General features: G+C 43.8%; 1 pseudogene; it reads right to left on the bottom strand.

Moving 5' to 3' along the window:
• Positions 1-20,540: 20,540 nt before the first annotated feature.
• Positions 20,541-26,009, bottom strand: LOC149452424 (uncharacterized; annotated as a pseudogene).
• Positions 26,010-72,089: the final 46,080 nt, after the last annotated feature.

Below are 72,089 nucleotides of genomic sequence, written 5' to 3' on the forward strand. Positions count from 1 at the left end.
AGGGTGCAGGCAGATTACGGGCCTCACATAGCTGCTGCCAGACATGTAATCTGCCATGGGCCCCCGTACCGACTCCTCATGCTGTGACGTTGCAACAAGGTGGAATTCAACCCTACATATGTTAGACCGCCTTTACGAACAGCTAAAGGCCATCACAGATTTCCTGATGTTAAAAGCGGATAAAGGTACTCCCTGTGTAACTTAGATGTCAGCCATTGGCAGCTCATGTGTGACACCTGCGCTTGCTCAGGCCCTTTGAGGAGGCCACGCTATTCGTGAGTCGGCAGGACTATGGGATGAATGAGGTCAAATCGGCCATGGGCCCCCGTACCGCCTGTTCACGCTGATGCTGGTCCCACAGTGTGACCTGGGTCCCTGTACGGCCTTCCATTGCTTCCACTCTGCCATGTGCCACTTTGAAATCTCCTCACACTCCTGCGGTTGTCCATTTTGTCATAGGTTGCTGGCAGATTACAGGCCTTCCATAGGTGCCACCAAGCCCCATATCGGCCATGGGCCCCCGTACCGCCTGGTCACGCTGCTGCTGGGCCCATAGTGTGACCTGGGTCCCTGTACCGCCTCCCATTGCTCCCACTCTGCCATGTGCCACTTTCAGGTCTCCTCACGCTCCTGCTGGTTTCCATTTTGTCATAGGTTGCTGTATGGCCTCCCATTGCTGCTGCCTCCACCGCCACACTGTGGCTCCAAACACTGGTTTTGGCCCCGTGACTGGCCAAAGGAGTGAAGTGTGCAGTGATTCTAAGATCGACGGCACTCATCTGCATGTCATACTGACAGACAGTATTATTTCTCTTCCCCAGCAGACTCCAAGGGCATTTAAATTAAAGGTACAGTGTTCTGCACTAATATTAAGTCTCTCTGAAGCCTAGAAACACCCTTTTTTAAGTTAAATTCACAGCGAATTTATTCGACTCGAATCGAATATTGTCCACGAATTCGCCGAATCAGTCGAATCGAATTTTTCATTTCTTCGCTCATCTCTACTCAGAACCTTACTTTGTCAAAAATACTGCCAAAGATAAGAAGTCTGGCTTTAAAGATGGCCATAAACTAATAGAATTTATTTAGAAATTTTTATTTTTCATTGCTTCAAAACATTGCTTCCTATGGTGCCTGTTCACATATGGCTGGAGCACTGGTGGACACGATTTCTGAGCAGTGCGGTCCAGTTCAGGTGCAGATTACAGGCTATTGACTTCTATGGAAAACGTTCCTAAACCGCACATGTGTGAACAAGATAATCCTTAGAGCTAATCCGGTCCTGAACCTGATGTAAACCTGACATGAACCGCTGAACAACTACTGGATGAATTAGCTGTAAAACCTGAGCTTTAATCTGCACTGCACATATGTGACTCATCTCTTATGGTTTCACAGTTTTGTTCAACTCTGTGGAGATCATTTTTGGTGAACTATCCTAGAGAATATCGCAATTTAGCATCATGTGTGTAGTCCTGGCTTCTTTTGTTCAGAGTCGCACAGCCCAGGCATCATCATGGCCATGCCATATGATCCCTCTACCTTGTGGCCATAGAAAAGGGGAGGAAAGCAGTACTTTGGTTGTTACAACACCTGGTCTTTTGTAGCCCTGCCTACTGGAAGTGGCAGGAACAAGAGGAGAGGAAGGAGAGCAGCCACCAAAAGGGAAAAAAGTGCACCTGGGCAAATTGAAGCCCTGCCCACCAGACACAAGGAGGACAGTGTGGGAGGCAAAAGAGGAGAGCAATGAGCAGAGGGATACAGGTGGGAAGTGAACCCACAACAGGGAGAGGAGAGTCGGGAACCCGCATCACAACTGTATACTAGAAGAGATACGAGGATACTGATGTGTTGATGTGCTGTGCTGATGGCTAAAGCGTTGAACTAGGCCACGGAGACAGAGTTGGAGAGAGAGGAAGAGCGGAAAAAGACTACTGACCACTCCGTCTGCCACACTGCCTAGCAGGCCAATCTGACAGCAGGAGACCAGACAGGACGGGAGTCTGAGCCGGAGAGTTCGTGGACTTTTTAGAGAGAGACAGACTGTTATGATCTGCTGGACTACCTGATAAGGTGAGAGAGACCCATGCATCCACTAACTAAGTGAATACTGACAGTTTGCAACCTCAGCTATACACCTACACATACAGTAGCTGTGAAAATTACATATAGTTGCCTCAGTTTGCGGCCTAGTTCTTGCAGTCGCCGTTCTTGAGATACATCTACATTGCAGTTTCCTGTACAAGCTGATCATACAGTTGCAGGCCAGGATACAGCAGTGTCCACTAAAATAACAAGTTTCCCTTCCTCAACAAAGCAGGATTCCCATCACTGTTAACTTTCGTCTTTGATGTACAAAACGAGCTGTTTTGCCTAAAGAAATTTATGCCAATTGTTGCTATTCATTACTTTAAGCTCACTTTAGTGCTTTAAAGGGGACCCTGCCTTAATTTGCTACCATCAAGAGAAAGTGTCAATTCTCCCCTTGTTCTTTCACTATCTCTGTGTCACCATCCCATGGAACTACACTACACATCTGAGCCCAATTTTATACCAATTGGGCCCCAAGGAGCGTACAGTAGACATTGTAGTATTCTTAAAGGGACAGTGTGAAATATCTAATGATAATTCTCTTTCCTTCACATCTAATACTTGTCATCTAGAGCTAAGGACCCACAGTGAGATTACGTGTTTCTTGATAGTTGTTTTCTGCTCACTTGGGATTCAGCAGTTCCTTTAGATTGGAGGCAGTGATTTACTTGTGAAAGCTCACCTGCTAACAGTTATTGTTGTTTCATTGTAATTGTTGTTATTTTGCTCACAATTACCAAGAGTGGTTATATTTGCTGCATATATCAATGTCATTTTGATCTTTTTGACCAAGTTACCTTTGATTCCAATATATACTTCATATTGGTTTACACTAACTTGTGTGTGAGTCCATTTTGCACTTGTGGTTTACTTGGTCACGGGAGCACAGTGGTGTCAGCAGAGGTTGGGCTTGCAACCAAAGGTTCAGGCTGCCAGGGAATCCAAAATAATTACCGAGAAACCTTTTCAATCAGAAATTCATACTTGGCTCTTTTTTCAATAAAGGGGCGGTGGGTAGGGGGAATAACCAAGGGACAATGCTCAGAGGTGGGTAGGGGGCAGAGACAAGGGGGGGTTCCTGCACATTTTCTCTGAGAAAAACAGCCCTTTTAAAAGGTAAGAACTCCAACAAGCGTTTTCAGGCCCCAATGCTACCATATTTATATTCTACCATGGGTTAGTGATATAAATAAGGACTAAGCACTAAAAGATAAGCCATCTTGCTATTGACATTTTTTGTTATTTGCATTGCTAATGTTGTTGCTGTTTAAATTGACAGATTTGTTTCCTTTGTTTAGCCTAGTGTGTTCTAGCTGGGCCATTCACTGACAATTTAAAAGAAAAAAAGTACCTTTTTATAAAAATAAAAATTGCAGTGCAAATGTCTCAGCTTTCCCCAAAAGTCACAAACAAAGTCCATAATGTTAGTAATACAGGTTAAAAAGAAATAGAAAAGTCCATAATATGTGTTAAACTAAAAACATGTAGTTAATGTAGCCCCTGTCACACCATGATCTTCTCCCTGCTTCTGTTCATGTTGTGACATTGGACAAAATCCATTAATTTATGTGAAGTTGGACTCATACTATTTGGATGTAATCTTTCACTGATCTGCAAACTCAAATTAACCTGTTCACCTATCTCATACCCGATCCCTCCACCTACCTCCCCTCCTCATACCTGACCAGTCCACCTACCTCACCTCCTCATACCTGACCAGTCCACATACCTCACCTCCTCAAAACTGACTTGTCCACATACCCCCCCATTCCTGACCTATCCACCTACTTCTCCTCTTCATATCTGACCTGTCCACTTACCCTCTACTACCTAACCCATCAGTCTACCTCCCTTTCTTATATCTGACCTGTCCACCTACCTCCTCTCCTCATACCTGACCTGTCCACCTACCTCCCCTCTTCATACTTGACTTGTCCACCTTCCATCTCATTTCAGACTCATCCATCCACCTTCCCTCCTCTTATCTAACTTGTCCATCTACCTTCTCACACATGAACTGTCTGCCTACTTTCTCTCCTTGTACTTGTTTTGTCCATGTATCGTCCCATACCTGACTTGTCCACCTACCATCTCATACCTGACCTGTCCATCTACTGTCTTGTACCTGACCTGTCCACATGCTGTATTTCCTTATATCTTACCTGTCTACCTACCTCCCTTCCTCACACCTGACCTGTCATCTACCTTGTTGCCCCTGATCTGTGCAGCTACTTCCTCATTCTTGACCTGTCTCCTTTATGTCAGATGCCATCCACCAAATCGGGGGCCCCTCCCATCATGTCAGAGTACCCCTTCAAGTCAGAGCCTCCTGATACATCAGAACCCCCCCCGTACATGACAGCTCCCATCACATCAGAGGCTCCCCATCACATTACCCTGCCCACACCATGCCAAATCATGATGCTAATTCAGGTTAACTGGGTTTCTTGTCAAAGAAAGAAAGGTTTGGAATGCAGATTGCATTTCTTTGCAGGTTTTAGGGTGCTCAGTGTCCCCTCCATATGCCGGCTGTATAAATCTGTAGATTCTAGGGCTAAAGACTCTTTGGGTGACTCTTGATGTAACTCTTCGGGCATGCTCTCCTTAATTGTATTTTGTTCTACATTTCAGTTATAAGATGTTGAGATGAATTTCATTTTATTGACTTTTTCCTTTTTTATTTTGGCTATAAAGTTTGCTGGCTTCTATATAGATACATTTGATTATTGTCATGCATATTTTATATTTGATAAGCAAGAGATAAATACATCTGAAGTTAATAATGAAAAACATTCTAAATTAAAATGTCTAGTTAGACCATAGCTGTGAACTACATAAAACAATGCTGATGCAAGCAAGAATGGTGTACTTGTTCTATTTTCATGATCTGATATCATAAACATGAATAACAAATTAAAAGCTAACACAGATTTCTAATCAGAATAATCAGACCTTCAGTGGAGACATGTACCACCTGGCAGCATCCATTAAAAATAAACCTGTCTCTTTGTCACATCTAAACATCTGCATCATTTTTCTTTTGAGCTTATGGCAAATCAGGATAAATACTGGATGGGGAAAGAGTAGAGTTTGTGCGGTTGACACTATCTGCGTCCTTATAAATGATATTCTGGGCAGAGATTATATGGACAAATCTGCAATGGAAAAGAAATAAAGATATGCGTAAAACTCTTTTCTCAGCAAAAGAAATTCCAAAACTTTTTTGCTTTTTGAAAAAAAAAAATGTATTCATCTTTATCAATGACAAGATTATTGATTATTGTACAGTATATGTAAATCCAGTTACTAAAATCCTATGTAGTTACATAGCTGGCAAGGTTGAATAAAGGCACCAGTCCATTCAAATCAACCTGTCTGTGTGTGTGTATGTAATGTGTTTATGTCACTACCATTTCTCACATCCCCGTATATTGAGTTAGCTAAGATGCCTATCTAAAAGTTCTTTTTTTTTTTAAATTAACAACACTTCCCACTGATACCACCAACTATAAAAGGGAGTTCCACATCCTAACAACTCTGACATCAAAGAATCTCTACACAGTTCAAAGTTAAATCTCTTCTCGTCCAACTTCAGTAAATGGCCATGTGTCTTTTTAAATTAACTGACACTGAATAGTTTTCTCCCTATGCTAGAATTAACATTTTGATATTTGTATATTGCGATCATACTGTATCTCCTCTTAAGCTTCTCTCTTCTCCAAGGAGAATACGTTTAATGTTCATAGCACCCTCTTAGTTCAGCTAGGGGGAGACAGACCCTAATGGTTAGACAGGAGCTGGTTAGCAGCTCAGGTGTGATAGCCAGAGGGGTCAAATTGTAGTCAGGGCTGAGAGACTCTGCAGGCCAGCCCCTCTGGAATTTCCACCTGCTCTGAGGCTTTTGGAGGAGGGCCTTGGAGGCAGTGCGAGGGTCTGAGGAGTGGCTGGCTGCACTTTTGAAGGACCTCAGTCAATCTCCAACAGAAGGCTTGGGTTCGGACTCCAATAAAAGTGTAAGAGTCTGCTCAATACTAGGAGTGTGTGGAGGTGGGAGAGGAGTGTGGAGCAGGAAGATGTGAGGCTGGAGGAGGAAGGCTGCCAGGAGGCCTAGAGAGATGGGTCCTGCCTGCAAGCCTGGAGCTTGAAAGGAGGAAAGCTTGGGACTCACTGGCCCCCTGAGAAAGGACCACCTGTATGGCAGTGATGGGGCAGCCCAACTGATAGGCCCGGTAGCAGCAGCTACACATGCACTCCCTGGGTGGATAGGGGAGGGAACACTCTGGTGGGAAACCAGATTATCCCCCTGCTAGTGAATGTGCACCTTATTTAAAGGAACAGGAGCCAGATCCCCTGCTCAGGAAAAAAGTATCCAGATTGCTTAGTGCAGAGGAGTTTATCTGGTGTCTGGGGTGGTACAACTAGGAGTAGCTGGCTAGCACTCTACTAGAGACTGTATTGCTGAAGAAGAGGAGCTTGTGAATAGTTCAGGAAGTTGTCCTCAGATATCGGTTCCCTTGGGAATCCTATACCCTCTTACCCTATCAATGTTCTAACCCCCTCAGTAAATACCAAAACCAAAGCTCAAGGACTGGTTTCTGTCTCTAGATGAAAGTCTGTATGGGAAATCCTAAATGACTGGCTGTGCAGAACTATAGGGGGTCCCAAATTCATCAGCAATCCCTAAGGGGGTAGTGCTACATGTTTAGAATTGTTCCTCATAACTGAGGTCCTCCAGCCCCATTATTAGTTTTGTTGCCCTGGACTCTCTCCAATTCCAACACATTTTTCCTGAGGACTAGTAGCCAGACTTGTACTGCATGTTCAAGATGTGGCTGGACCAGAATTTAAAAACTTAAAGCAAAATTCCAGAATGAATGAACCCCATCTTCCTTTGGTGCACCGATCTGACCGTTTTTTTTTTCTCTTAAATGTAAGCATACTTTAACCATTAAGCCCCAGCAACGTACCAAAACATTGTGGGACTTTGCAGCTACAGGCATCATCGCAGCATCTTTGTATACAGCTGGTGAAGGACTGTTTTGTAAAAGCGATCCTAGCAGCTAAATAGCCACTGGTTTGCATTTATAGATGCCTCCTGTAACCTTTCCAGGTTCTCCCGTCCCACCAGGGAGCTCAGGAATGCAGCTGGAACGTTCCAACCATCTCTATGGTCTAAGAAACTGGAAGCGATGAGTATATTGTCAATTCTGGTTTTGCCAGATATGAACAAGCCATTACTGGCTTGGGACAGCATCAGATCAAATGTATTTTAGTTTGATCTGATGCTTTTAAGGGCAGAGGAGAGAAGTGGAGTCTAATAGACCCCAGGTCTCTCAGTAAAGAGTACCTGTCACTGCCCATGCTATCACAAGGCATGTTGTTCATACCTTGTAATAGCAATAAAATTAATTTAAAAAAATGAAGGAAAATAAAAAATAAAATAAATAATAAAAAAAAAAATAGCATCACCACCCCCCTGTGCTCATTTGCAAAGGCAAATATACACGTCAGCCCCACACGCATGCATAAACAGTGATTGCACCACACCACATGCACCACATGTGTGCTATCACCACGAATGTCAGAGCAAGAGCAATAATTCTAGCACCAGGCCTCCTGTGTAACTCTAATCTGGTAACCTGTAAAGGCTTTTAAAGCATTGCCTATGGATACTTAAATGTATGTAGTTTATCAGCTTTCCACATACATATATGTGAGAAATATCAGAATAAGCCTGGTCTTAAAGTGGTTTTATTTTTTATTTTTTTGCATTTGACTTATAACATGTTGGACAAATTTCATTTTATTGACTATATCCATTTCCTTTTTTGCTATAGTTTAAGTAGTTTTCTGGCTTTTTTATAGATACATTTCATTATCTATAAAGACCAATTCCAGGTTGGACAAACCCCACCCCCTATTGGAGCATCCTTCTTACCCTGTTTATTTTTTACTTAAATATACCTTATTTCCAGTCTTTAGTCATCTGGATATCATCACAGGTCCTCTTTCTTCTCCTCCTCTTTCAGTGGTGAGTAGTTCCCAAGTGCTGCAGCATGCTCTTGTGAGTCCAGAGCATCCTGCTGATGCTCTCCTTGGAGGTGTGCCCTTGACAGGGGCGGACTGACCATTTGGAACCTCGGACACTGCCCGAGGGCCCGGGGTCAGTAGGGGGCCCCATGAGATGCCCCTGGTACCTTTTTCATAGGCTTTTTTGAGTTTGGGCAAGGACACAGGGGCCCCTGTCAAGGTCCTACCTTTTCCCTGAGGTTATGTTACTCCATGTGCTGGCATCCATCTTGGATTCTGCTGTGCATGATGGGAATCCTTTTATGCCTTCAGGTTTCTGTGGTCAATCCCCCAGAGGGGTGTGGCTGATGACATATAAGCCTGTGGCCCGCACATGCTCTTTGCACTTGTGTCTTGTGTCTTTGTGTTGCTATTACTCTGTTCTGACTCTCGTGACTCTCCTGGTATCTGGTTCGGCTTGTGACTTGACTATTCTTTGTATTCTCCTTTGATCTGACCCTCTGTTGCTGAACCCGGCTCGTGACCTGTGATTCTCGTCTGCTGTCCTGTACTGTTTTGTCCTGTTGTTGTTGACCCCGGCTTGTCTGACTACTCTTTTGTCTCTTCCACCAGCTACACGCCATTGGCGGCGGCCATTACCGCAGCTGAGGTGTCTCGGGGGCCGCGACCTGGTTCCTGGCTGCATCAAGTCCATCCCCACCATCAGGGGCCCTGGTGAAGGGCAGCCTGGGACTTAGACTCCGCGCCCTGAGGGACTTCGGTCTGTGGGTGGTGGTTGTCGTTAGCCAGTGCGTTACATTGTTAGGCCTGCCTGTCCGTTCCTCAGCTCCTGCCCTGACAGCCCCATGATCCCCTATTGCCCGGGGGCCCCATGAGTTGTCAGTCCGCCCCTGGCCCTTGATGTTCAGACTTCACATAAGAGAAGCTGATGGACACTGGAGTACAAAGTGGTAAGTCTGTAGAGTACATCATTAAAAGTAGATTACTGTAGTAGTGTAGCTAGATCTGTTTGTTTTTTCTTTTTTTGAAAGAAGCTAGTCAACTAATTAACACAATACAAAGCTGAAGTTGAGCTTTCACATTTTAAAAGTACCTTTCAATATTTGTGAATCTGTTTCTTTCCTTAAAATAATAGCTTGTGATCCTGCCATAACTGTTCTCGTTTAGGCACTTCCTGTTATAACGTGACAAAACTTTGTTTCCCATTTGTGCTCCTGCATCGTCACCAGGCCACACAGTCTTCCAACTATCAAAACACATTAATAAGGCACAGAAAACTGTTGTCAACATCGGAAAACCTGCTGATGATCATCAGTACTGAGATACAACAAAGGATAAAAAAGGTGAAAACGACTATTTTTAAAAGGGGAACATGTTACTGACATAAAACCTTAGTAAACTAAATGTCATTTACTTACTTTTACATCTACTTTTAGACAGGTAATGTGCATATATAGTGGAGTAATCTATAACTCTAATCAGCGATCTTTCACAGATCTCATTTTAGTATAGTATATATATTTTAAAATGGACCGCGCTAAGGTCACAGATTGACTAAATCAAATGTCCAATCTTAAAGTGATAACAATGAACAAAATTCAAATACAATATTAGTATTCAGTCCCAACATGTGAATAATTAGTGCAATGGTGCTGTATCTTTAATGGTAAACCTCCATGCTGAAGTGACAAGTGCTTCACTGTGTTCACACTGGTGCCCCACATAGATGTAAACTCACCATCATCTCATGACCACCTATCTCTAGGTAAGTCACACTCACTTTTGGGACTATCCCAGTATGCAATCTGGTCCTGATGGCTGATATTCCTTCACCCACTTGCTGATAGTAACCAAAAACTTTCCACTAGGACTGCATTAATATTAGGAAACTCCTCTCCTCCACAGGCAGTATTTCATATTTTCAGCATAAATTAAAAAAAAACCAGACATCCCATAGTGTAAACTGTATAGAACTTTAATATGGGGTCAAACAATAGAAATGCCACACACAAAAAAGTGCCATTCCTGGCACTGGGTGTAGTCAGCTTTGTATATTATGAATGGGAATTAAGATGGCCGCTGCGTTCCAGCATGCATTCCAAATACTGAAAGTGACGTCAGTGGAAGTTGCGTCAAAAGCCCTCAACGCGTTTTGACCTATAGATCGTCTTCAGGAAGTACTTGACTGAATAATTGACTAATACTAATACTGTATTTGAATTTTTTAAATTGTTATCACTTTAAAATTGCAGATTTGATTTAGTCGATCTGTGACCTTAGTGCGGCCCATTTTGAAATATTTAAGATTTTGTGTATAGGAATTCACAATTTGGACTGCTGCTGTATAGGTATCATATATATAGTATAATTTTTATATATATTTTTTTTCCTAAGTGCAACAGCACTCCTTTTCTTTCAACTCATTTTAGTATAGTAGATGTGAAATCTAACTGTTTGCTTTAGAGTACCATGTGTTGCACATTTATCAGTGAATACAAATGTCACTGTGCTTCCTTGGCCTTACCAATGGAAATAACACATATGGCTCCAGCAATTGTGCTAGAGATGTTTGTAGCTGAGTATAAAACCTGCCATTGGAAATTTGTACTTGTACATGTTCTAGGTTTTTTGGGGTAAGCGAACGTCTTAGGAAGCATGCAGTTCATATGGATAGTTCTTCATTTTGTTTCGGGAACTAAAAATCTAGCACTGGACTTTTGTCATCAACGAAAAAGTAAAATGGAAAAACACCATCTTACATGTTCTGACCCTAAACTTTAGACTGAGCCTAACCACTTAAAGGCAACTCTTGTTGCACTAAACATCTGCCAAAAAGAGTTCCCTGGAAGAGAAGACACATATACTTACTTTTCTGGTGGCCAATTTCTTTTACCTCCCCCATATCCCAACCCCAAAGCCTCCACTAGTCTCTTTGCCATCTGATACTTCCAGGAGTGTTGCATACCATGGTTTCTTCCTCTAACTCCTCTGTCACTACAGGACTCAATTTCACAAATGATACATATAGGTAGATTTACTAAAGCTGGAGCACTAAGAATCTGGTGGAGCTGTGCATGGTAGCCAATCATCTTCTAACTTCAGCTTGTTCAATGAAGCTTTTGTAATATAACTTGGAAGCTGATTGGTTTATGTGCAGAGCTGCACCTGATTTTGTACTCTCAAGTATTCTCAACTTTTAGTAAGTCAACCCCATAATGTCTGGGGATTATTAGCCACATACAGCCCTGGTCAAAAGTTTTGAGAATGACACAAATATTAATTTTCACAAAGTCTGCTGCTTCTTTTTGTCAGATGTTACTATGGTAAACTGAAGTACAATTACAAGCATTTCATAAGTGTCAAAGGCTTTTATTGACAAATACATTGTCAGGCCGATTTTTGCATTAAGGCGCTGTGGCATTTTAACTGACAATTGCGCAGTCATGCAACACTGCACCCAAATGAAATTTATATCCTTTATTTATTTCCCACAAATTGAGCTTTCTTTCAGTGGTATTTGATTGTCCAGTAAAAAATTTTAAAAAATCAAATTTCATCCTAAATACCCCAAAATGTATTCTGTGACATGTCTTTGCTAAAAAAAAATCCCAATATGTGTAAATTAATTGGTTTATGTGAAAGTTATAGCATTTACTTTCGGGGGTATATATAATGGGATTTTTACATTTTTTTAAATTTTTACTAGTAATGGCAGCAATCAGCGACTTAAAGCGTGACTGCGGGACTGCGGCAGACATTCTGACACTAGGGGGAACTGACTTGGTGTTACTGACATCCCCAGCTAAAAAAAAGCACTGACACTGTACTAATGGCACTGGGCAGGAAGGGGTTAACATGAGGGGCGATCAAAGGGTTAACGGTGTACTGCGAGTGTTTTACTAGAGGGCGGTGTCAGTGTGCTTTACTGTAATCACACTGCTCTGGATGGCTATGCTGTGCACCGCCATCCAGAGCTAACAGGGAGGAGGACTATTAGTATACAAAGCAGCCCTCCTCCCCATTGGAGATCCTCAGTGATCTTGGGGTGCGGCGAGTCAGTGACACCAATGATGGGGCACTATTCCTCCCACACTGACACTAATGATGGTGCACTATTACTCCCACTGACACCAATGATGGGGTACTATTCCTCCCACACTGACACTAATGATGGGGCACTATTACTCCCACTGAACCAATGATAGGGTACTATTCCTCCCACACTGACACCAATGATGGGGCGCTATTCCTCCCACACTGACAATAATGATGGGGCACTATTACTCCCACTGACACCAATGATGGGGTGCTATTCCTCCCACACTGACACTAATGATTGTGCACTATTACTCCCACTGACACCAATGATGCTTACATTGCTGTCCCCTGCTCCAGCCCAGGCTCCCAACCTCACCCATCTACAGCCAGCATACCTGGCTGCAGCAGCACCATCTGCTCTGCCCAGACCCTGGGCACACTTACCTTACCGATCAGTTGTCTTCCTTCTCCAGCTGCTCTCCTCCTCTTCACCAGCTCCGGCTAGTCCCTCAGCTTCTTCAATCATCACGCTGCTGCTCACCTCCTCCTGCTTTCCCTGAGCTACAGATCCAGCGGCCATTAATGGGCGAGGAGGCGGAGCTTGAAAAAGGAGGGACAGGCTGCCATAGGCTGTCTAGTGATCCTGGGGATGTGGCCAGATGAGAGGGGCGGCATGTCATCCCGCCACCTCGTGATCCAAGATCCACGGAGATGAAGACACCAGACTGGACAACCTTTCTACTCCTCCTCCAGCAGCACCTCATGGACCGGATCAAAGTGGGACATGGAGTCGCAGACTCAGGTAAGACACAGCAGCCCCTGTCCTAAGTGTCCCTTCCGTGGGAAAGGGGGGGGGGGTGCTGCCGCCGTTGCTCCGCCCCCTTCAAAAGTGTCGCCCTAGGCAAACGCTTTGTTTGCCTCGCAGCAAATACGCCCCTGGAAGTAGTGGGTGTGTATGGATTATTTTTGAAATATAAGGACATCCTTTATTGTCATTTTAATCACCATGTTCAAATATATCCACAGCAAATCAACTTTTAATCTCAGGAATTATACTAGGGACAAGGAGATATTAGTTTTATATGGAAGAAAATTTTTTCCCATTAGTTTACTGCAAAAGCAGTTAACATGTAAAATGTTTTAGAGCATGAGGTGGTTATTATAGCCAAGAAAATTGAATTTTTGCAACTAATTATAGTTAAAGTTCTAAATTACTAAAAGCTATCAAAGCAATATTTTGATCTAGGGAAGTAAATCAGCTGCTTTTGTGAAGTCAGAGATATTTTTTTTCTCTAGCAGTTGGCAAATTAGATTTTATTTTGCCTTCTTCTGGACCGAGGTTTCAGGAGCTGTGGGTGGATGAATATTATGGACATCAGATTTTTTTATCAACCCTATTAATCTAACTATCATTATGATTTAAAATAAATATCTAGAGTTGTGCAAATGCTTTAAGAGGTATTCAAACTTTTTCACAGAAGATTCACACAATTTTCTAAGTTTTAGGTCCCATTCACACTAGAATGAGGTGCAGGAAACTTATGTTCAGTGCGGGTGTTTCGTATCGCATTCCGAACACACTGCACTTGCAATCTGCGGTAGTTGTCATTATAAGGCACCATGTACACAGGACACTTCTGAACGATGAAAACTGACTGCTGGAAAATGTAGGTTAAAAAACATCTATTTAGCCGCGTTTGCAGAACGCGTTTATGCGAATTTGCATTTAGAAGCGTTTTTTTAAAGATAAGCACAGGAGAACCGCCCAAATGCCCAGAATGCGCTGAAAAGTGGTAAATTATTAACTATTTCAGACTGTTTCAGAGAAATACAGAGAGTAGAAGCAGAGACAGCAGTAGGGGTTGAGATAATTAGGTGTGAGTTGCTCATTAACATTTCTTTTGTTTCCAAGGGTGGGAAAGGTGTCTGGTGGAGTGAGTCAGTAAGGTCACCTGGCAGGGGGTCTTCAGGAGGAATGTGAGGTGTGAATGGTCATTAATAAATCTTTTGTTTCCAAGTGTGGGAGAGGTCTGAGGTGTGAATTGGTCATTCCAATGTGTGACACGCTTGATAGGAACATCCTGTGTACAGTGTTTTGTCCATCTGAGTACCTTGAAAATGCTTTGCATGCATTTTTCATGATGAAAATAGGCTCTGGAGTTAAAAAAAAATTTCAAACTCTTATAAATGCGATTTGCCGCATTTAGCCGCGTTTACATGCATTTAAAAGAATTTTGCGTTTGAAACACTGATAAAATCGACTGCTGAAAGCAAGTTTTATGCATTCAAAAAAAACAACTGTAAACTCAAATGCCTGTAAACGACTGTAAACGAAGATGTGTACATGGACACATAGGAAAACATTAGGGTGAGTTCAGGGGCTGCTGAAAAAAAATGCTGAACAGCTCCTAAACGTGAGTTTATCAGCTGCAGTGTATATGAGCCCTTATGCTAACAAAACCCCAAATGCAGGTCGCAAGCAGAGTGCGTTTGCTCACACCAGATAGCATGGTGCGAGCAAATGTACCATGCAATTCAGTTGCAGCACGTTTCCAAAAGTAATGCATGGACTATGTTTGGTGTGGTGCGATTTCAGCCCATTCAAAATCAATAGGCTGAAATTGCACAGACCTGCATGTGAATCGCACAGGAATGTGCAGCACATTCCTATGTGATTCCTATTGTGAATGGGCCCTCATTTTTCTGTTTAATATTTGAAATCTAGGTTAAAGTAGTGTTAACCGTGTGTGAAAGCATTTATAAATAGACCCGCAAGTCTTTTGCCAGTATATTTCTTTCAAAATAAAATCTATAGAAAAAGAAAAGTTGCTGAATCCTATTTTAAAAAGCTCTGTTTCCCAAAAATGCAAAATTTATTTGGACAGACTGCAAAAGCAAAATGTTATTTCTAGCAAACCTAATGAATTTTGAAAATGAAAAATGATTGAACAGAAAAGAATACTAAGCTTAGCCAAGGTTGCAGTTGAATACAGTTAACCATTTTCCCTCCAGAGGATTTACCCCACTTCCTGACCAGGCCATTTTTTGCGATAGGGCGCTGCATTACATTAACTGACATTGCGCAGTCATGCAACCTTGCACCCAAATTAAATATACGTAGTTTTTCCCACAAATAGAGCTTTCGTTTGATGGTATTTGATCGCCTGTGTGCTATAAACAAAAAAAGACCGACAATTTTGAGAAAAAAAAACAATATTTTTGACTTTTTGCTAATAAATATGTCCAGTAAAAAAATTTTAAAAATCAAGTTTCGTCCTAAATTTAGGCCAAAATGTATTCTGCAACATGTCTTTGCTAAAAACAAAATCCCAATACGTGTAAATTAATTGATTTACGTGAAAGTTATAGCATTTACAAATGGAGGTATATATACTGGAATTTGTTTTTTTATTTACTAGTAATGGTGGCAATCAGAAAATTATAGTAGGACTGCAATGGGCATTCTGACACTGGAGGGAACTGACTTGGTGTCATTGACATCCCCAGTGACACCAATATAGTGATCAGTGCTAATAAAAAGCAATGACACTGTACTAATGGCACTGGGCAGGAAGGTGTTAACATGTGGGGCGATCAAAGGGTTAACTGTGTGCTTTGTGCTATTTCACTATGTGCTGTGTGTGTAAGCACACTGCTTTGTATGGCTCTGCATACAAAGCAGAGTGCAGGAGCTGACAGGGAGAGATCTGTGTTGTTTATACACAGGCCTCTCCCCTGTTGGAGATACTCTGAGATCACCAGGTGCCGGCAAGGAATCAAAAGACGGGACCTGGTGATTGACAGCCGAGGCCAAATATATATGTGATTTTGCGCACCCGTGCTGCCCTGTAGCAGTATTTCTGCTATAGGGTGGCGCGGAAGAAGTTAAAATGTTACTAAACCCACAGCAGTAAAATCAGTCTATATATGCAGTAAAGCATGCTTGTTATACTCACTGTGGAACCTAAGGGGTTAATCCTCTGCATTGAGTAAAACCGCTGTTTAATCCTAACTTTTCTGATCCTCCCCTTCTTCCAGTGTCTCCCTCTTATCTGCTGATAAGACATATCCTGTGGAGTCACTCTGCACATGCTCAGTTTGGTGTGTGTGTGTGTTAAGAGTTTTTTTTTTTTAGGAGAGTGCATGTGATCAGCACATGGCCAATTAGCACTGTCCAGATAGAGGTCAGGGGTTCTGCATCCTCGTAGAGAAGAATGAAAACTCCTCCTACAAATTTTAACATGTGCTTAGCTGGACACTGATAGAAGTTACAAGATTGCTCTAACTGCTAATGAAAAAAGGTATTTAGCAGTTCATATTTACTAAAATAATTGCACTTCCATGTTGTGTGTACTGTGGGAGACCAGATATAGTGAGTGCAGGGTCCTGGGTTTAGTAACACTTTAAAAACATTAGTAAAAACATTAGTTTTCTCTACCGATGACATGGGTGCCAGGTGCTAAAAGCATACAGAAAATTTGCCAGCAAACAGATAGCACCCCTTTTCAGATTCAGATGGATGCCCTTCAGTGATGTGTCCCCAATATTTCTGTTCAGAAAGCAAAATGGTGGAGTTCAAATATGTGATTGAGGAGAGAAAGCCTGAAGATCTCCCTTGACAAAAGTAGATTTTCTTGCTTTTCTGTAAACTTTGTGAGACACACTGTATCTGTAGAAGGAATAGAAACTGATCCCGCTAAGGTGGAGGCTGCGTTGACCTGGCCTCATCCCACGAATCAGACAGACCCAAGGTCTTTTTGTGGCTGCTATCACTTCTTCATTTGAGGCTATTCCAAGATTGCACAACCTATAAATGGCTTGCAAAAAGATCTCCTCGTCACCTACAAGACCAACAAAGCGTACAGTGAGAAGTGGACATCTTCTTGTGAGGGAGCTTTTTGTACAATTTAACTAAAGCCTATATTGGTTTATGTGGATCCACAAAAGCCATACATTTTACATGTAGATGTCTGTTATGAGGGGTTAGGAGCAGTCCTCCATCAGGAGCATCCAGGACTGAGGCCTACTGCTTACATCAGTGAGAGTCTGGGTCCAACAGCGAACAACTGGCCCATAAACAAATTGGAATTGTTTGCCTGAAGACATTTTTTATGTTTTGTTAAAAAGCAGTAAGCCTACTTGTATGGGTCTCAGTTTGAATGAGGACTGAAAACAACCTTCTTACTTACATTTTGACTACAGTCAAGCTGGCACTATTCATAAGTGGTTTTCTAACACAAGATATGAGGCGAGCGCATATAATATGGTAGCCGCTAGCACAAAAGGCAAGGTAACAAACCCACAGTAATCAATTCAAATGTAAGTGCAGCGCTAAAGCATAAGTGACAAATGCAATCAGAAAGTACTTATGTGAATAGAAGTGTTCATACAATATTCCAGTGAAATAAATCAAATAAAACGTCTCAAATCACATAGAATCATAAAAAAACTAAAATTCTGAATATAAATAGTGGATAGTCCATGGCACTGCAGGTCACAGAAGTGCCAAGTGATATATGTGTGCTTATTTAGCAATAATGGTGATTATACATAGTCCGTGGCACTACAGGTCACAGCAATGCCTTGTGTTCGTGGAACTACAAGGTGCAGTAATACCAGCTGGGATGCTCAAGAGTGCTCATGATCCAACATAGGAATCCACCATCTTCTATGGATGTGCACTCACCAGAGCGCTACTTGTATAATAGTGTTAATGCTGATCCTTAAGGGGGGTCTCAGGAAGCCATAAATAGGGAACAGACTTCCCCAGGGTCAGGGCTATGCAAAACCAGCAAAGGATCCTCCTAGGGGGAGAAGCTCACCACAGGAGCCGAAGGTATGGCAATATAGTGTAGTATTTATTGTAAATAGTTAAAACCAATCCATGTGGATACAGCAAAGAGTTAAATTCATAAACGCATACCAAAATGGCCACCACTGCAAGCTCCGGCCACTAGTAAGCGTGCCTCTGAAGCTGTGCATGCAAACAAAACGCGTTGGATGGAGCCTTAAGTGCTGACGTCAAGCTGACGTGGCTGGAGCTCGGAGCGGTGGCCATTTTGGTATGCTTTTAATATTATTATTATTATTATTATACAGTATTTATATAACGCCAAAAAGTTTGCTCAGCGCTGTACAATATAGTGGGGGACAGTACATGAGACAATACAGTAACAATACAATACAATACAATACACGAGGGGTTTGAGGGCCCTACTCCTTGGAGCTTACAATCTAGGAGGGAGGGGATAGTGGTACAGGAGGAAATGGCTGTGGGGGATGGAGTGGTAGGAGGAGATCGGCTGTTAGGTGAGGGCAAGGTAGGCTTCCCTGAAGAGATGGGTTTTCAGGGTGCGCCTAAAGGTGAGGAGGGTAGATGACAGTCTGATGGATTGGGGTAGTGAGTTCCAGAGGATGGGGGAAGACCTGGAGAAGTCCTGGAGTCGGGCATGGGAGGAGGAGACCAGGGAACTGGAGTGTAGGAGATCTTGTGAGGAGCGAAGAGTACGTATTGGGTGGTATTTGGATATCAGGTCAGTGAGGTAGTTTGGGGCAATATTTTGAATAGCTTTGTACGTCAGTGGTGGATACAGAGCGGTTGGTGAGGTGGATGAGTCTGGCCGCTGAGTTCAGGATAGACTGAAGCGGGGAGAGTCTGTGATGAGGTAGGCCTGTGAGGAGGGAGTTGCAGTAGTCGAGTCGTGAGAAAATAAGGGAGTGAATGAGTTGTTTAGTAGTGTCTGGGGTTAGGAACGAGCGTATTTTTGGAGATGTTGCGGACGTGGAGCCTGCATGAATTTGCCAGCGATTGGACATGGGGCTGGAAGGATAGATTGGAGTCTAGAGTGACACCTAGAACTTTGGCTTGCGGGGTGGGACTGATGGTGGCGTTATTGGTCGTGATGGAGAGGTTGGGGGGGGGGGCACGGGCTGGGGGGAAAACTAGGAGCTTGGTTTTGGAAAGGTTTAATTTGAGGAAGTGGAGTGACATCCAGTCTGATATGTTTTTCAGAAGGCTAGTGATTCGGGCAGAGACTGAAGGGGTGAGGCAAGGGGTAGAGAGGTAGATTTGCGTGTCATCGACATAGAGGCGGTAGTTGAAGACGTGGGAGTGTATCAGTTGGCCAAGGGAGGAGGTGTAGATGGAAAAGAGAAGGGGTCCGAGAACAGAGCCTTGGGGGACCCCAACAGAGAGGGGGAGATAGGGAGAGGTGGCAGCGTTATAGGTAACACTAAAGGAGTGCTGGGATAGATAGGAGGAGAGCAAGGAGAAAGAGGAGTCTCTGATGCCGAGGGAGTGTAGTTTTTTAAGGAGGAGGGGGTGGTCAACTGTGTCAAAGGCCGCGGAGAGGTCTAGCAGTAGGAGGACTGAGTAGTGGCCATTAGCTTTGGCGGTTTGCAGGTCGTTGGCGAGTTTGAGTAGGGTGGTTTTGGTGGAGTGTAGGGGACGGAAGCCAGACTGTAGGGGATCAAGTAGGTTGTTGTCGTTGAGGTGGGAGCTTAGGCGATTATAGACTAAGCGCTAGAGGAGTTTGGATGTAAATGGCAGCAAGGAGATGGGTCTAAGGTTGTTCAGGTCGGTGGGGTCCAGGGAGGGTTTTTTGAGTATGGGGGTGATGTGCGCGTGTTTTAGGGGGGAGGGGAATGCGCCAGTAGAGAGGGAGAGATTGAAGATGTGGGTGAGGGAGCGTAGGATGGAGGAGGAGGGTGACCGTAGGAGTTGTGTGGGGACAACTGCATTTGCCTATGCATATGCATTTAACTCTTTGCTGTGTCCATGTGGATTGCTTTTAACTATTTACAATAAATATTACAAAATAAGTGTTAGGTAGGGGTTAATTTTGCCCCTTGGATGATCTGGGAGACCCTTCAGAATTCTGGGAGCACACAATGAAAACCAAAGGAGACAGAGAGGCTCTTAATGTGCTCATTTAATAGTAGGGTGAGAAGGAATTAAATACAGACAGTTATTAAGGGAGGATGTCCCTCCATCCAATCAGATTATTACAACCAATATCAATTCAACCAATCAGAACATCATTAGCTAGGAATATGCCATATTATGATCTCATTCTAATAGTTATTATGTAAAAATGCTGTGGTTTGCAGAAATCCAAAGTTCAGTATTTGTAACTAGCGTGATATTAACAGTTTTGGGACTAGGTTGTCATAACCCACTAGAAATGTGAATAAACAGTGGCTAGAATAAACATTCAGTATTGATTGGACCAAAGTTCTCTATCTTTGAGGGGGAAATTAAGTGGTGATATATCAGAATTATTAAAAGTAGCTTTTAGATAGGAATAAAAGGAATAAGAGATTAACCCTTTCCCCCACAATCCCCTCTTAAATCACAACGTGATTTTCCTCACAGAGCTATATTAATTTCTCTGATTACATATACAGATAACAATTCTATATACTGCATATAGAAAAAGGAGAAAAAGTAAACACATTAATATCAGCATTCCTGCTTTCTTAAACCATAGGAAAATACCTCCAAAGAAATCATCAATTCCTCCTAGGCCTTTAAATGGATTCCATCCTTCTTCAGCTATTTTCCTGGCCTTCTCTTGGAGGGCTGAGACCTCTTCTCTATGTTTGCTAATTATGTCATAATAGTCTGGGACATCAAAACTAGTGTTATGTATCCAAGTACAGCATTCATATTCCTCAGTCATTTCACATAATCCCATTAAGGCAGAACTCATAGTGTCAGGAATCAAGGAATGACCAGAAAGGTGTGGACTGACACAGGGAAACGCAGGTTTCAGGTATAGTATAATAATACAGGTTATTATTAGCCACCCAGATATATATATATAAACGCACAGTGCACAAACCAACCTTCCACTAATCTTAGTAGGTGCAGGAACACAGGCGTAGTCAGGGCTGGAGAGGTGGAACGGTCAGGCCGGCCGTAGGGTTCTGTAATGACCGTTTGGTGGTACCTCTAGTGGTCCCCAGGACAGGATTCTCCAGGGCGCGGAGTCTAAGTCCCAGCCTGCTTATTCACCAGGGCCCCTGATGGTGGGGATGGACTTGGAGCAGACAGGAACCAGGTCGGGGCCCCTGAGTACACCTGCTAGTGGTAGAGGGATCCGCCAGAGGTATGTGCAGGTACGACTGAATCCGTGCAGGATGGATGGATGGCAGAGTAGTTAGCGTGGTCAGACGGGCCAAGTCAGCAACGTGCGGGCAGCAAGGTACCAAAGGAGCAGGCAGAGAATAGTCAAGGTCACAAGCCGGGTTCAGTAACTCACGGACAGCCGGGTTCAGTAACTCACGGACAGCGCGGTACAGGGGATCAGGCACAAGGATGGTCAGGCAAGCCAGGGGTTCAACAGGAGACAGTCAGCAGAGGTCAGGATCAAGCCGGGTGAGCAACGAAGCAGGAACTCAAGATACTAGGTACAGAGGCTCATGGGAAAACATACACCAAGGCCCAGAGCATAGGCCTGGTCATGGCTTAAATACACCACAGTAAATCAAAAACGAATTCTCCTGCGCTCTGGGACTCAGACAGGTGGCGAACAGATGGAACCAGGCCTGGAGGGATCGTCCACCAATGCATAAAGGGCTGTGCGGCTCCAAAACAAGGCTGGGGAAGCCCAATCAACACTGCAGAATGAAATGAAAACGAGAAGCGCACCAACCTTGCGCATTACCTCAGTAACCAAAATTTATTAATTGTAAAAAATATACTCACAAACAGCGAATAAAATCAGGCATGTAAGTCCTCACAGGGACTTGAAGATAACATGAGTCCCATCAGGGGAGTGGGTGTTCAGTACAGCTGACGCGTTTCGAAGGGGGTCCCTTCTTCCTCAGAGCTAACTGAACTGTGAGTGCTCTCTCCTATATATACTCCTGGACTGAACCTAGGCCCTCCCCACTGGGTTGGGCAGTCTCAGGTTAGTAGGAGGGGCCAAGATATCGTCAACAGACAATCACTATTTGTAATGCCATCAGAGAGAAATGATATAGACAAACATAAAATATAAGATATAAAATATATAAAAAACCACATTTTGCATACACCACTTAGTGTGCATATAATATATCAACTAGGCGATGACACCATTGGAAATGATGATAATAGATAATACATGATGAAACATAATATATTGTAAATAGTTAGTCTTATTCCATGATTCATTAGTGAGCGATGTATCAAATGGACAATTCATCCAGAGGACTTGTCATGAAGCTGGATGAGTATATAGCAATTAATGTAACAATAGACATAAATTGTTAGTCAATGGATGTCTTAATGGTTATGTGTCCATAGTGACACAAACACATGTATATATATGTAGACATATAAACCCACACACAAACCTTCAACCAGAAACTGTGTGTTGTGTGCTACCAGGCAGCTGCATGTGCTTCGTGATCGGATGATGGAGAGGATTGGATCAGTACTCTTGGATCCGTAGTAATGTATAGTCAGCAGCAGAGGGAGATCTTATGCTTCCCTCTATAGCTGCAGGTTTACCCTGTGTGTGGAACGCACGCTAGTATGGAATGCTCGTGACTGCGCATGCGTGGACCAACATGCGCATGCGCAGTGTGAGGAGGACAGGTCCGTCGGCGCGATCACGTGAGCGCGCATCACGCGCATCTGACGGCCACTCTGTGCGCGTACACCAACACCGCTCTATTGGGTAAGATACCAGACCTGCCACCCCACCCACATCCTCTGACGAGGCTCTAGTTGGGGGAAACTGTCTGGGGATTCCCCTCTGACGAACTTGCTGTTGAGTGCACGTCATAGCCAATCAAATGGGGTGGTCAGACGGCCCTGCCTGCCGCACTCCAGAGGTGTATTGAAGTGAAAGACATCAGCATGAACATATGTATACATGTGTATACACTACATACACATGCGTGTAACTCCTTAAGTGGATATGACAGTAGTGTTGCCGGTGGGTAAAAAATATGAGACATATAGGCATATGTTCACATGAACGCCTTCTATGCATCATGTATAGAACACATGTAATACATGATGATAAATACAGTAAGATAAAATAATAATAATATAATAATATGATATAAGATAAAATCCATATAATACAAGTTGTATTATATGGATTTTATCTTATATCATATATTATTATTATTTTATCTTACTGTATTTATCATCATGTATTACATGTGTTCTATACATGATGCATAGAAGGCGTTCATGTGAACATATGCCTATATGTCTCATATTTTTTACCCACCGGCAACACTACTGTCATATCCACTTAAGGAGTTACACGCATGTGTATGTAGTGTATACACATGTATACATATGTTCATGCTGATGTCTTTCACTTCAATACACCTCTGGAGTGCGGCAGCCAGGGCCGTCTGACCACCCCATTTGATTGGCTATGACGTGCACTCAACAGCAAGTTCGTCAGAGGGGAATCCCCAGACAGTTTCCCCCAACTAGAGCCTCGTCAGAGGATGTGGGTGGGGTGGCAGGTCTGGTATCTTACCCAATAGAGCGGTGTTGGTGTACGCGCACAGAGTGGCCGTCAGATGCGCGTGATGCGCGCTCACGTGATCGCGCCGACGGACCTGTCCTCCTCACACTGCGCATGCGCATGTTGGTCCACGCATGCGCAGTCACGAGCATTCCATACTAGCGTGCGTTCCACACACAGGGTAAACCTGCAGCTATAGAGGGAAGCATAAGATCTCCCTCTGCTGCTGACTATACATTACTACGGATCCAAGAGTACTGATCCAATCCTCTCCATCATCCGATCACGAAGCACATGCAGCTGCCTGGTAGCACACAACACACAGTTTCTGGTTGAAGGTTTGTGTGTGGGTTTATATGTCTACATATATATACATGTGTTTGTGTCACTATGGACACATAACCATTAAGACATCCATTGACTAACAATTTATGTCTATTGTTACATTAATTGCTATATACTCATCCAGCTTCATGACAAGTCCTCTGGATGAATTGTCCATTTGATACATCGCTCACTAATGAATCATGGAATAAGACTAACTATTTACAATATATTATGTTTCATCATGTATTATCTATTATCATCATTTCCAATGGTGTCATCGCCTAGTTGATATATTATATGCACACTAAGTGGTGTATGCAAAATGTGGTTTTTTATATATTTTATATCTTATATTTTATGTTTGTCTATATCATTTCTCTCTGATGGCATTACAAATAGTGATTGTCTGTTGACGATTTCTTGGCCCCTCCTACTAACCTGAGACTGCCCAACCCAGTGGGGAGGGCCTAGGTTCAGTCCAGGAGTATATATAGGAGAGAGCACTCACAGTTCAGTTAGCTCTGAGGAAGAAGGGACCCCCTTCGAAACGCGTCAGCTGTACTGAACACCCACTCCCCTGATGGGACTCATGTTATCTTCAAGTCCCTGTGAGGACTTACATGCCTGATTTTATTCGCTGTTTGTGAGTATATTTTTTACAATTAATAAATTTTGGTTACTGAGGTAATGCGCAAGGTTGGTGCGCTTCTCGTTTTCATTTCATTCTGCATGGCTTAAATACACCTTTCTGCAATCAGCCCCAGGTTTGGCTGATTGTGAGCTTCTGGCTGCTAAGAGCACCCGCTGGTCAGCTCTGGTACTGCAGTCCACACGGCAGGTGAGTCCCACCACCAGTGCTGAGTCCATTGCTGAGAGCACCCGCTGGTCAGCTCTGGTACTGCAGTCCACACGGCAGGTGAGTCCCACCACCAGTGCTGAGTCCATTCCTGACACATAGATTCAATAGCAAGATTATGTATTTCCAACTGCTTTCTAATTGCTCTTTGCTCTACGCTTAAGAGTTTAATATCTACAGTATTCTTTTCCATTATGTTATCTAGAATGTTTGAATAGTTATTCAATCTATTCATTACCTCCACTCCCCAACCTGTCCATGATGGAAACCAGGCCCAAATCTTATCCTGAACTAGAAACAGGTCCGGTTTCTGTTTGTACCTTAGTGGATACTTTGGATGGGGCCCTGCTTCCACAAAGTGTGTGTACGCATCCCCTTTCCCTCCAAGGATTCCCATGATGGGTATTAAGTAAGCTAGATAACACCATCCATGGGCTTCCAAGGGTATCCAGGGGTATCAGATCTTTCCACAGCATATGTAAGTGTTGTTCCCAAGTGACATAGATCGAATACCTACAAGCTTTTGTGCAGTATTGGAATATCCTGCGAGGGCTAGGAAAGCAAGGATTTTACTTAAAGCAGGATTCTTATTATTAACCATAACATCTACTAAAGTTTCATTGAACACGTGATCCTCAGTGTAATACACAGAAGACAAATCTGAAATAAGAGAAAAATTCAACTTTGACCCACTACATGCTCCCCTCTTTTCACTTGAGATGTTACCTAACCTAAAACACCAGTCTGGAAGATGTGTCTTACTAACTATGCAAAAAGTTATAGCGTTGTTCTCATACATGGCTGATATATTAGTCAAGGTCACTAGGGGTGATCCATTAAGAAAAGGGAGGAATCCTAGAGAGGAGGCTATCAGAGGGATTTTAGCAGTGCTGGGGTGCAATTTGCTACATATCCAGCATTTTTCATATCCTGACCTCTGTGCATAAGTGTACTTGAACTTGAGCAATTACATTTTCCCAGTGTAAGTTTCCACATCATTATAAGCATTTTCCCTTTTCTGTCTATCATGGCTATACTGTGAACCACAGATAGAACTAATCATACCCAAATCATCTGGATGGTATATAGTTAGAAACAATCCATGTAGGTAGGAACACTATCAGGACTAGGATAAACAGTCCACACATTAGTTTCCCAGAATGCAGGGGCAAGACTAGCCAGGACATCTTCTTTAGAGACTATATCACCTGCTTCACTCACTCTTTGAGGTTTTAAAACACCTGCTTCACCTCCTTTATCTGTATCCGGTCCTTCAGGCTTGGAGGGAATCTTCTTTATCCTGCTTGCATGGATCCAGGTATTAGCTTGTATTGTTAGGACAGCCGTCTGGGTCACCGCAACCACTGTAGTTGGTGGTCCAAAGGGATATTCTTGCTTCCTATTCTGATTCAGTTGTTTAATTACCACAACATCACCCGGTACAATGGAGTGGGTTGGTTCCTGTGAAGGCAAAGGAAGAGTGCAAGCTACTTTGCCATAAACACTGTTTAATTTGTAAATCATGGTTTTACAATATTCTTCCTGTGTTTGCTCCAGGTCCCCTCTTTCTATTATTAGGGGCTTTCTAGTCCAAGGAGTGGGAAATGGTCTTCAGGATCTCAAATGGAGAGAGACCATTTGTCTTGGAGTTCTGATCTCAGCCAAGACTGCTAGCAGTGCATTTTTCCACTTGTGATAAGTTCCTCCTGTGGCCTTCCTGAGCTTGTCCTTGATTGTCCAATCCACTATTCCTGAACTTTGGGGATGATAGGGGATATGAAACTTTCACTCAATCTGGAGCAGTTTTACCAATTCCTGACATACTTTGGATGTGAAAGCTGGCCCATTATCAGAATTTATCTGAACTGGGCACCCCATCTTGGAATTACTTCCTGAGTCAAGATTTTGACTACAGTCCTGCTATCCTCTCTGGTTGTCACAAAGGCCTCTACCCATCTGGAAAACATGTCCACTATTACCAGCAGATACTCCTGTCGTGTACCCATCTTGGGCATGTGAGTGAAATCAATTTGCAAGTGTGTGAAAGGTGAGGTAGGATATTGCAAATGGTTGTGTGTGGGTTTGTGAGGAATGTTAGGATTATCCCTTATGCATTCAATGCATCTGGCCACAAATGCTTTGCAAAGCAAAGGTAGGTGCAATATGTAAAAATCTTTGGCTATCAGTTCTGCAGTAACTCTCCATCCTCTGTGTCCTATGCCATGGTACTGTGAGATGAACAAGGACGCACTTCCTTGTGGGATACCTGGCTTCCCCTCTTTGGAGATGAGCCCTGTGTTGAGGTCCAATTCCAAAGCTTGTGAAGCCCAGAAGTCCTTTTTAGTTGCAAAGGCCTGGAGATCTTGGAGTACTTGTTCCCAGGGAAGGGAGGGGGGCATTAGGGGAGGAAGTTGTACAACAGCCTGAGTGGCACTAGCAGCCGTTTTTGCGGCCACATCTGCCAGGGCATTTCCCTTAGCAACTGAGTCTGTACCATGTGTATGTGCTTTGCAGTGAATGATAGCAACCTTTAGTAGCAAATGAATGGAAGCCAATAAATCATCAACCAAGGATGAATGAGAGATGGCTTTACCATCTGCGGCGATGAATCTTCTCTTTTTCCATATTACTCTGAAGTCATGAACAACCCCGAAGGCATATTTGGAGTCAGTGTAAATGTTTACTTCTTGACCCTGAAATAACTGGCCCTTGTGAGGGCAATCAGCTCAGCAGCTTGTGCTGACTGGTAGGGAATCGGTTTGGCTTCCAAAATTGTGTCATGTAAACTCACAATGGCATAGCCTGCATGATAAGTGTTATCATTAGGCCGGGAACAGGAGCCATCCACAAAGACAGTCTGCACCCCCTCCATTGGAGAAGAAAGCAGATCAGCTCTTGGGGAAGTATCCTGATGGATGATTTCAATACAGTCATGTGGAGAAGGTACCTTATCACCCTCCCATTTTAAAACCAATAAGGCATTCAAAAGGGGGGTTGGGCCAGAGGTAGGGGAGCCATATTTGATGACCAAGGATGGGTTACTCAAGAGGATGACTTCATATCCACTGAGTCGCTGGGCAGACATGTGTTGTGTATGTAGGTTTTTTAACAAGAACATTATCTTATGTGTGGTGTGTAACTTCATAGGATGACCCATTGTAAATGGTGTAGCCATCTCCACTGCCATGACACATGAGGCCAGGGCCCTCAGACACGCAGGCATGCCCTGTACCGGCATTGGAACTACTTTGGAAAAGAAGGCTACAGGTCTCAGCTTACCACCATGCTCCTGTGCTAGAACCCCTGCCATGGTTTTACAGTTGTCCATTGCAAACAAATGAAACATTTTGCAGTAATCAGGAAGTCCTAAACCAGGAGCTGTCACCATTGCAGTTTTAAGATACACAAAAGCATAAACTATTTCATCAGACCATTTTACAAAATCAGAATTTTCAGGTGAAGTTGCTTGTTTCAGGATGTTGTCATAGAATGAACAGTCAGGTATCCATTGGCAGCAGTAACCAATCATACCCAAGAAGGTTAGCATTTCCTTCTTTGTTTGTGGGCGTGGCAGACACACTAGAGCCACAGCTCGCTTGTGACTGATCTTTCTCTCTCCATGAGACAACATGAAACCCAGGTATTCCACAGTTTCCTTACACCATTGCAATTTCTTTCTAGACACTTTGTGACCTGTCTGCGCTAAATGTACAAGCAATGAGATGGAGTCTTTCTCACTTGACACTTTATTAGCATTACAGAGCAATAAGTCATCACAATACTGAATCAGGACGGAACCATGGCAGGGTGCCAAACTCTCTAAGGTAGCCTGGAGCAATATAGAGTAGACTGTGGGCGAGTCTACATAGCCTTGGGCTAAACAGCACCAGGTTAACTGGCGCCCCTTGTATGTCCAGGCCATCAGTAGCTGTGTCTCTTCGTCAACTGGGACGGAGAAAAAGGCGTTTACTAAATCAACAACTGTAAAAAACCCTGCATCCACAGGAATTGAGGTAATGAGAGATGGAACATCAGGTACAATTGGGGCAATGGGGACTACCAGATTATTGATGGCCCTGAGGTCTTTTACAAACCTATAGGTTCCATCACTCTTCCTCGCTGGATTGATGGGCGTGTTATAAGGTGATATGATTGGTTTCAATATCCCTTGCTTCAAAAAGTGCTCAACCATTGGGGCTATGCCTTCTTCCTTTTTGTTGGACAGTGGGTATTTTGGCTTGGTAAGGGGGGCCTTGTGTTTGCTGTGTCTGTTGTAGCTGTTGTGGCTGTGGCTGAGGCTTTGGTGGATGTGGACATGTGGACATTGATTCCTCCAGCGGCCCTCCTGGCCACAGTTGAAACAATGAGTGCGCCTATCTCCCTCTTCCTGTCCGCATCTTTCTCTTCTCCATCCCACACATATATTACTTGGCACTTCTGTGACCTGCAATGCCACGGACTATCCACTATTTATATTTAGAATTTTAGAGTTTTTTATGATTCTATGTGATCTGAGACGTTTTATTTGATTTATTTCACTGGAATATTGTATACACACTTCTATTCACATAGGACATTTCTGATTGCATTTGTCACTTATGCTTTACAATTGAATTGATTGTTGGTTTTCTGTCTTGTCTATGTAGCCCCTGGTCCTAAACTGGGGCTACTATGCAAATCTAGAGCCACCACAAGTGCCCATCAGTGCCACCCACCTGTGCCCATCAGTGCCACCCATCTGTGCCCATCAGTGCCACCCACCTGTGCCCATCAGTGCCACCCACCTGTACCCAGCAGTGCCACCCACCAGTGCCCAGCAGTGCCCCCCTTTAGTGCTGCCAGTCAGTGCCCAGTAGTGCCACCCATCAGTGCTGCCCATCAGTGCCACCTATCAGTACCTATCAGTGCCGCCTATCAGTGCACATCAATGTTGCATATCAGTGCAGCATCGTCAGTGCCGCCTCATCAGTGCCAGCTCATCAGTGCTGGCTATCTGTACCACCTCATGAGTGCTGCCTATCAGTGCCCATCACTGCTGCCTATCAGTGCCACTTGTTTGCAAAATTTTATAATAGAAACAATGAAAAACTTTAAAAAAAATGTTTTTGCTTATAGCGCAAAAAATAAAACACCTAGTGGTGATTAAATAGCAGCAAAAGAAAGCTCTATTTGTGTGAAAAAAATATAAAAATGTCATCTGGGTACAGTGTTGCATGACCGCGCAACTGCCATTCAAAGTGTGACATCGTTGAAAGCTGAAAATTGGCCTGGGCAGGAAGGGGATATAAGTGCCCAGTAGGCAAGTGGTTAATCTCCACTTCTCAAGAGAGAATAAATTCAGTTTCTCTAATCTTTCCTGATAGCTGAGCTCCTCCATGCCTCTTATCAGTTTGGTTGCCCTTTCCCTGCACTTTCCCCAATGTTCTTTTTGTGAATTGGTGAACTATATATTCCAGATGAGGTCTTACTAATGCTTTGTACAGGAGTAAAATGATATCTCTCTCTCTGCAGTCTATACCTCTTTTAATACAAGAGAGGATTTTGCTCGCTTTTCAAACCACAGATTGGCATTGCATGCCATTATTAAGCTTGTGATCTACAAGAACTCCCAGATCCTTCTCCACCATTGATTCCCCCAGTTGTACTCCCCCTAGTATGTATGATGCATGCATATTCTTAGCCCCCAAGTACATAACCTTACATTTATAAACATTAAACCTCATTTGCCTCATAGTTGCCCAATTACACAGTGCATTGAGGTTGACTTGTAAGTTGGAGACATCCCGTAAGGATGTTATTCCACTGCACAGCTTGGTGTCATCTGCAAAGACTGAAATGATATTTTTAATCCCAGACCCTATATTGTTTATAAATATACTAAAAAGTAAGGGTCACAACATTGAACCTTGTGGTACACCATTGACAACCCTAGACCATTCAGAGTATGAATCATTACCACTACTCTCTGAATACAATCTTTTAGCCAGTTTTCTGTCCATTTACATACTGATTTTTCCAAGCCTGTAGACTTTACCTTACACATTAGCCATGTGTGGGGAACTGTGTCAAACGCTTTTGCAAAATCCAAGTATACAACGTCCACCGCCACCCCTCTGTCCAAGGTTTTGTTCATCTCCTCACAAAAAGAAATCAGATTTGTTTGACAACTTCTGTCTTTCATGAATCCATGCTGTCATGAGGTGCCTGTACTGATACTGAAAAAAAACTTGTTTGCCGCTATATGAAATCTCTCATCTGGCTTTGTTCTGTTTTCAAACAAGTCTATACTAAAATGAAATAGGCAAACAATTGTAAAATAGTGCCCCCTGGGACATGTGCCATTAACAGTAAAGCAGATCTTAATAAGGCTTAAAGGCAACATTAAAAATACACAATTCTATTAAATAACATGCTTGATGGATGCCTTACCCTACTTGTGAAGTGGCACACCTGTGCGATGTGTTTAAGCAAAATGACATTGACAAAGAAGAAAATTAACGTTCACTATGCCACTAAAATATGATTTTTGCCTCTCCATTTTGTTTTTAAAAAAAGCAGTCAGGAATCTCCTCAACATCCCTATCAGCTGCTTCTTCTAAGTGAAGGTCTAGTATGGATTATAAGGGGTTAGCTCACAAAAAACAGTTTGAGATTGCCTCTAAAAATCTATACCAGCCCCTTATCCTTGGTGAGGGTCAGATATGGATTTTAAGGGGGACTCCATGGAAAAAAGAAAAACAGCGTGGCGTCTCCCCCAAAATCAAAGCAGACCCTTATCCATGCATGAAGCCTGGCAGGCAATGAGAGCAGTGGAAACAGAAATAAAACCTCCTGCACTCAGAGACCTAGATCAGAATTCAGCGTGTTGAACCATATATGAAAGTTCATCCGGTGGCAGATCAAAGGTTGTGCAGCTCTAACACAAGGCTTGGGAAGCCCAATAACAGCTGTAACAAAGAACAAAAACAAAAGCGCACCGACCTTGTGCAGTACCTCAGTGAGTAAAGGGTGAATTTATTAAATTGAGATATATACTCACAAAAGTAGCAATATTAAAAGCATATAAAATCCAACATCAGCGCACTGGGATAGCAGACATGTGCGGGTGGCTAATTGGGTCCAATTTTGACATTTTCACTTAGGGATGTACTCACTTTTGTTCCCAGCGGTTTAGACATTAATGGCTGTGTGTTGAGTTATTTTGAGGGGACAGCAAATTTACACTGTGATACAAGCTGTACACTCACTATGTCACATTGCAGCAAAGTATCATTTCTTCAGTGTTGTCACATGAAAAGATATTGTAAAATATTTACAAAAATGTGAGGGGTGTACTCACTTCTGTGAGATACTGTATGTAGGTATATATAGCGGATGAAGACATATATAACACCAAAGTGGCTAGACTAGGGTATGTGTTTCAAGATCATCGTTCAAATCTTTCAGGGATAAGGTATCTAGTGTGAAAATCCAGTATCTCTCTCTTCTGCAGAGTTTTTGGTGTCTCCTGCAATTGTCCAAATCTTTTGGAATGGCCTCCACACCAAAAAACTCTGATGGCACAGTAGTTGCTCCGATGGAATTCCTTAAAATGACAGGGGACAGAATATTTGTCTTTGCCATATTTGATACTTCTTTTATGCTCTCTAATATTGACTCTGAAGGGGCGGGAAGTACGGCCTATATAGCGTAAGCTGCATGGGCACAAAAGCCCGTACACAACAAAGGAAGTATCACAGTTGATAAACTGTTTAACCTCCCTAGCGGTATGACGATTTCAGATTTTTGGTGCTGAAAGCGGTACCATTTTTTTGCATGGAAATATGTAGCTTTTTTATTGTAGGCCTGCAATTTAGGAATAACTCACTGAAATCTGTCCGAGCAAGAGTCTAGTAAACATTCCGGATATGATAAAACTTGAAACACAAAATCATAAATTATAATTTAATAAGTAATCATAAAAAATAATAATATAATAATAATAAATTTAATTCAATAATATAATCAAACCAAAAACACTGAAATATGAAATATAGCTCCAAGTTCACACATCGCTGAGCAAAATCGCAGAATCGTTTTCAGTGTCTGATGACGAATTTCCCCACGAATCATTATCACTCAATTCTGCAAGTGGTTCTAATTTACTATCGCTGTTCTCTAGCCGGTCTAAAACCGATTTTGACATAAAGGGACGCTTTTTGGACGCCATGGACTTTTCTAAGTTTCCAGGCAGAAAGAACAGTCAAAATGCAGGCAGGGCACAGGACAAAGCAGTAGGGACAAAATGTATGTGAAATGCTTTGAAACAGCAATGATTTACTATGTAATCATCGTTTTTAAAAAAAATGGCATTTTTTAAAATTTTCAAATTTGCCGGCGGTTCCGGCGCCCGTACGTCCCGACGTCACAGGGACTGGAACACGGATGCCGGCATCAGCCAGAAGAGATAGCCGGGGACGCTGCAGGGGACACATCGTGGGAGCGAAGGACAAGGTAAGCGCTGCAGGGACTCTCTATGCAACGCTGCATGGTAAGCCCGAGTGTAGCTCGGGGTTACCGCTTTTGGTACTAAAACTCTACTCTGAGCTACACTCGGGAATACCACTAGGGAGGTTAATGATGTCTTTCTTGCCATCATTGCCTGTAATATCGCGATTGCGATGCCAGGTAATCTCACATGTGCCACAATTAGGGACACCACATCTATAGTTCGAATTTTGGTCAAAGAACCCATACCATGTGCCTGGAACAGATTTGGGGAGGCTAACAGTCTTGCATAGCCTACTCAGAGCTAGAATACTTCTAAGGTCTTTGGGTTTTTTAAAGATTAAATTAGGCTTCTCTGGTAGCGAATCACCAAGGGCAGAATCATATTTAAGGATATTCCAGCTTTTGGATAGAATCTGTTTTATTGTTTTAGGTTGTTAAACCTTGTACAGAACCGCACTTCACCTAGATTATTGGTGTTAGTATGGTTCAAAGATTTAGAACAAATAGTCTGGTTTTTAAGATCTGTAGGATAAGTAATTGTTAAATGCTGTTTCTATATGGGTGTTGTTATATCCTTTTTCTTTAAAATTATTTTTAAGAATTGAGCTTTGTTCAATGTAGTCAAGAGGCAATGAGAGCAACCAGCATGTACCCTCTGCCAAATCATTGGGAGGGTACCTTGACAGGGAAGCACACTAGTGACAAGGACCTCTTTGGAATAAAAAAAAAGGTAAATAAGCACAGCACATTTGATAAAGTCCTTTATTAAAGAAGAAAAAAGTCCCTTTGTGTAAATTAATCACCAATCACATTGTCCAGAGATGTAGATCCATGTCAATTATGATGAACAATGTATACTGACTCCCTGAAAAAAAAAAAAAAAAACCAATTGTCGACACAATGAGCTTCTGACAGCCTCTCACTTTGAATCATATTTCTTGGCCTGGAAGCTGAATGTAAACAAATTGTGTATGGTATTTATTTTAACAGGGAACCCCAGGAAAAAAAGAACAAACAGTGTGGGGCATCCCCTACAAACCCATGCCAGACCTGATTTTAAGGGTGTACCTATCTAGTATAAGATAATAAATAACAAATACTAATATTTAGGTGAACCCAATGTATGTTGCTATTGTTTTTTTGTACTGCCACTGGCAATGCCAATGATGTCATCAGTTGCTAGGACTAAAGCGGCTGGTCAGCAGAGCATCCTTGATTGCTAGGCATCTACCAGCACCCTAGCAACCAACAATGGGGAACCAATTCATGGTCCTGAGCAGGAAGCTGTCACATTCAGTGGCAGTAGTAATACAAACACCAAATGTATGACCTACTGCAACAACCAATAGTTCACTTTGGTGGGTAGACAGCTGATCTATTTAATGCACCCATTTGACAAACAGAGAACAGCCAGAGCTCAAGGCAAACCCTGTGTCACAGCAGACTTGAATACCATCCCTGGACTAGAAGGTTGAATTTAGGCCTTGCATAAATACTACGTGCTTCTAGTACCACAGCTTGCTACTTTAACTGAGGAGTCACAATCTCATATAGTTACAGGCTCCGGTGATGTACCTTGTGATGGTTTGCAGCTCCACCTAACCTATACAAGCTCCATCGCCTTTTGGTGAATGGAGGCATTCTTCAGAGGGAAGGTCTGGATCTTACTTAAACAGTTTTTGAACCCTTATGTCTACAGTTGCAGGCTTAGCTGGGGTACACAGTGCTTTAGAAAACTAAATGTCATCTATCTAGGGTTTGCATCTACTTTAAATAAATTTACAACCATATTTTGATTAGGCTGATGAACAATGGCTTTAGCTGGATTTCTTTTACTAAGATATAAAAACATCATTTACTGCCTGTATGTACATGACAAAGAATATTGACAAGGCAAGTTCACACTTTTTTTTAATGGTAATTAAGGCTAATTTATTTCTGTCAGCGCAGTTCTCCATTAAGTATCATAATAACATCATTAATATGCATGCAGGTGAACAGACTTGTATAAATAAGTGTTTAATTAAATTTAAATGTTGCTTATTATCCATGTAAGGACCAGGAAAATGCAAAACTTCCCAACTTGCAAAACTTGTGGCTTAAGGCTTTTCTACAGGACTACTATTATTGACACTTAATTAAATGCGTGTAAACTTTAACACCGAAATTCTGTTTTTTGTTCTCCTCTGGACTTTTAAATATACCATTGAAAGTGTTGATCATGTCAAAAATTCAGAGCTGTACTGTGCCTTGAGTACACTTCCTTTGTTATCTCAAGGAGAGTAATTGGCCCTCCTAGTTCTTATCTTGGGACAGCAAAAGGATTTGCTTTTATGCTGTAGAGATGGAAGAGTGGAAGGGTTTGCATAGTTTAATAAAAAAAACTAGGCAGATCTGACACCACTGTACACAAAATGCCAAGGTGCAGGATTTAAGGAACTGCCTGGTCTTCATCAAAGCTTTGAAGGTGGAGATGGTTTTGGCTGCAGGTGGCACCCAGCCCTCTGACTCACCTGAGCAGGCTGCTACTGGGAAATGAGAGCATATATACATGGAAGAGTCCTTGCAGCACTGAGACACTTTGATTTCAAGTTTGTATACAGTGTAAACCAGTAGGAGTTCAGGGGAACTACACAAAGGAGGAAAACAGGCCATGAGTGTGTGGGTGCTGGTAAAGAGAAGCTGACTTGAAGACACTGGTGCAGACCAGCAGGCAGCTGACTTGCATACACATAGAGACAGGGTGATGAATGGAGACTGGTTGCTGGCAGGGGTACCCAGAGTCACTGGAGCAGGATGCAGACTTGGGAATACAAGGATCACAGAAGTAGGCTAGGGGACATAGGTGCAAGGTACCAGTTAAAGTGCACAGGAATCTCAGGGCTGGATGCAGGCTGGTGTACACAAGGATCACTGGAGAGACAGCCAACACTGGGTAATACTGGGAAATCAAAAACTGGGGGCACACCAGCCTTGTGCATTACCTTTGCGATAGCTTTATTAAGAGGATAAGACAGATGTACTGTATACTCACAAACAGCACTGATAAGCAAGCACTTTAGTGTCCACAGTGTCCTAAGCGATCTGGTCCACTCAGCAAGTCCCAACCATGAGAAGACTTTTCAAAAGACTGACACGTTTCGAGGGGAGATCTCTTCTTCCTCAGAGCCAATATCAGTTTTTTTGTTAAATTACTCAAACCCTCCCACTCTATAAGATAAGAACTAGGAGGTCGCTTAGGACACTGTGGATAGTGAAGTGCTTGTTTATGCTGTTTGTGAGTATACATCTGCTTTATCCTTTTAATAAAGCTATTGCAAAGGTAATGCTCAAGGCTGGTGTGCCCTCTGTTTTTGCTTTTCCAGTGTGACTTCTGGGCTTCCCCAGCCCTTAGTGGGCTGCAAAGCATTGCCAGTAATGGAGTAGCTGAAGAGTCGGTATCCTTTATTGCTGGTGCATTCTCTTGAGCGCTGGAGGTTGTTCTTTTAGTTAAAACTAGGTAATGCTTGGGTCACACAGGAAAAGCGAGGAGATACTGGTATCACAAAAGAGCTCACTAGGAATACAAGGCGGTTATCTCCTACAGTAAGCAGGAAGCTGGTGAAATTACAGAGGGTAAAGCAGGGCACACACTATAAGAAAATCGGGCGACTGATTGTCCAGTTTTCATCGATGTTTCACAACAAGTCAAACCCGAGGATGGTACTAATTGTGCGAAAATTCTCGAACACCAAATGCTTTTTTTTTTGTTTAACATGGAAACCTTGTAGTGTAGATTATTGTTGTTTATTGTTTCTGAATATGCGCAGTCTTTGGAATCCGATTTTTTTTCCATACAAAAACAGTACACATTAAATGAAAATTGTTTGTTCTGTTCACGTACGAAAAAATATTGCAGTTTGTCCTTTTTCATTTGGAAAGTCTAAATCGGATGTCGAAAGTTGTGTATAAACTGTACAAAAATTGAACGATTGTTCCTCATACAGAATTTTTCTTCCGATTTTTTCATAGTGTGCACCCCACTTAACACCTGGCACTGGAGCGAGGAACAGGTGAATGTGACAGGGGTCTTAAGAAAAATCCACACAAGCTAGTTAATATCAGTGAGGAAGGAATGAAACTTTGTTTATTATAACACACCTGTCATAAAATGAATCCATAGACTTCCATCACTGACCTTTCTTTTTGTGAATGGTAGTTTACCGGACTGACGTGCTGATGCTTTAGCTTCATATTTTCTGCATCTCTGACACAAATCAAATATAGATATAAATACATTCTGACACTTTTCTGTCATTCATTGATTGCATGCTTGTGTCAGATTCCAAAGTACTGAAGCTAGGCACAGCCAAGAAACTAAAATTTTGCAGAAGGAGACCAGCAATGGTAGTCCCATTGCTTTTGCAACACTACCCCCTTAGGAGTCACTAGAGATTTTTTTTAAATGCCTTATAGTCCTGCACAGTCAGGCAACATGCATTTATTTTCATACTTTCACTCCAGAGATAGTACACAGTCCTTGAACTTGTTTTTTTTTTTTGGATAATTAGGTGATAATTTGAATGGGGATGAGGGACACATGGGGATGCCCAAGGAACTGTAAAACTGAGGACAACTTTCTGGAACTATGTACAAGTAATCAGAAGGGTTTTCTTTTCTCTTCTTGGTGAGGTAGCCAGCCTCTTCTTGTGTACCTCCTCAGACCCCAGATGAAATCTTCTCTTCACCCAGCTGCCTGAGGGAATCCCTGGCCAAGAGGTCCCAGAAGCTGCCACTCTAAATGAAAGCAGTCCCAGATGGAGGCAAGTCAGGTTTTCCACCCAAATGCCCTTCCCATTATCTGGCCCAGGGGGTGTGGGGATACTTACTCAGTCTCTCCTGCTAGCTTGTGGGTTGGTGGCTGCTTTCAGGCCTTACTCTGGGCTGGCTCCTTCCTCGCTTCCCAGGTTGCTTCTCAGGCAACGATGAGGCTGAGAGATCCTCACTTCCAGCTCCTCCACCTGTAGGCAGGCCCCTTTCCTGAACCCCCTCCCAGGCTCCACACACCATCCTACTCATCCCATCCTCCACCCGAACTCTCCTGCTTATGAGCAGGCCCGGTCAGTCTTGAAGGCTGTCCTGACCCCATGCCAAGCCTCCTGCTCTGGGATTGGTCAGGATCCAGTGACTCCTCACCTCCACCCACTGAATTCTAGAGCAATCTCTAAGTCTCTATATCAGGGGGAAGTTTCAGAGAGCTGGTTTGCAGAGCCACTCAGCCCTGACCAAAATTTGACCCCCTCTGACTATTCCACCAGGTTGCTAGTCAGTCTCTAACTAAAAACCAATCAACTAGTTTCCCCTAGCTACCTAGGAGGGTGCTACATTTCTCTATGACATGTTATTTAGGTTCAGACCAGCAAGGATAATGTACATTTAATAGAGATTCCATCTTCATCAGAGCAGGCCCCTTGGTACTCCTGGTGCCAAGAAAGAAGTTTTAGTGCATGAGTAACTTTATTTGCAACCAGCCCTTCTCTCTTCATTGAAAAATATTTTATTTATCTTGATTTTCTCCAACATTTCCAAGAAGAGACCTCTCAAAGCTGGTAATAGTAATGTAAAATATATATATATATATATATATATATATATATATATATATATATAAAACATTTTCATGGAATACTAATTATTTAAACCTATACCTATATTTTTCCCTTTTGCCAATCTAACACATGAAGCTTAAAATAGGTAGCATCAATGTCCCAGTTGTAAAATAACGCTGAAAGGCTTTGATGATAAATTTGCAGCCCAAAACAGGGAGGTTTTGATAGTCAGCTTAACTGATCTATTATACTTTCAGAGGATACTAAAAGACAGAAAGATGTGATGGGCCTTAACAAAAAAACGTCAGCCTTGTCTGTTTTTCAGCTATCTGTCAGACATTAATATGAAAAGTTAAATGGATTTGAGTTGCTTCAGCAGAAAATAATTATGTGAACGGAAAGGGAGAAAAAACACAAAAACATCTGAAACACTTTTCTAATGTAATATATCATGAAGCTGGAGATATAATCTGAGAATGGGATGGGAGGTGTACAAGCTGTTCATCTGCCTGTGCCAAAAGATGAACGGAAGTTGACTGGGAAGCCCTCCAACTTAGCAAGTGTCTTTACAGGATCATTGTGAACAAGAATACACTCTGGAGAGTTCCCCCTCCGAACAAAGAGTTCAGCAGCTTAAAATTCCATTGTGGTTTTGACGTCTGCTTCAGCTAAACTCTGGATTTTAACATTACAATAGGTCAGATAAAAATGGCTTAATTGTATAGTTTCCACCATAGCTCATTACATTTACCGTATAAAACCCTAGACTTGTAGCATCAAATGCCAATAAAATGTGCAGCAGTGTTACTGTAATTGTTACCCAGCATTGCATACTAATTAACCAAGAGACTATTTTACAAATGGTAAGTGAAAATAAATACAGGCATTAATGAACATATGGTGACTGATATATTAGAGAAGATCATGTTTACTTTGCAGTGGAATTATCACTCACCTTAGTTAAAGTGGTAAGAATTCATTTTGCAAAGAATACCAATCTCGTTCAAGGAAAATTTAAAAATAATATGGATCTTTGCCTGTACGTGATTGGATGATAAAAGTTAGTGCAGTTTTATCTTTTTAATAAGCTAAGTGCAAATTCCCTTGCAAACTTTAAATACTTTATTCCTTTTAAATAAACCACACTATGGACTGAGACTAAGGCTGTTTCCAGGAACCTTTATTAAACAGGTCTGCCCATCATGAAGTAAACTACCAAGTTTTTAAGACAATAAGATAATCCAGAATGTCTTTGCATTACAAATTCATCTGCTGGTATTGAGATTACAGCCAATGTATTACACCCTATTTGAATTATTGGGCCCCTGAGTTGTTTTTTTACCATGCTGCATTTGCAGAATAATTAAATCCCATCTCCAAAAAAATCCCAATGCCTCCAACCTCACCCTCACAATTGTTTTTATTATCCCAGTCACTTGCCCTCCATGGTTCCTCTAGCAGTAGTGAAGACCAGTAATCAGAAACTTTTGTAAACTTCACTAAAAAACAATTAACTTTAAAGTTAGGTCTGGTCACAGCTACAGTAAGTATAGTTCATGTTCAATGCATTAAATATACCTGTGTACCTTGCTCTTGCAGATTTTTAATTTCTGCATCTAGCTTGGCCTTAATGTGAGTAGAATATTACAGGGTTTAATGCAAAGCTGACGTATGTGACTTGACATAGCTGGTGTAAACTTCCCAGGATCTTAAAAAGTTGCTTTACTTCAATTCTTAGTGCATTGTAACTCTAATGGTAGAAAACTATGATGCTTACACCAGTGACATATTGCATTTTGTTAGTGCCAACAGTCACATATATGAGCTCCCTCACAGCTTAACTTGCTTATGCTTTTGTCTAGGTTTGCTTAGTTTGTAACTTTATATTACATTCTCTTTTCTGCACTCAGTTAAAAGCTGTTGTATGGTGTGACAGGCGCGGCGTCAGACCCCAGGCCTTCTCACCAAACTCGTGACCGAAGGACTAGCCAATCTAACACCGTGATGTCACGCGCGTAACAATGCCATGCCCAGCTGTACCCTGCACACCGATTTTCCAGCTAATTGGACCACAATCAACGTACCTGCAGCCTGGGAGCGTTGCTACTGGATCAGGTTAATTCCGCAATTAACCCTTCACACTGCCACCACCTCCTTTTTGTACAGAGAAAGAGGAGACTCAGCAATACACTAGGATGATTGGTTAATCGATGGTATACCGCTATCTCCACAGACAGGTTATACAGAGGGTTAAACACTCATAGTAGCGCTCTTCAGTGGCAGGGATTCGTAAGTCACATTAAAGGGCTATAGAAACAGTTCAACACTTTCAGAAAGTAAGATTTATTACTAAAAGGTCAAAAGGGTGCAGTAGAAATATTTACAGAAAAAAGATGTAACCAATATATATATATACAGTCATGGCCGAAATTGTTGGCACCCTTGATATTTCTCCAGGAAATCATGTATTTCTCACGAAACGTATTGCATTAACACATGTTTTGCTATACACATGTTTATTCCCTTTGTGTGTATTGGGACAAAACAAAAAAAGGGAGGAAAGAAAGCAAATTCGACATAATGTCACACAAACCTCCAAAAATGGGCTGGACAAAAGTATTGGCACCCTTTCACAACTGCGGATAAATAAGAATGTTACAAGCATGTGATGCTCCTGTAAACTCACCTGGGGCAAGTAACAGGTGTGGGCAATATAGAAATCACACCTGAAAGCAGATAAAAAGGAGAGACGTTCACTTAACCTTTGCATTGTGTGTCTGTCTGTGCCACACTAAGCATGGACAACAGAAAGAGGAGACGAGAACTGTCTGAGGACCTGAGAACCAAAATTGTGGCAAAATATCAACAATCTCAAGGTTACAAGTCCATCTCCAGAGAACTAGATTTGCCTTTGTCCACAGTGCGCAACATTATCAAGAAGTTTGCAACCCATGGCACTGTAGCTAATCTCCCTGGTCGTGGACGGATGAGGAAAATTGATGAAAGATTGCAACGCAGAATAGTCCGGATGGTGGATAAGCAGCCCCAAACATGTTCCAAAGACATTCAAGCTGTCCTGCAGGCTCAGGGAGCATCAGTGTCAGCGCGAACTATCCGTCGACATTTAAATGAAATGAAACGCTATGGCAGGAGACCCAGGAGGACCCCACTGCTGACACAGAGACATAAAAAAGCAAGACTACAGTTTGCCAAAATGTACTTGAGTAAGCCAAAAGCCTTCTGGGAAAACGTCTTGTGGACAGATGAGACCAAGATAGAGCTTTTCGGTAAAGCACATCATTCTACTGTTTACCGAAAACGGAATGAGGCCTACAAAGAACAAAACACAGTACCTACGGTAAAATATGGTGGAGGTTCAATGATGTTTTGGGGTTGTTTTGCTGCCTCTGGCACTGGGTGCCTTGACTGTGTGCAAGGCATCATGAAATCTGAGGATTACCAAAGGATTTTGGGTCGCACTGTAGGGCCCAGTGTCAGAAAGCTGGTTTTGCGTCCAAGATCCTGGGTCTTCCAGCAGGACAATGACCCCAAACATACGTCAAAAAGCACTCAGAAATGGATGGCAAAGAAGCGCTGGAGAGTTCTGAAGTGGCCAGCAATGAGCCCAGATCTAAATCCCATTGAACACCTGTGGAGAGATCTTAAAATTGCTGTTGGGAAAAGGTGTCCTTCCAATAAGAGAGACCTGGAGCTGTTTGCAAAGGAAGAGTGGTCCAAAATTCCGGGTGAGAGGTGTCAGAAGCTTATTGATGGTTATAGGAAGCGACTGATTTCAGTTATGTTTTCCAAAGGGTGTGCAACCAAATATTAAGTTAAGGGTGCCAATACTTTTGTCCAGCCCATTTTTGGGGTTTTGTGTGACATTATGTCATATTTGCTTTTCTGCCTCTGTTTTATATTTGTTCCAATACATACAAAGGGAATAAACATGTGTATAGCAAAACATGTGTTAATGCAATACCTTTTTTGTGTGAAATACTTGATTTTCAGGAAAAATATCAAGGGTGCCAACAATTTCGGCCATGACTGTATATATATATATATATATAAATATACAGAGCACAACGGCACAGCAAACAGATAACAGAAAGAAGTTTAGGTAAATAAGTACTTGCCAAATAGATGCCTGGGGTTAAACAGTTTCAAGTCTGATGAGCTAAAAAGGGATTTCTGGTCTCACACTCAGTTTCGTTGTTACAGCGAGATTCTCCTTTGCTTTCTGTCTGCTAGATGTTAAAACGCAGAAGGTCCTCACTTCTCTGTCTACACACAAAACATAACAGCCTCTTTTCTACTCAAAGTCAACGGGGTGTCTCTTACAACAGAACCCAATTGCATTATTTAGTCAAAGGATTGTTAGGCAGGGGGCTCAGCATCATACACTGATGGCATTCCTGAGGGAGGGGGATAGGAGGGGATAACATTAAGACTTCTTAACACAGTGAGGGCCGTGCCTGGCTCGATTGCTACATCTCCTCCCTCAGGTGATTGCGTATGAGTTTAAGAGAAATACCAAAATGCAGAAGTTTGGAGCAAAATGGAGAACCGCGCCTCTCCCTGTGTGCATGATTGTGACATATAGTTTTTTGTAAAGTTGCTGGATTTCTTTAGAATGCTTAGATGCAGTCTTTCAAAGGACAAATGTAATCACACTTATGGTGGCCTCTGGCCCTAGCGTACATGCACAATAAGATGAAGACACATAAGTGGATTTTTTTTGTAAATGCTCTGTGGCACAAGACGGGGCAAAACAGTGAAGACTGAAGATAATATTTTACCGGGCTGGATACACCAAATAGGAATTAAAGGACAACTGTGCTAAAGGTACAGCTCTCCTTTAAGCTAGCACATTCTTCTGAGCCATGGTAGAATTAAAATGCTTTTTTGCTCATCAGCTTCCTTTGCAGAGATTCATATCTTAGGTCACATGCCAGCCAGTTTCTTTGTAAAGATTCCAAATTGCTGTCAAATTTAGATCTCAAAGACAACCAACACAATTGAACAATATATACTCCAATTAGGAAGGACCTGATAGGGGTGCCTTGCATGCTCTCCCTCTCCTGTAGCTGCTGCAGCTCCTCAGTTTTCTGCAGCTGCCTCTTTGATCACTCCCCAAATGTTGGTTACTAGGCAATGCCTCCTCCTTAGCTATTGGCCGATGGAGATACTCCCCTCAGGCAGAATCCTTCTTGCTAGGTAGAGGGTCAGCTAAGTCTTCCTAACCTCTTCCCTCTAATTGGCTAGCAGGGTGTCAGGAATGGACTGGCCAGCAATGGTGGGACTCACCTGCCTTATGGGCTGCAGTACCAGGGCTGGCCAGCGGGTGCTCCCAGCAATCAGAGACTCAACCTTGCAGCCAGCCAAACACCTGAAACTGCTTATGCTGGTGTATTTAAGGGATGGCCAGACCTGCAGACTCTGCCTTGGTGTGTGTTTCTCCTGGGCCCTGTATCCTGTTCCTGCATTCCTGTTCCTGTTCCTGTCTGATTCGTTGCTGACCCTGCTCTGATCCCTGGCTTTGTCTGACCATTCTCCTGCTCTGATCCCTGGCTTTGTCTGACCATTCTCCTGCTCTGATCCCTGGCTTTGTCTGACCATTCTCCTGCTCTGATCCCTGGCTTTGTCTGACCATTCTCCTGCTCTGATCCCTGGCTTTGTCTGACCATTCTCCTGCTCTGATCCCTGGCTTTGTCTGACCATTCTCCTGCTTAACCCCATACATTCTGACCTCCTGTTGTTGATCCCGGCCTGCCTGACGACGCTTGCATTGTATGTTTTGTTATCTGTGGGTGGTTTGGTTTGGTTTGCACTGTGTTATGTTTTAGTATTGCACTGCGTTTATGTATTGTTAGTGTTAATAAATTATATTGTTTATATCATATCTGGAGTCTGCGTTTCCCTGTGTCGGTTCACATACCTCTGGTCATACCCCGGAGCCCTGACATTACACCAAGGCCAATCCTGACCAGACGTGGCTGCACAGGGAAGCCATCTTGGCTTGTTGCTGGGAAGGATGGATCTTGATGAGGTTGTGTATTTATATCTGCTAGTGTTTGATGACAGAGAGTATGCTTATCAAACTCTGAAGGAGTATCCCGGGATGAACTGCTAGAATGTATACGGATCGCTCATGTTCTAGTAGATCAGGGCACAGAATTCTCTGAGGTGCAGCCATTGATTCAGGTTTGTGTGGAGTTGGTTTCATCTGGTACCCCCGAATGCAGGGATGAATTTTTGCCGCCATTTAGTGCCGACCAGGTAGAGTCCCTGGTATGGTTATTAGAGGATGATGTGGATTACTTTCTGGAGCGTTATTCTGCATGTTCACCACAGGTATTAAGATATTGTATAAATGCAGTGCAGTCTTTGGTCAGACAGGCTTTGTGTAAGCTCAGCTTTGTTCAACCCATACTGCAGACATGGACAGATTTGTTGCACCCAGCCTCAGTCAGCTTACAAAAACCCAGTCCTGCTTCTAATCTATTTCCTCAAAGCTCTATTCCTGCATTCCCAACAGCTCCTCCTGCCCTGCTATCTACCGCATGTCAGTACCCTGTTCCCACTCGCTGCACCTATCCTGCCTTTAACCCTGTAAACAAGCCCTCTGTAGCAACTGTTCCCTCCCCTGTTCCATCCTCCAGCTCTTCTCTGTCTCCAGCTGCTCCATTCGTTTGCAGACCTGCGTTTACTTGCAGTGCTCCAGTAGTTAAAACCAGAAAAAAGGGAAAATTCTTTCCAACCAATACCATCCTGCCAGTATCCAAACCGGTGAGCCTGCCATCTGAGAACCTGCCTTCCGTGGTTCAGCCTGGTGCCTCGGCACCCGCACTTCAGCCTGAGGTCTGTACCCAGCCTGAGGTCTGTACCCAGCCTGATGCCTCTACTCAGCCTGATGCCTCTACTCAGCCTGATGCCTCTACCCAGCATGATGAACTGATCCAGCCTGATGATCCTATTAGGCCAGTTGACTCGATGCCCGCTGTTGATCCAGACGATCCGGTACCTGATGACCCGGTGCCCGCTGTCATACCTGGTGACCCGATGCCCGCTGTCGAGCCAGACGATCCAATGCCTGATGACCCAGTGCCCGCTGTCATGCCTGGTGACCCGATGCCCGCTGTCGAGCCAGACGACCCGGCACCTGATCCGGTGCCCGCTGTCATGCCAATTGACTCAGAGCCCGCTGTCGTGCCTGGTGACTCGGCGCCCACTGCCTTCCCAGATGACGCGGTGCCCGCTGGCAAGCCAAATGACCTGATGCCTGGTGACCCAGTGCCCGCTGTCATACCTGGTGACCCGATGCCCGCTGTCGAGCCAGACAATCCGGTACCTGATGACCCGGTGCCCGCTGTCGTGCCAATTGACTCAGAGCCCACTGTCGTGCCTGGTGACTTGGTGCCCACTGCCTTGCCAGATGACGCTGTGCCCGCTGTCGAGCCAAATGACCTGATGCCTGGTGACCCGATGCCCGCTGTCCAGCCAGACGATCCAATGTCTGACCCAGTGCCCGCGGTCATGCCAGTTGACTCGGAGCCCACTGCCTTGCCAGATGACGCGGTGCCCGCTGTCGAGCCAAATGACCTGATGCCTGGTGACCCGATGCCCGCTGTCCAGCCAGACGATCCAATGTCTGACCCAGTGCCAGCGGTCATGCCAGCGGTGACTCGGTGCCTGTTGCTCCGCCTGGGGGCCCGAGACCTGTCGCTCCGCCTGGGGGTCCGGCGCCCGCCGCTCCGCCTGGGGGCCTGAGACCTGTCGCTCCGCCTGGGGGTCCGGCGCCCGCCGCTCCGCCTGGGGCCCGAGACCTGTTGCTCCGCCTGGGATTCTGGCGTCCGCCGCTTCGCCTGGGGGCCCGAGACCTGTCGCTCCGCCTGGGTGTCCGGCGCCCGCCGCTCCGCCTGGGGGTCCGGCACCCGCCGCTCCGCCTGGGGGCCCGAGACCTGTCGCTCCGCCTGGGGGCCTGAGACCTGTCGCTCCGCCTGGGGGCCTGAGACCTGTCGCTCCGCCTGGGGGCCTGAGACCTGTCGCTCCGCCTGGGGGTCCGGCGCCCGCCGCTCCGCCTGGGGGCCCGAGACCTGTCGCTCCGCCTGGGGGTCCGGCGCCCGCTGCTCCGCCTGGGGGCCCGAGACCTGTCGCTCCGCCTGGGGGCCCGGCGCCCGCCGCTCCGCCTGGGGGCCCGATGCCTGTCGTCCCGCCTAAGGGCCCGATGCCTGTCGCCCCGCCTGGGGGCCCGATGCCTGTCGCCCCTCCTGGGGGCCCGATGCCTGTCGCTCCGCCTGGGGGCCCGATGCCTGTCGCTCCGCCTGGGGGCCCGGTGCCTGTCACCCCGCCTGGGGGCCCGGTGCCTGTCGCCCCGCCTGGTGGCCCGCTGCCTGCTGCTCCGCCTGGTGGCCCGCTGCCTGCTGCTCCGCCTGGTGGCCCGCTGCCTGCTGCTCCGCCTGGTGATCCGATGTGCCTCTGCCCGGAGTCCAGCCCGATGTGCCTCTGCCCGGAGTCCAGCCCGATGTGCCTCTGCCCGGAGTCCAGCCCGATGTGCCTCTGCCCGGAGTCCAGCCCGATGTGCCTCTGCCCGGAGTCCAGCCCGATGTGCCTCTGCCCGGAGTCCAGCCCGATGTGCCTCTGCCCGGAGTCCAGCCCGATGTGCCTCTGCCCGGAGTCCAGCCCGATGTGCCTCTGCCCGGAGTCCAGCCCGATGTGCCGCTGCCCGGAGTCCCGCTGCCCGGTGTGCCTCTGCCCGATGTGCCTCTGCCCGGTGTGCCGCTGCCCGATGTGCCGCTGCCCGGAGTCCTGCCCGGTGTGCCAGTCTTTGATATCCCGCCAGTTACCAGACCCGGGCGGTGGAACATTTTGCCCAGCTAGGACAGTTTGGAGCGTCCTGAGGCCGCTCCTTGAGGACTGGACTGGCCAGCAATGGTGGGACTCACCTGCCTTATGGGCTGCAGTACCAGGGCTGGCCAGCGGGTGCTCCCAGCAATCAGAGACTCAACCTTGCAGCCAGCCAAACACCTGAAACTGCTTATGCTGGTGTATTTAAGGGATGGCCAGACCTGCAGACTCTGCCTTGGTGTGTGTTTCTCCTGGGCCCTGTATCCTGTTCCTGCATTCCTGTTCCTGTTCCTGTCTGATTCGTTGCTGACCCTGCTCTGATCCCTGGCTTTGTCTGACCATTCTCCTGCTCTGATCCCTGGCTTTGTCTGACCATTCTCCTGCTCTGATCCCTGGCTTTGTCTGACCATTCTCCTGCTTAACCCCATACGCTCTGACCTCCTGTTGTTGATCCCGGCCTGCCTGACGATGCTTGCATTGTATGTTTTGTTATCTGTGGGTGGTTTGGTTTGCACTGTGTTATGTTTTAGTATTGCACTGCGTTTATGTATTGTTAGTGTTAATAAATTATATTGTTTATATCATATCTGGAGTCTGCGTTTCCCTGTGTCGGTTCACATACCTCTGGTCATACCCCGGAGCCCTGACACAGGGATGTGGCTCTTTATTTAAATATTATAAGCTCAGGGCACTGGGCCTTGTGACTCTGTTTGCTACCTTGCCTTGCTTTGTTGTTCCTGTAAGCCTAGTCTTACTGTCTCTAAATTCTCCTGTTGCTGAACCATTGCTCGGATAAAAAACTACTCTTTGATTATGTTTTCTCTGCTCCCTGCTCTGGACTCTCTCTGTTTGCTGCTAGCCAGTCCTGACCACTGGATATTTCACTTCCTGCCAGTTCCTAGTCCTTGTCAATCTTGCATGCGGTGCCTGCCTACTGTAACGTACCTGAACTCGCCCTGAGGGTTGTTGGGGAGTGTCTCAATCTTGTGAATATAACATTGCACCTTAGGTCCTGGAGACATTCTAGCCTTAAGGGAAAGGCAGCTGCTATAGGTGAAATTGCACATTAATCTAAATATTTTCTCAGAACCGGTGAACCTTACACTCTTACAAGCTTCCATGTAGATGGATCCTACTCAGGCATTCACAGATAGCCTACCAGGTGCAAGTACCAGTCCAGTGTCCAGGGTTCTCAGCTGCTCTCAATTCCTGAGTCTGCTGGCCAACTTTGCATTTGCAAGACCATCGCCCTTCTCTTCCATTTGGTCTGCTGGCCAGCTCTCAAGAAGAATACTACATCCTATGTCAGAGTCTGCAAGACCTGCACACAGTCAGAATCCACTAGCACTAAGCCTCCTGGCCGATTCTGAATTCTATCTGTCCCTAAATATCTATGGACTCTTCTCTCAATGTACTTCATCATAGGTGATGATGGACCACTTCGACAACATTGCCCATTTCATAGAAGCTGTCTTCTGCCAAGCAACTATCCATTCTTTTCATACATGAATTTGTGAAGCTTCATGGTGTTTAGATAAACATTCCTTTGGATGAAAGATGTCATTTCTTTTCTCATTTTTGGAAGGTATTTTATCTTTCACATATCACTCACAGTCTTACAGGCAAAAGGAGTGCACTAATCATTCCCCAAGCTTCATCTGCTTCTTCTCTTCTGCTCAGACAAGCAAATGGAATGGGCTTCATTCTCCCATGGGCAGAATTTGCCCATACCAATTAGACACAAAACAATCTGTATTTATGGCCTCCAGCCCAGAGCAAGCTTCTTTTTTTCTCACATTTCTGGTTTTTCAGAGGTCAACAAGTTTGTGGACATTTTTCTTCTATTTGAAAATTCATGCAAAATCACATTGTGCATGTTTTCCAGAAAGCCTCTGGTGATAACCGAGGTTTAGATACTTCTATCTTCAACGTTGGTGATTTAGAGTGGCTATCCACCCACAATATCTTTCTAATAGTTCATTCTCAGAAACTAACTTTCCCTGAATCCGTTCCTTTGTTTTCCGCAACTGCTTTATTGGTCTCCCTTTCCTCTCCCCCTCCCCACCTTTATTACTAAGTAGCAGGTCGACTCTAAACGCCAAGCCTTTTACCCGATTGGCTGTGGCAGCACTGTGGTGCTTATTTATACATAGTGTCTGAAACTTGGCTCTTGTACCCTTGCCTTAGCTTGTTTTTCACGTAAGCCTAGTCTTTTTGTGAGTTCTCATTTGTTTTGCTGACCACTTACCTGGATAGTGCATTACTTTATAATTGTCGTCTGCCCTGACCCTTGTTTTGTAATGGATGCTCTACTAATTATTTCTTTCCCCAACTCTTGCTAAGATAATAGGCTCTGCCTACTGCTAGCCAGTCCCTAATATGACCTTTCCTCACTTAGCATCCTGCCAGTCACTAGTCCAGATCACTTTTGCATACAGTACCTGCCTTGAACCTTTTACACATTGTGAAGTCAACTGATAAGGTACCTGAATTCCCTTTCTGTCTTGATCTGATGGTTGTAGGGAGCCTCCTTGTCCTGTGAAAATAGCACTGCACCTTAAGCCTGAGGACATCCAAGTACCAGTAGACATACTAAACTTAAGGGAAAAGAGGCTACTACAGGTGAAAGTGCACATTAGTCTCTCTGTTTTCACAGTACGGGACATGAAGTCATGAACCTTACAGCACTTTGCAAATTCAGAAAGGTAAGTGAAAAGTGAGTTTTCAGAACTGCAATTATTTCTTTCTTGACCAGACACTTAGCTTGCTATGAAAGCCAATGGTGTAAATATTATTTAGAGTCTTAGGTCTTGTGAATCTCAGTATCATAGCAAACTTTGGAACAGATGAAGTTACTTTATCAATTAACCTATCAGCATATGAATATAATAGACTAGAAACATCCTCCTCCTCTGTGGTTTACAGAGAAATCAGGTTGGTAGCAATGTGGATTTAGTACATGATTTAAACGTCTTATGATAAGTTGTATACCTCAAAGGCACACAAAGCTCCACTCCTCGTTGCAGTTGATGTACTAAGATTGTAACAGTAGGCATTAGAGGAAGGCTCATTTCAAAAAACAAAGCAATGCAACAAAATAGAGAAAAACTATTTAGATCAAGCTGAAATGTATGCAAACAAATGAGTAAGTAAGAGGAGTGACTCCTCTTTCTCCCTCCCCTATTCTGACTGCTTGTTCAGATCAACCAGACTTTCAATTAGAAAGAGAGAGATTGTCTGAGAGGCTTCTGTCCTCTCTCATTTAAAAACTTCATTAGAAAACCCATGTGGTTAGAATCCAGTGATATGAATGCATCCTGTATTAAATGTTTTTAAGAAAATTTTCTTTACCTAATCAAAAATATGGACAACAGTTTAAAACATACAATTTTTAAATAGTTACAAATAAAACTGACAGTACAAAGAAGCTGCAACTGCCCCAACCTATAACTGGCCTTTTCAGCAAGGAGCACAAGGAAGGGAGACGCATGTCAAACAACAATAAAGAAAAATTCCCAGCTCAACTTACCAACCGGCCTGCAACCAACCAAATTGCCCTGTCTAACAGTTCACATTAAAAACAGGGGTAGGGTTAGGAACTGCAGAAAATACTGGGGTGCTGTGAAGAGGCTCTGCAGCATACGCATGTATTTGCAAATGTGTGCAAAATAAACCCGTTTTTAATGTGAACTATTAGACAGGACAGTTTGGTTGGTTGTAGGATGGTTGGTAATTTGAGATGGGAATTTTTCTTTTTTGTTGATTGACATGAGCTCCTTGCTGCCAAGGCCAGTTATAGTTTGGGGCAGTTGCCACTTGTTTGTACTGCTGGTATATTGGTGAGGGGACGCACTGGACACCTTTGCTGTCATTGTGCTATATGGTGGGTGTCCAATGTGTCCCTGTGCCTTTAACCTCCCTAGCGGTATGATTATTTCAGATTTTTCGTGCTGAAAGCGGTACCATTATTTTGCATGGAAATATGTAGTTTTTTTATTGTAGGCTGTAATATTTAGGAATAACTTACTGAAATCTGTTCGAACAAGAGTCTATTAAACATCCCGGGTATGATAAAATTTGAAACACAAAATCATAAATTATAATTTAATAAATAATCATAAAAAATAATATAATAATAATACATTTAATTCAATAATATAATCAAACCAAAAACACTGAAATTTGAAATATAGCGCCAAGTTCGCACATCACTGAGCAAAGTTGCAAAATTGTTTTCAGTGTCTGATGACGAATTTCTCCACGAATCATTATCACTCAATTCTGCAAGTGGTTCTGATTTACTATCGCTGTTCTCTGGCTGATCTAAACCCGCTTTTGACCTAAAGGGACGCTTTTTGGACGCCATGGACTTTTCTAAGTTTCCAGGCAGAAAGGACAGTCAAAATGCAGACAGGGGACAGGACAAAGCACTCGGGACAAAATGTATGTGAAATGGTTTGAAACAGCAATGTTTTACTATGTAAAATTTGTTTTGAAAAAAATGAAATTTTTTTAAAATTTTCAAATTTCCCGCCGCCGGCGGTGCCCGTACGTCCCGACGTCACAGGGACCGGAACACAGAAGCCGGATGCCGGCATCAGCTGGAGATGACCGGGGACGCTGCAGGGGACACATCGCAGAAGCGAAGGACAAGGTAAGCTCTGCAGGGACTCTTTATGCAGCGCCGCATGGTAAGCCCGAGTGTAGCTCGGGGTTACCGCTTTTGGTACTGACATTTTACCCCGAGCTACACTCGGGAATACCGCCAGGGAGGTTAAGGAGGGGTGAGTAAGTTGAGCTGAGAATTTTTCTTTGTTGCTGTTTGACAAATAAAAGTGATCACTCTCAAACCCCAAGGTGACCCTTCTGAATTCGATGTCCATATTCCATAGATATGGCACGTTATCTAATTATTAGATAAATTACACTAAATTAGAAGCCCTTAATGAATCTTTAGCAAGCGACGGATCGGGTCGCTAGGTTAAGACAGTTTTTCCCCTTTTCTCGGGCCTCTTGTAGTCTTATAATCTGGAGGTTCAGATTACCTCTAACCCAGAGAAGGCCAGGTTCCACACCCTTCTGTCAAGAATACACCTGAAATTTGACATGGTTTGGGAGATTGAACACTTTCAAAATGATAGCTCTTCTTCAGATATTATACCTGATGCAAACTCTCCCGATAGTGATCCCTGCTTTTGTCCACTCCCAAAATAATATTTCAGGGCTCCACTAGTGGGGCAGTGTAGAATCTTGTGTGAAAATGAAATGCCACAGTTTTACATGTTTTAGTCCCAAACCACCTCGGACATAGATATATGAATTCCCTTATCAGATAACTAGGATCGCCAGTTTATAAGAGATCACTAGCTGTCAAGGATGGAGTCATAGAAATCATGGGAAAAAGCCCCAATGCCCAACATGGCCGTGCTAATTTGCGCAAAAACTATGTGCGCAATGACGCATCGGCACACGCAAAGTGCGATAGTTGTTGGCACCCAGTGACCTTTATAAGGACTGCAGCTCCACTCAGTAATTGCTGGATTATTGTAAGCCTTTTGTTCCTGTGCAAGTTACTCTGCCTGATTACCCGTTACTGACCCGGCCTGACCCTGACCTGTTCCTGCTTCTCTCCTGGCTTTGACGCCAGCTTGCTACTCAGAACTGCTCCTGCCTATTCCTAATTGTTGTCCTGTGTATGACCCTGGCTTGCTTCTGACTACGCTTCTGCCTCTGTTCCTGATTGATACCCTGTGTTTGACCCCCGGCTCTGCCTATCTGTCAAGATCCACCAGTCTTCTAGAGAGTCATCTGCTGTATACCCTCTGCCCACGGGTGTTGTCTCATCTGGAACCACCAGGCAACCACACCATTGGCAACCTGTGCTTCTTTGGGCACAGCACCTTCTGTTACCACCTTCAGGGATGCTTTGCACTTAGCCGAAAGGGGAGCCCTCTCATCACCTCATACTCTGGTCAGGTACATGACACTAACGCAGTGTACATAAAATCACAAGGGTATGGTAAAAACCTCCATGCCCACCAGGTCCTATTATATAATTGTTTGATTTATACTGAATATGGTTTTATTTATTGATGTTGATATTATTTGTATCACTTTAATGTTTGTTTTCATTGTGATTTTTATGGTCAGAGGTTTTGTGCACTCATTTGCTTTATCACTATACTACAATTACATCTAGCACAGGTGGTGAGCTGGTACACTCAAGCTGCAATAAAACCTTGGGTTGGGATTGGACAGGAACACTCCCCTGTTCCCTTATCTTGTATTCCCTGGCTCCCATCAGTAGGAATACTGTCTCTTGTCACACACCCATCCTCTGGAGCCACACTCAAGGTGGTGTTATCAACTTTCTCCTTGCTGGAGATTTCACCACATACAACTCTTATGATCCCTGTACTAAGAGACTTTGTCGACTAAAAACCATGTTGATCATCTTTTTGAAATTCCGGCATTTGCATTTTGTGTCATCTTCTAGATGTCCTTTAATGACAGACATCCAACATATGTTGGATCTGCCTACTGAAATTTGAAATCTGTTCAGATAGTAGTCTTACAGACTACTATCACTGCTACTAAGATTGCACCTAAACCAACCATTTATCACATCATCAAGAACTTCAAGAAGAGAGGTTCAATTGTTGTGAAGAAGGCTTCAGGGTGCCCAAGAAAGTCCAGCAAGTGCCAGGATATCTGTTAAAGTTGATTCAGCTGTGAGATCAAGGCACCATCAGTGCAGAGCTTGCTCAGGAATGGCAGCAGGCAGGTGTGAGTGCATCTCCATGCACAGTGAGGCAAATACTTTAGCAGGATGGCCTAGTGTTAAAAAGGGTAGCAAAGAAGCCACTTCTCTCCAGGAAAAACATCAGGGACAGACTGGTTTTCTGCAAAGGTACAGGGATTGAACTGCTGAGGACTGGGGTAAAGTCATTTTCTCTGATGAATCCCCTTTTGGAGATTGTCCGGAGAAGAAAAGGTGACTAATTAAGTGGCTAGGGGAACAAAACATTGAAATTTTGGGTCCATGGCTAGGAAACTCACCACTCCCATTGAGAACTTTGTCAATCCTCAAGAGGTGGGTGAACAAAAACCCCCCACAAATTCTGACAAACTCCAAGCATTGATTATGCAAGAAAGGGCTGCCATCAGTTAGCATGTGGCCCAGAAGTTGATTGACAGCATGCCAGGGTGAATTGCAAAGGTTTTGAAAAAGAAGGGCCAACACTGCAAATATTGACTCTTTGCATACACTTAATGTAATTGTCAATAAAAGCCTTTGACACTTATGAAATGCTTGTAATTATACTTCAGTATACCATAGTAACATCTGACAAAAAGATCTAAAAACACTGAAGCAGCAGACTTTGTGAAATTAATATTCCTAGATTGTAAGCTCCAAGAAGCAGGGCCCTCCTATCCCTCTTGTATTGAACTGTATTGTTGCTGTATTGTCTTTATATTGTAAAGCGCTGAGCAAACTGTTTGGCGCTAAATAAATCCTGTATAATAATAATAATAATAATATTGGTGTCATTCTCAAAACTTTTGGCCACAGCTGTATGCTTGACCAAATCTTCCCAAAAACATCAAATTTATGTTGTCATCAGGAAGAGGGCATGTTTTGTACATATATTTTGGAGTTGCCAAAAATGTCCCCCATTTTGGGGCCAAGTTCTACTGTATTTGAGCTCATTGCTGTAAAATTGGACATTCATCCTATGAGTTTTTTTAATTTCAAATTAACAGTGTACCACTTACTTGCTATAAGTCCTCTCTTACATTTCACTTTTTGAATACAGCCAGCACCTGCATTCTAGCCCTATGGAAGCAACCTATTACCCCTCCAATCTCTCTCTGGCTAGCCAAAGTCAGTGATATCAAAAACATAGACAGCCTTATGCCTCCTTCTATCACAAAGAAATGAAGTTTTATGTCATATGCTATTGATGGCCCACTAATTCCTGCCTTGATTAGGCAGTTATTGCTCCTGGCCATATTCCCCTTGTACCTCCCCTTTCCCTTTCCCACTCCCATATCCTCTCCCCCTTTTTTTCCTTCTCTTCCCTCTTCTTGAAAAACAATCCAATTTTTAAAAATTGGAAGGTATCTGAAGACAAATATTAATTAGTAGGTGGCCTTGGAGGTTTACCACACAACCAAATGCAAGCCTCACGTTTCACTGATATGTGTGAATTCCTTGTAATTGCAACAAGAGGTCTTTATTGCACTGAGATGTCATGTTAAAAGGTGGTGTTTGTCAACTGCTGCCTTTCTTTAACCTCTTGCCCTCCTGAGGATTTACCCCCCTTCCTGACCAGGCCTCTTTTTGCTACTCGGCGCTGCACTAATTCAACTGATAATTGCGCGGTCATGCAATGTTGCACCCAAACAAAATTTACATCATTTTTTTCACACAAATAGAGCTTTCTCTCAGTGGTATTTGATCACCTGTGTGCTTTTTATTTTTCACGCTATAAACAAAAAATACCGAAAATGTTGAAGAAAAACGATATTTTTTACTTTCAGCTATAAAAAAAATATATAGTAAAAGAATAGACAAAAATTTTTGGTTTTTTCTTCATTTGCAAAAAACTTGTGGCAACAAATGAGATCTGCAAAATACTTACCATGCTTCTTATCAAATTCCTCGGGGTGTCTACTTTCCAAAAAGGGGTCATTTGGGGAGGTTAGGTGCTATTCTGGCATTTCAGGGACTCTGAAACTGTGATAGGTAATCTGGAAGTGTAATGAGGAAATAAAGCCCTTTAAAAGCCTGAAGGTGCTTATTGGATTTTGGGGTCCTGTACTTGGCTAGACTGCCAAAACGTCTATCACATGTGGTACCCCCATACTCGGGAGAAGTAGCAGAATGTATTTTGGGGAGTAATTCCACATATACCCATGGCATGTGTGAGCAGTAAATCATTTAAGTGACAATTTTGTGTAAAGAAAAAAAAATATTTTGTCATTTTCCAAAAACTTGTGGTAAAAAAATAAATTCTTCTATTGATTCAACATGCCACTCAGCAAATAGTTTGGGGTGTCTACTTTCCAAAAAAGGGTCGTTTTAGGGGGTGGGGGCATTTTATGCTCAGCATTAGAAGTTTATGCCACACATCACTCACTCTTCTAACCACCTGAGGATCAAGCCTTTACTGACACTTTTTGTTCACATGAAAAAAATCAGTATTTTTTGCTAGGAAATTAATTTAAACCCCCAAACATTATATATATTTTTTAAAGCAGACACCCTAGTGGTTTGTGTTACGGCGCTGCGTTACTTTAACTGACAAATGCGCGGTCATGCAACACTGCACCCAAATTTAAATTACGTCCTTTTTCTCCCATGAATTGAGCTTTCTTTCGGTGGTATTTGATCACCTCTGTGTTTTTATTTTTTGCACTATAAAAAAAAAGGCTGACAATTTTGAAGAAAAAAACAATATTTTGGACTTTTTGCTATAAAACATGTCCAGTAAAAAAATGTAAAAACTAAATTTCGTTATAAATTTTGGCCAAAATGTATTCTGCGACATGTCTTTGCTAAAAAAAAATCCCAATACGTGTAAATTAATTGGTTTATGTGAAAGTTATAGCGTCTATAAATGGCGGGAAAGATACTGGGATTTTTTTTTTATACTAATAATGGCGGCGATCAGCGACTTATGGCGGTGATCAGCGATTTATGACAGCAATCAGCGACTTATGGCAGGACTGCGGTGGACATTTTGACACTGGGGGGAACTGACTTGGGGTCACTGACATCCCCAGTGACACCAATAAAGTGCAAAAAAAAAACACTGACACTGTGCTAATGGCACTGGGGAGGAAGGGGTTAACATTTTTAGGCAATCAAAGGGTTAACTGTGTGAGGGCAGTGTTTTACTAGTGAGCGGGGGGGGGGGTGTACTTCACAGGAACACACCGATCCCGAGAGCTAAACTCTGCTCTCAGGAACAATGTGTTGGGAACTGACAGGGAGCAGAGCTGCATTGTAAACAATGCATCTGTGCTCTGTGTCAGTGTTTGCCGGCAATCACTGTAACCCGGCAGGTAATGACCATCCGGGACCCGGTGATTGACACCCGCGGCTGCGATCGGCAGCGCGGGTAGGGTGGTTGCGCGCCTCGCGTGCACCCCCTACCGGTTTTGCAAAATTACATTTTAAAATGTGATTTTGCGCAGCGGTGCCGCCCTGTCGCCGTTTTTATACAGTGGCTGGTCGGCAAGTGGTTAAAGAATATGTAAACCCAATATTCATATTCCTGATATGTGCCTGCTGTACCATGTAATTCTATGAAAAAGTATCCTGTTCTCTTTTTATTGCTTCCTTTGTGTGAAATCTCTGATGTTCCTGTCTGTCCCTCTGCTTTTCTATTAAACATTTACTACACTAGGCACGAGAGCACAGCATGTTCAGTCCTCTAGCTGTGCTGGGAACTCAGTGTGCTCTACACCAATCATCAGACTTGTCCTGACAACCCCCCCCCCCCCCCGCACAGCCTTTCGCTGGGAAGATCAGTGTCCTGCTCTTTCTCTTCCCCTCGCTCTTATGCAGCTGAGAACAAAGGCAATGTGATTGCTTACAAAAAAGGTAAAAAAGGTATTTATATTTTTTTATATCTATACACACACGTTTTCCTTTGATTTCTAATATAACTTGAATGTGTTGTTTTACAAGGTGAAATTTAACAATCCCTTTAAACAAAGAATGAAAAACACAAAACAAATACAACTGATCGTGCAAAACAATACTAGAAAACTCTCAAAGCATATTCATCATATGAGCACTTATTGGATATATTTTTGCCTCTATGTACTCTGCAAATTACTTTGTTCTCCCATTCGTAAACTAAATGAATAAAAATCTATGTTAAATGAGATATAAAATGGATGCAAAACTATTATAGTTTTAACCAATTGATGTACTAATATGCATATTATTCTGTCATTCTGTTTTTCGTAAAGCAAACACATTTCAGGTTTTAACAATATTACAGCGCACATTGATTCCCGTGACACCTTAAAAACAGTGAGGGCCCATTCACACCAAAGTGTGCCGTACACTGTGGAAGGCTATTTATCAGAATAGGCTGCATAATGCTCAACAATGGACCAAAAATTGCCCCTGCAGCATTGGCACTAGTGCTGGGCAGCACAATATACTGTATGTTGCATTACCGCATATTGTGGTGCGCTGCAACGCAGTTGCATTGGGGTGACATTCTCATTGAATAGCATCGCAACCAGGGGCGGACTGACAACTCATGGGGCCCCCAGGAAATAGGGGATCATGGGGCCCCTGTGTCCTTGCCCAAACTCAAAAAAGCCTATGAAAAAGGTACCAGGGGCATCTCATGCGGCCCCGTACTGACCCCGGGCCCTCGGGCAGTGCCCGAGTTTCCAAATGGTCAGTCCGCCCCTGATTGCAACACACCAACATGTAACATACATTACTAAATATTACCGCAGCACAGTGATATGAATGGGCCCCCCTGATGGTGATTTTTTCAGGTGCCTGTAATGTACAAATCAAACTGCTTCTTATTTCTAAAAGTATTTGCAACAGCTGGCACTGATTGTTTGCCATAATTCTCAGCTTTAAATATCCACATACTTAAGAAATGGTCGGCGGTTGCCAAATAACATAAGAAGTCATAAAATGCCGGCATCCACCCATAAATACAATATCAGTTTTTTGTGAGCTGACCCTTTAGGGCAGTTCCTTTACTTTATCCTTTTGATCTATGTGTTCATCTTTCATCTGCGAATTACTGGATTTCCATTCTTACCTGTACTTTGCATTTTTCTTTTGACTTTACTGATAATGTCTATTGATTAACAATGAGATTATACATTCTACGCACAGCACACCGCTGGAACATCATGTTCAGTTTAATTTATTTGGGGATCATTTTCCAGCAATAATTAATAATTATTAATCATTGCTGTTTTTTTTCCTTTAGCAATCACAATCCATTTTTTTAGTTGTAGTTATATCAGCTTTTTTTTTACAAAATTACAGTTATGACTGTGCAAAGCCATGCTATGGGTCATTTTTCTTTTATACTACCTAGATCGGCTACAATCACTGATACAGTGATTTGGTAACTGATTGTGGAACACAATGAAATGAAAAGGTTCCAAATTAAATTTTTTTATTTTTACAGTATAATAACCATTTTCCTTCTCCAGCTGCTGGATGCCAGTGGGAGGGAGAGGAGATGAAGCCGGCTTTCAGTGGTTGCAGTAGGAAAAAGGAGCAGATTGGTTCCTGTATATGCTGTCCCTGCTGCCCCTCCTGTTCAAGTGTAAAACAGAATGTGATGGGGAGGCCCCCCCAGGCCACCCAGAGCATGGGGCGGGGCCACCATTGAAACCCCTGACGCTACACCATTGGTTGGGGGGAGTGGTAAAAACATGTCTCAGCTATGGGGTCCTTACTGTCCTGAGCCCCAATAGGGCTGCTTTTGTACTGATGCACTGTGGTTTACCTCCACCGTGAGTGCAGCACAGTGCACCTGTGACTTTCCTACTGGTTAGCTATACTTTACCATAGACTTCTATTAAATCTTGTGAGTGTGATGCACTTTCTGAAAGTGCACCAAACCCACGGGATATAATAGAAGTCTATAGCTCAGTGCAGCTAACATGCTGATGCAGTGCACTGCACTCATACATCATTGTGAAAGCCATCTAATAGTGGTTAACCCTTTTATAGGTGCTAATATGCCCATTGCAAAAGTGCGGTGTATGTGTTGTTTAATACACTGACCTTTTTTTCCTCTTCCAGCTTCTGCTGGCATCACTCTCCAGGCTGCTAGAAAGGTCCCAGGTGAAGTGCCGTTGGTATCACTCCACCTGGGAAAGAAGACTGCGTTACAGAGGAAGCATTGACTTATGCAGCACCTGCTCTCTCCATTGTCGCCTGCTTCCTCTGCTGCTGGCGCTGGCTCAATGCAGGCAGGCTGGCAAGCCCAGATCGCAATCAATGGGTTGCAGACCTAGGGTATGCGCTTCCCTGGTTTGAAGTTGAGGACCACATTAGAGGGCTCTAAGGGCCACACGTGGCCTGCAGGCCACATATTTAGCACCCCTGACTTACAGTATATGAAAAATCTCATATAAACCATCTTCTCCATGCCATGTCCTCCTCCAGTCCCCAATTACCTCCTCCTCCCCCCACTGACAGAACCCCCAACTACCACCCCTCCCCCCACTGACAGACCCCCACCCCCTTTCTCCACTGACAGATCTGCATCACCCAATTACTGAGCTATCTCCCCCACTCCGTTTCCTCTCCCTTGTAAGTTAATTAGTGCTTTAAGTATTACAAGTTCATGGCAAAGGTGTCTGACAACTGAGGGGTCAAGTCCGTGCATCCACTCAGCTTCTTCTTTCCTCATGCAGAATGGCTGTGAAATCCTCTATCCCCCTCACCAGTGTATCCCCCGGAATCAGCACTATGAATGGACAGGACAGATATCCCTGTCCCCGCTTGGCTGTCATAATGCCCAAGAAATTCTCTCTCTCTCCTGTATGTCCTCAGGGATCGTCACTGTTGCCCAGCATTGATGGAGTTAACTGCTTTCAGGGAAATCCTCTGCTCGAGTCAGCGTTCAGCTAGTTTTCACTGAATGCTTCACTGATACATCACATGTGTAGCAGCTGCAGCGATACTGATCTTCATGGGATAACTAGCCTACTGCTACAGGCGGCCATGCCTGGGACACACTTTCCCCCATGTTACCTCCACTCGCCAAATGTGAGCAGGCAAGTGGAAAGTTTGAGGTCTTCCCTAATAAAATGCCAAGTCCTAGGCTCTAAGGCCTTCACACATCAAGCCCCAGATCTGCAGCTGATTGTCAGGGGTGACAAGGTCCCTCCAGTACATCCCACAAGCTCTCAGAACATCCCATGCACAGTACTGCCCAGCTGGGCACTTTCACTGACCATTTCTGGGATGGACTTTACATGGTGCAGCACCAGGGTCCTGTTCCCATACCATGCTTATCTTCGGCCCCACCAACAGCTGTTATTAAATGGGCACTAGCTACTTCCATGACATTACTACAGGAAGGACAAAATCTTTGGGGCACTACACCTGCCAATGTATTACTGGAGAAGAAAAGGAGAAGCAACACAGTGATGCGCTCGTCTCTTTGTCAGTCTGCTTGCTCCTCCTATCAGCGTACCTTTTGTCACTACCTGAACTCATTGGTTCGCTTGCTACAAAGTGACTGCAGGAAACTAATACCAAATTAAATTCAGGTACTTAAACTTCTTGCCTTTAAATTTGTATCCTTTATATATACCTAGCGTTCAGCTTTAGGAACCTTAGCAATAATCATGAGTAGCAGATGATTTTTACTTACCTAACTAAAAATTAAATTTATTGTAAAAAAAATACAGTACAGAGATAATTATTGTTATAAGCAATGTCTATAATGAACATTAGTAACAGAGAAATACAAGCTTCTCTCTTTTTTTCTGTATAATTTGAGTGTTCATGCAGGAAGTGGTTCTGAGCAGTGTTGCATGACTATGAGTGCACAAATACCAATTTTCAGCACATTGATTCCCATTGTCCTTAAGCAAAGGTAAAGGTAAATACAAGTTTGTGTATTACCCCTTGAATATAGCATGGAACTATTAAAGGCCAAGTTCCTTTTTTTTCCCTAAATGACGGCTTACCAATATACCAATAATGTACCTCTGCTGCATAGAAGAAAAAGCTTTTTCTATATTCCAAAGCAGGCATTACCTCAGCCTCCAGTGTGTTCTATAGAAAACTCCTTCATTACTTCTTGGTATTTGTCCTGGTATGCAGGACGTGAAAACTGTTAGAGGCTAGAAGTGGTTCAGCTGACCTCATTAACACACACCCTGCACCTGCCCTCCCCCTCCAGGAGATTGTTCCCACCCACCTTTTTACTTATATGCAGGCATTGTCAATGAGCACCTCACTGAATACAACTTCTTTTTTTTTAAAGAATGCCACGGGGCCCCCCACAATACATACCACGCCATTGTTTGCAAAAAACTGTTAGGGAAATGTCATTTACCAGTACTGTACTTCATTTTTTTTTCTTCATTCACCTTTACTGTAGTACATTGTATACATTATACACGTATATGGAGTGTCAGTGAGCACTAGGGGCGTGTAGAAAGGTATAAGCTGCTGGCACTAAAGGACCGCCCTTGGTATCCTTACTAGTGAATAAAATATAAAAAGGTACAGCGCTAAAGTAATCAATGAATCAAATGAAATACTTCTAAAACATGCATATACATAAATAAATAATAAGGTAATCAGAAGCAGCAATAGAACGAATAGCAGCAATATTAAAAAGCAGACACAGTGAGGCACTCTGATCAGCGTTACCAGTCTAAAGTGTGAGAGTTCATAAGTTATTAACCTCTTGGCACCGTGCATTTAAGAAAAACATATGTGCTGAGAGCGCACGCCCTGCGCGCTCCCAGCGAACATGTCCGGTACTCACGGAAAGGTCCCAATCTCCTTTTTCGATCAGGACCTTTCCTGATCATGTGACCACCGTGACAGCGAATCACGGTGGTCACATGACCCTAAAACCCCGCCCCGCCTCCTGGCTTCTGAAATCCTTACAAGGCTGGGAGGCGCAGGCACCAAGGGGTTAATATGGCAATAATTAATATACTGATAACTGTGGTGATGGTATCCGTGACACTGAGTGGTCAGCGTTGGGTGATATAAATGATTACTGACCATATATCAAATGACACAATTGCGATAACCAATAGTTACAAAAAAGTCCAGAAAATAAATCCTTGAATAGGTGACATCCATCGCTGGTGAATCCTTTATATGCACTCACCAGAAGTGCATATAAAATGAGCATGAACAGCTGGTTTCTTCCCCAGGTAAGTCAGGCAGCACACCCATCAGTCATAGGACCATGAAGGCCAGGATGATCTCAAATAGGGATGATGACACCAAGCAGCATGCAAACCGCGATGAGAAATCGTGAGGAGTTGGCTCACAAAAGAGCCAGAGAAAATCGGCTAATAGTGTAGTACTTTATTAACCGTATCCCGCCCGCCATATAAGGCAATGATGGGCGCAAGGCGGTTCTCTCATTCTGGGAGGACGTCATATGATGTCCTCCCATTCTAACTGCGCATGCACGGCTCTGGCGAAAGGTGGTGCGCTGTGTCCCTTGGACACAGCGGATCACCGATCAACAGAAAGAGCCGATGACGTCGGCTCGGTCATGTGATCAGCTGTGTCCAATCACAGCTGATCGCATGTAAATAGGGAAATGCCGATTATTGGCATTTCTCTCCTCGCGAGCTGTCACGCTGACAGCTTGAGAGGAGAGCCGGTAATCGGCATTCCTCGGAGGGAACATGTACACTGATCATCAGGGCACTGGTAATCAGTGTGCCCTGATGATCAGTGTAGCCCCAGCAGTGCCACCTGTCAGTGCCCATCATAGCCAGCTGTTAGTGCTCATCAATGCCACCTGTCAGTGCCCATCAGTGTCTCATCAATGCCACATATCAGTGCCTACCAGTGCACATCAATGCCACATATCAGTGCCCATCTGAGTTGCCTTTCAGTGTCACCTATCAGTGCCAGTCAGTGCCACCTATCAATGCCAGTCAGTGCCACCTATCAGTGCTGCCAATCAGTGCCACCTATCAGTGCCAGTCAGTGCTGCCTATCAGTGCCCGTCAGTGCTGCCTATCAGTGTCACCTAACAGTGCCAGTCAGTGCCACCTAACAGTGCCGCCTATCAGTGCCATATATGAGTGCTGTCTTTCAGTGCTCATTAGTGATGCCTTTCAATGCCCACCAGTGTCACCTACTAGTGCCTCCTCATCAGTGCCCATCAGTGCCACCTATCAGTGCCCATCAGTGCAGCCTATCAGTGCCCATCACTGCAGCCTCATTAGCGCACATCAGTGAAGGAGAAAAATCACTTATTTACAAAATTTTATAACAAAAACGAAGAAAAAACGTGTTTTTTTTTCACAATTTTCAGTTGTTTTTGGTTTGTATAGCAAGAAATAAAAAACCCAGAGGTGATTAAATACCACCAAAAGAAAGCTCTATGTGTCTAAAAAAAAGATAAAAATTTCATATGGATACAGTGTTGCATGACCGCGCAATTGTCATTCAAAGTGCGACAGTGCTGAAAGCTGAAAATTTGCCTGGGCAGGAAGGGGGTATAAGTGCCTGGTATGCAAGTGGTTAAAAGGTACAGAGTATCCACGTGGAGAGTACAAACAGTATAAAACAACTCACTAAGATGGCTGCCAGACCTTCGTGTGGCCCCGGCGGCGTGACGTCAATATGTAGGCTCCTTCTGCTTCTATTCACCTTATTATTTATTTATGTATATGCACATGTTTTAGAAGTATTTCATTTGATTCATTCATTACTTTAGCGCTGCACCTTTTATATTTCATTTACATTATACATGTGCACCACTTCCCAGGCAAGTTTGGAGCATCCCCGTGAAATTCTTTTAAAGGGATTTTGCATTTATAATGTTTCACTTTAAGTGAATTATTAAGAGCTGATTCTTGCAAAAAAGGTATTTTAAAAAAATGTTTTGCATTAGTACAGTCCCCAGGAGTTTGGCCAGCCCCCAGTGCAACTTGTTTGACAATCCCTGTCCCGTATTAACCGTAATACATTGATATTAGAGATTAGGCTCCCATTGACTTCAGCGGGGTTCAGCTTAATGTGCAGCACTTCAGCACAGAGAGCCTCCTGTAAACTGCATGCAGCTGCTTTCAGCTAATCCCTAATCTAAACCCCAAAAACATTATATAATGCTGCTTACCAGTCATTAGATGTGGTGACAGAAATAATTTTCTAGGAAAACACTTCCTGTCCTAGGGTGACAACACTCACTGTAATGTATAAGAACAGAAAACAGGACAACTGAGAACTTCCCTTTCTCCTTATCTCCATAACATGAAGGGGAGGTGTTCTGTAGTCTCTTATAGTGTTCCCTTAACCTCCCTAGCAGTCTGATTATGTCCATATTTCTGTGCTGAAAGCGGTACATTTTTTTGCATGGAAATATGTTGGTTTTTTTATTGTAGGCCTGTAATTTTTAGGAATAACTCATTGAAATCTATCCGAACAGGAGTCTAGTAAACATCCCGGGTATAATAAAACTTGAAACACAAATTCATAAATTGTAATATAATAAATAATCATAAAAAATAATAATATCATAATAATAAATGTAATTCAATAATATAATCAAACCAAAAATACTGAAATTTGAAATATAGCGCCAAGTTCGCACATCACTGAGCAAAGTTGCAGAATCTTTTTCAGTGTCTGATGACGAATTTCCCCCATGAATCATTATCACTCAATTCTGCAAGTGGTTCTAATTTACTATCGCTGTTCTCTAGCTGGTCTAAAACCGCTTTTGACCTAAATTGACGCTTTTTGGACGCCATGGATGTTTCTCAGTTTCCAGGCAGAAAGAACAGTAAAAATGCAGGCAGGGCACAGGACACAGCAGTAGGGACAAAATGTATGTGAAATGGTTTGAAACAGTAATGTGATGTGATCTGAGTTTATTTTGTGAATGTCACTTTTTAAAATTTTCAAATCTCCTGCCTGTTCCGGCCCTCATATGTCCCGTACGTCCCAATGCTCGCAGGGACCGGAACCCAGAAGATGGATGTCAGCATCGGCCGGAGGAGATTGCCGGGGACGCTGCAGGGGGGGCATCGCGGGACCACAGGACAAGATAAGTGCTGCAGGGAATCCCTGAGCAACGCTGCATGGTAAGCCCGAGTGTAGCTTGGGGTTACCGCTTTTGGTACTGAAACTTTGCCCCGAACTACACTCGGGAATACCGCCAGGGAGGTTAAAAAAAGAGGGGAAAAAAAGCCTTTATTTAATATATAAAAAACGTTATGTTAATACCAGCTCATAATATTTCTTGCAAAGTCAACATGTATTTTTTATTAATTTTTTATGCATAACACATACATTTTTTATGTATTTCATTTATCAAACAGATATAAAGCAACATTCGGTGGAATATTTAACATACGATAGAGAGTCATATAAGTGCATTGTTTATATACACTTTGAGGTATTGCAGCATGTAGGAGCTAAACAGTATCTCCAAAGACCACTTTACTCATAAAATAAAAAATGACATAATTTGGATTATGGAAACTAAGTATAAATGACAGCAGAATCTCTTTAGGAACTGAAATCGTTTGCTCTGTTGTTGGAAGCAACTTTCAAATGCTGTTGGGGGCTAAAGGATGCACAATGAGCTTAATTGACAACATTTCAAATAAATTTCCAGGGACACATTTCGATTCTTTTTGTTTTTTTTGCTGTGCATTCAGCAAGCCTTTGTAAAATGTACTTCATCTGAAGGGCATTTATTTAAAGTGATTCTAAAAGCTTATTGTTTTAAAAGGCAAAATAACAAACACATCATACTTACCTGCTCTCTGCGGTGGTTTTGCACACAGCAGCCCAGATCCTCCTCCTCTCGGGTCCTCCCCCTTAACCAGTGCACCCAGTAGTAAGCTGCTTGCTATGGGAGTTCTGGTGCGTGCTCACTATCGAGCCTGACTATGTGTCCATAAGACAGCCAGCGCTCCTGACCTCTCGCACCTGTCAGGTGCCCCCACAGCAAGCAGCTTGCTATGGGGACACCTGCTGCTCAGTGTATCATTCACACATGTATGATGGTGTTTGTAGGAAAGGAGTGCAGTGTGTATGATGGTGTGTGTAGGAAAGGAGTGCAGAGTGCATGATGGTGTGTGTAGGAAAGGAGTGCAGTGTGTATGATGGTGTGTAAAGGAAAGCAGCGTGGAGTGCTTTAAGGTATGTGTAGGAAAGTAATCTGAAGTGTTTGATGGTACAGTATGTGTAGGAAATGTGTGCTCAGTGTGTGACGGTATATGTAGGAAATGAGTGCAGGGGGTATGATGGTGGGTAGTATATGCAGGCGAGGAGAGAGGAGAGTGTAACAGTGGCCAGTATATGCAGGTGAGGAGAGCAGCGTGTGTGATGGCAGATAAGATGTGCAGGAGAGGAATGCAGAGTATATGAGAACAACTAGAATGTTCAGGAAAGGAGTGCAAAGTATGTGATGATGGGTAGTATGTACAGGAGAGTAGTGCAGAGTATATGATGGCAGGTAGTATATACAGGAGAGGAGAATGGAGTATGTGACTGCAGCCTGTATGTCCTGGACAGGAGTGCAGAATGTATGCGGCAGTTAATATGTAAAGGAGAGGAGTGTGGAGTATATGATGGCAGGTTGTAATTGTAGAAGGGAAGTTAAGAGTATATGAAGGCAGTTAGTATGCACAGGAGAGGAGTTCAGAGTATATGATGGAAGGTTGTATATACAGAAGAGAAGTGAAGAGTATATGAAGGCAGTTAGTATGCACAGGAGAGGAGTTCAGAGTATATGATGGAAGGTTGTATATACAGAAGAGAAGTGAAGAGTATATGAAGGCAGTTAGTATGCACAGGAGAGGAGTTCAGAGTATATGATGGAAGGTTGTATATACAGAAGAGAAGTGAAGAGTATTTGAAGGCAGTTAGTATGCACAGGAGAGGAGTACACAGCGTATGAAAGCAGCTAGTATGTACAGGAGAGGAGTCAGGGCCGTGGACAAGGGGGTACCACCAGTCCTCCTGTATGGGGCCTAGGCCAGCAGGGGGGTCCAGGCAGCTGGGTGAGCCAGGTGATTAGCACGATGGTGGGGCAATTACTGGAACAGGGGATCAGTTCCAGTAATTGCCCCCCCCCACCTCACCGCACCCATCTCTCTCCCTGTGCACCATATGTTTCCCCCTCCTGCCCCTTCCCCTTGCATGCTCCCACCCTCGCAGTGCTGCTGGCTTCCCTCCTCTACTTCCCACTGGCAGCTGCAAGCACACAAAAGGATCCTTCAGAATGGAGAGGGGTGGAAGCTTCTGGTAAACATGTCACACAAGCCCCTTCCTTTTCTAAATGAACACAATGAGTGATTGGTACTGATCACTCACTGTGTTCATTCATAACTCAAGCATAGTAAACTGTGGGGGGTTTTTTGGGGAGGGGGGCCCTGTCAGGTCGGTTATATGGGGCCCCGTACTTTGTAACAGCAACCGTGAGAGGAGTACAGAGTGTATGACAGCAGCTAGTATGTACAGGAGTGTGAACTGTATGGCCAAGTAGTAGCTACAGGAGAGAAGTGCAGGGTTGTCAGGAAATTCCTATCAGACGTTTGACTCACAGAAATGAGTGCGGAATTCTCAGTAAAATGGTGATGAGGCATGCACATGCACACAGGAATGCACTTGGGAGCAAGGGTTCCGCACACAGTGCATGTTGGCCCCAGACAGGCAATTTAACCCCTTGTTCCTGGCACCTCCTGGCCCTTTAAGGGTTTCAGAAGCTGGGAGGCATGGCGGGGTTTTAGGGTCATGTGACCGCCATGATTTGCTGTCACGGCGTTCACATGATCGGGAAAGGTCCCGATCGCAAGAAGAGATCAGGACCTTTCCGTGAATCCTGGACATGTTTGCTGGGAGCGTAGGGCGCGCTCTCTCAGCACATATGTTTTTCCTAATTGCACGCAAATGTGCGGCCACTCGGTGTCAAGGCCCAGACGCTGGGAGGCCACACATTTGCGTGCGGCCGACGCCAAGAGGTTAAGGATGCTTCTGCCCATGTTTAAGTGCTGACTGGACTTTCAGCTGTTCCTTCTGCCCTGCTACTACTTTGCCTGTTCCCTTGTTGCTGACCCAGCTTGTCTCTGACCTGAACTTGGATCCAGAAATGCCCGTAGTGGAAAAAGAAGAAAAGAATTAGCGCAGGGCAGGCATGACTAGGCCCAGAGTGGGAAAGAAGACGTGAAAGGGTTAATCATAGTACTAGGGGGTTTGTAAAGGATAGCTGGGGGATCTGGTTGGTAGAGGGTGAGTGTAGGTGGGGTCTTCTGCACCTTAGGGTGGGATGTTCTGGTGAGGGGCGTCAGTCGGAGCTGGACATAGGAGAGAGAGCTTCCCTCCCGCCCTCCCTGTTTGGTGAGTATTGTGTTCCTCCTGGGGGGTGAGGGGGGTTATTTCAGTTCATGGGCGGTTGTTGGTCCTTGGAGGCGGTTCTTATCTTCGAGGTACAAAAATGGTGTGGGACCCATCGTTGGTATGGTGTGCCCGGGGACATTCCAGTTAACCAAGGTTTAACTGGAAGGTGGTGGTGCTGCACTGCGGACGGTATGGTTGTCTCCGAGCTGGTTGGTTGCAGCTGGAGGCCTAGTGTAATATGGTTGTCCGCAGGTGCATTTCGGATCATTTTGGGGGTGCCTTCAAAGGCCAACGACAACTCTTTATGTTTCTGTTATAAGGAATGGTTGATGTGTTTAAACTTGATTTGTTAATAGAAGGCCGTGTTGGCCATTTTTACTCCAAAATTGGTGTTATGTTTTCTGTAAGTATAATAAGTAAAGGGGATTGATATGGAAGGGTAATGGTGGTGTAGTGGGGTCTGGATGAACCTATCTCTGGTGCACTAGTCATGCTTCTTTCTTGTCGCCAGTTCTTGACCCCGGCTCTGTTCCTGACCACGTCTCTGCCTTATGATTCTGTGCCTCGCTGTACACCTTCTTCTGACCTTGGCTATTCCTGGTTCGTGTTCCCACGTCCGGTTAGAGTGCCTACCTGTCTGTCATATGCACCATCTCTGACCATCACAAAGCGTTCCTATCTCAAGTCTACTTGGAGCGCTGACAAGCCTAGCATCTAGAACCTGCAATGCAAGTGGAGTGCCCCTTTACCTTTGGTTGAATCTCCATGCACAGTTACTGTTCCTGACCTGATGTTCTGCCAGACTGCCTGGAACCGCATCACCTGCTGCAAGCGCTCCTAATAACGCCTGCCGGCACTCGTATTCCTCCTGTCCCTTAGTACCCTCTGTTCCACCTTCAGTAGGACCTGGGCTGGGGATACAAGAGAGGCCAACCTCACCATTTCAGTCTCCAATCAGGTACGTGACAAGGCTTTATAAGGTACTATGTGTTGCCATCTATCACAGGGATGAGGAGTGATAATTGTGATTATTGCTGTTGAGGCAAGAGTTCGCTAGCCGATATGGAATGTCAAACTCCTCTGTCCCAGAAAAGTATTTTTCCGCAGCAACAGTTCTTTTCCAGAGAGAGATGCATTAAATCAGCTCAGCTGGCACTTTGCTGGTAGATGGGATGGCTGGACCGGCTAGTAGCAGAGCAGGCAGGCAGTGAAGCAGGCAGACGTCAGAGCAGGACTGGCTGGTAGTAGAGCAGGCAGGCAGTGGAGCAGGCTGTATGCAGGGTCAGACAGGCCGGGTCGGTAACGGATAAGCGGATCAGGCATGAACGGTAAGCAGAAGAATAGTCAGGTCACAAGCCAAGATCAGTGATGGTGGAAGCAGATCAAACAGAGTTCGAAGGTAGAGGCGGAGTCCAAGAAGCAAGCTGGGGTCAATCACAGGTAATCACTCACAGGAACAATGATACAGGAGGGGGAGCTGTAGGTCAGACAGCACAGGCTAATAGTGCTGCTGGGTTTAAATAGTCTGATTGGCGCCAACATTAGCAACAGGCTGTCGCGTGCGCGTGTGTGCGCACACGCGGTCACAAATGCACACAACTATGTGCAACAGAACGGGCCCTCGCACATCTGCGCCTGCGCCGCTGTGCACTATGGCGAGCATCTTGCTAACAGTGGGACAGCTTACTGAAAATCAGATCTGTCCCAGAAAATCCTGGACAGTTGACAAGTATGATAGAAACAGGCAAACAGCTACAATCATGGCTGAAATATACAGTACATATCGAAGTTTTTGTACCTGCCAAAAGATTTGTATTTCTGTCCATCTAGTTGTGAGGTTTGCACAACTCACCACAGCTGGCCTGGTGATTTGACATTTCTTTACTATAGCTGAGCAACATAGCTTGGTCACCTTCCTCCCCCAGCCTGTGATTGATCAGTGAAGGAGCATCAACAGACTGATTAGTTCACTCCTCTTCTCTCTTCTTTTGTCAGGACGTTTCTTGTCACCACATGAGAACGCATGTTGCACCTCCCAATCCCAGTCTCAGTGTTGTTATACAGGGGATTACAAATGGTCAAAATTCAGTATTTACATTAACTGTATTCAAATTATATTTATATTTTAATAAACACATCACTGAACATACTTTTTTTCTGCCAGCTCCTCTTTGAAAATTTCCTGAAAATGTTATATATTTATCCTTGCGTGTTATCTTTCACATAAGCTATTTTATGAAACTGATTCAATTTACACA

Source organism: Staurois parvus, unplaced genomic scaffold, assembly GCF_062004578.1.
Source record: "Staurois parvus isolate SC_StPar_1 unplaced genomic scaffold, SC_StPar_1.0 ptg000473l, whole genome shotgun sequence".
NCBI classification, from domain to species: Eukaryota; Metazoa; Chordata; class Amphibia; order Anura; family Ranidae; genus Staurois; species Staurois parvus.